We start from the raw sequence: 72,089 nt of genomic DNA on the forward strand, positions 1-72,089 counted from the left end.
AAGGTAGATCTACTTTGGATGCATTAGTAAAGGTGAGTAATGATGTTGAAAAACTCTGATCATAAAGTAAGTAATGGCTACTGTCTTTTTTGACATTGAAAAGACTTCTGACACTAAGCTAACTCTCTCTCCTCTGCTCTCATCCTTCTAGACCTATCGGCTGCCTGACACTAAGCTAACTCTCTCTCCTCTGCTCTCATCCTTCTAGACCTATCGGCTGCCTTCGACACTGTGAACCATCAGATCCTCCTCTCCACCCTCTCCGAGTTGGGCATCTCCGGCGCGGCCCACGCTTGGATTGCGTCCTACCTGACAGGTCGCTCCTACCAGGTGGCGTGGCGAGAATCTGTCTCCTCGCCACGCGCTCTCACCACTGGTGTCCCCCAGGGCTCTGTTCTAGGCCCTCTCCTATTCTCGCTATACACCAAGTCACTTGGCTCTGTCATAACCTCACATGGTCTCTCCTATCATTGCTATGCAGACGACACACAATTAATCTTCTCCTTTCCCCCTTCTGATGACCAGGTGGTCGAATCGCATCTCTGCATGTCTGGCAGACATATCAGTGTGGATGACGGATCACCACCTCAAGCTGAACCTCGGCAAGACGGAGCTGCTCTTCCTCCCGGGGAAGGACTGCCCGTTCCATGATCTCGCCATCACGGTTGACAACTCCATTGTGTCCTCCTCCCAGAGCGCTAAGAACCTTGGCGTGATCCTGGACAACACCCTGTCGTTCTCAACTAACATCAAGGCGGTGGCCCGTTCCTGTAGGTTCATGCTCTACAACATCCGCAGAGTACGCCCCTGCCTCACACAGGAAGCGGCGCAGGTCCTAATCCAGGCACTTGTCATCTCCCGTCTGGATTACTGCAACTCGCTGTTGGCTGGGCTCCCTGCCTGTGCCATCAAACCCCTACAACTCATCCAGAACGCCGCAGCCCGTCTGGTGTTCAACCTTCCCAAGTTCTCTCACGTCACCCCGCTCCTCCGCTCTCTCCACTGGCTTCCAGTTGAAGCTCGCATCCGCTACAAGACCATGGTGCTTGCCTACGGAGCTGTGAGGGGAACGGCACCGCAGTACCTCCAGGCTCTGATCAGGCCCTACACCCAAACAAGGGCACTGCGTTCATCCACCTCTGGCCTGCTCGCCTCCCTACCACTGAGGAAGTACAGTTCCCGCTCAGCCCAGTCAAAACTGTTCGCTGCTCTGGCCCCCCAATGGTTGAACAAACTCCCTCACGACGCCAGGACAGCGGAGTCAATCACCACCTTCCGGAGACACCTGAAACCCCACCTCTTCAAGGAATACCTAGGATAGGATAAGTAATCCTTCTCACCCCCCTCCCCCTTAATGATTTAGATGCACTATTGTAAAGTGGCTGTTCCACTGGATGTCAGAAGGTGAATTCACCAATTTGTAAGTCGCTCTGGATAAGAGCGTCTGCTAAATGACTTAAATGTAAATGTAAATGTGGAGAGAAGGCCTACTGATTAAGATGGAAAGACTTGGTATTGGTGGGAGATTATATAACTGGGTTTTGGCCTTATTTAATCACTCTTTTCGAGTTAAAATAGGATCCATTTTATCTGATGCCTATGGAGATGACAGTGGTATTCCTCAAGGCAGTGCTATCAGTCCTATTTTGTTCAACATTATGATATGATTAACGATGTGTATATGCTGATGATGGAGCTATTTGGAAGAGGGGAAGGAATGTCTCTCATGATCAAATCTATTCAACAAGCTATAGTGGATGTTGAAAGATGGTTGATTGACTGGGGTTTTAAATTGTTAATGGCAAATTCTTGTTGCATGTTCTTCTCAAAGAAGAAAGTTGGTGATAATATACAGTTGTTTCTATATGGACAGCCTATGGGGAGGGTTTCTAAGTACAAATATTTGGGTCTATGGTTCAGTGAGCGATACACATGGAAAGATCATGTCATAAATGTTGAAACAAAGTGTAAGAAGATTAATCTTATGTGCTCGGTCTCTAGTTATGAATGGGGTGCTGACAGACAATTGTTGATGGATATTTATAGAGCTCTGATAAGGACGACAATTGATTACGGGTGTATATTTTATGGAACAGTGGCTAAGACTTGGCTTCAGAACCTGGACAGAATCCAGTATATTGCTTTAAGGATATGTATTGGCGCATTTAAATCAACATCTAGAGTTAGGTGAGATTCCTTTGGATAAACGGCGTAAAAAAATGTCATTAGCTTATTGGCCTAGGTTGAAAGGCTAATGAGGTTGAGCATCCCACTGCTACTGTTCTAGATGACTGTTGTGAATATACTACTAGACAAGGCAGTGGATTTGGTTGGACAGTTGGAAAGCTTGCTGAAGAGAGTGGTTTGAAGGATTTGGAGGTTGGCCCAGATAGTGGGCGCACAGGAGCAGGCGTTTCAGGCATTCCTGAATTTGATGTTTGCGATAAAAGTTGCCCTCCAGTGGGTGGAGGACATATAATCTGTTAGAATTATAGTATGCTCAGATTCTCTGTCTGTATTAAATGTTTATAATATAGTAAATCTAATAGGAGTGACCTACTATTGGAGGTATTAATGTTATGGGTGTAGTAGTGAGATTCTGCATGGTCTCAGCACATTCGGGTGTGGAAGGGAATGAAATTGTAGACCAGTTAACCAAAAGAGCTTTGAAATGAGATATAATTGGTAGTAATGTTTCACTGGGTAGAGGTGAGGCTAAATGTAAGATCAGAGCCATTTTGATAGATGTGTGGCAGAAGAGATGGGACTCTGAGCCCAAGGGCTGTCATTTATATGCCCTCCAAATAAAGGCTGGTGGACCAAGATTCAAAAGTCAAATTATGGAGGAAGAGGTGGTTTTCGTTCGATTGCGCTTAGGACATTGTACATTGAACCTGTTATTACATCTGGTTGGCAAGTATGTGAATGGTTTGTGTCTGGATAATATGGTTGATGAAACGGTGGAGCATGTGTTGTTATATTGTTGTAAGTATGTTGAAGAGAGGTAAAGATTGAAGTGTAGGGTAAGTGAAGTGGGATGGGGTTGGGGGCATTTGGAAGGGATTTGGGGGATGGGGAGGGCCTATTAGAAGTTAGTTGGGCTCTTTTTGTTGAGTTGGGTAGGAGGATTTAGAAATGTTGTAAACTGTGATTGACCATACACTCCACCAGAGTAGGTGGCGGCATGCACCTTTAACGTCGCTCTTGCTGCAGGTGATTCTTTGATCCACCTCTACGCAGACGACACCATTTTGTATACATCTGGCACTTCTTTGGACACTGTGATAACAAACCTCCAAACGAGCTTCAATGCCGTACAACACTCCTTCCGTGGCCTCTAACTGCTCTTAAACGCTAGTAAAACTAAATGCATGCTCTTCAACCAATTGCTGCCCGCGCCCGCCCGCCCACCTAGCATCACTACTCTGGACGGTTCTGACTTAGAATATGTGGATAACTTTAAATACCTAGGTGTCTGGTTAGACTGTAAACTCTTCTTCCAGACTCACATTATGAATCTCCAATCCAAAATTAAATCTAGAATTGGCTTCCTATTTCGCAACAAAGCATCCTTCACTCATGCTGCCAAACATACCCTCGTAAAACTGACTATCCTGACGATCCTCGACTTTGGCGATGTCATTTACAATATAGCCTTCAACACTCTACTCAGCAAATTGGATGCAGTCTATCACAGTGCCATCCGTTTTGTCACCAAAGCCCCATATACTACCTACCATTGTGACCTGTATGCTCTCGTTGGCTGGTCCTCGCTACATATTTGTCGCCAAACCCACTGGCTCCAGGTCATCTATAAGTCTTTGCTAGGTAAAGCTCCGCCTTATCTCAGCTCACTGGTCACCATAGCAACACCCACCCGTAGCACGCTTCAGCTGTCTCAGCCTCCAGTATTTATGCTGCAGTAGTTTATGTGTCGGGGGGCTAAGGGTCAGTTTGTTATATCTGGAGTACTTCTCCTGTCCTATTCGGTGTCCTGTGTGAATCGAAGTTTGCGTTCTCTAATTCTCTCCTTCTCTCTTTCTTTCTCTCTCTCGGAGGACCTGAGCCCTAGGACCATGCCCCAGAACTACCTGACATGATGACTCCTTGCTGTCCCCAGTCCACCTGGCCGTGCTGCTGCTCCAGTTTCAACTGTTCTGCCTTATTATTATTCGACCATGCTGGTCATTTATGAACATTTAAACATCTTGGCCATGTTGTTATAATCTCCACCAGGCACAGCCAGAAGAGGACTGACCACCCCACATGTGCTCTCTCTAATTCTCTCTTTCTTTCTCTCTCTCGGAGGACCTGAGCCCTAGGACCATGCCCCAGGACTACCTGACATGATGACTCCTTGCTGTCCCCAGTCCACCTGGCCGAACTGCTGCTCCAGTTTCAACTGTTCTGCCTTATTATTATTGACCATGCTGGTCATTTATGAACATTTGAACATTTTTGCCATGTTCTGTTATAATCTCCACCAGGCACAGCCAGAAGAGGACTGGCCACCCCAAATAGCCTGGTTCCTCTCTAGGTTTCTTCCTAGGTTTTGGCCTTTCTAGTGAATTTTTCCTAGCCAACGTGCTTCTACACCTGCATTGCTTGCTGTTTGGGGTTTTAGGCTGGGTTTCTGTACAGCACTTTGAGGTATCAGCTGATGTACGAAGGGCTATATAAATATATTTGATTTGATATTTCACTGGTAGTTCCCAAAGCCAACACCTGCTTTGGCCGCCTTTCCTTCCAGTTCTCTGCTGCCAATGACTGGAACGAATTGCAAAAATCACTGAAGTTGGAGACTTATATCTCCCTCACTAACTTCAAGCATCGGCTGTCAGAGCAGCTTACCGATCGCTGCAGCTGGACACAGCCCATCTATAAATAGCCCATCCAACCAACTACCTACCTCATCCCCATATTTTTTATTTTTTTTCCTGCTCTTTGCACAACGATATTTCTACTTGCACATCTTCATCTGCACATCTATCACTCCAGTGTTAATTGCTAAATTGTAATGACTTTGTCACTATGGCCTATGGCCTTACCTCCTTACTGTATACAGATTTTCTATTGTGTTATTGACTGTACATTTGTTTATCCCATGTGTAACTCTATGTTGTTGTTTTTGTCACACTGCTTTGCTATATCTTGGCCAGGTCGCAGTTGTAAATGAGAACTTGTTTACAACTAGCCTACCTGGTTAAATAAAGGTGAAATAAATAAAAAATATATTTTTAAAGTGTACCAATGGCCTAATGGAATTTGACTTATGAATTAGGGCTAGGGTTACCACTGCTAATTTTTTTGTTATGCCATCTCACCATAATCAATCGTTATTCTTCTACTTTGCATTATTCAATGTAAATAATAATTAGAATAGCTTATTTCAGTAACTATGCACATATTTTGTGTAGTGTATGCTATGCCAGACCTGGCTACAAGTTCATTAAGTTCATTAAAACTCATCAGTTTGAGATAGCTAAACATTAAACAAATTGTATTACCATGAAATGCTTACTTAGGAGCCCTTAACCAACAATGCAGAGTTTTTTTTAAAGTAAGACCAATTTGCTAAATAAACTAAAGGCAAACTAGTAACACAGTAAAAATACATTCACGTAGATATTACCTCAATTAGCCAGACTACCCGTGCCCTCCGCACATTGGCTTCCCGGACTATTTGCATTCTGTCCACCCACCCGCCAACTCCCTCTTTTACGCTGCTGCTACTCTCTGTTTATCATCTATGCATAGTCATTTTAACTATATCTACATGTACACATTACCTCAATTAGTCCGACTAACCGGTGCCCCCGCACATTGACTCTGTACCGGTACCACCATGCTACTGTTATTTTCACTGTCATTTTACAGTTTTTATTTTATTCTGTATTTCTTTACTCATCTATTGTTTACCTAATACCTTATTTTTTTACTTAAAAATTGCACTGTTGGTTAGGGCTTGTAAATAACAAATAAACTTTGATTTGAAATAACAATAATGAGTCTATATAGAAGTGGTACCTGAACCAAGTCAATGTGCAGGAGTACAGGGTAGTCGAGGTAATTGTACATGTAGTTAGGGGTAAATTGACTGCATAGTTAATAAACAGAGAGCGTGTGTCTGTGTTTCCGTGGAGGCTGCTGAGGAGAGGAATGGTATCAAACACATCAAAGATGTGGTTTCTATGTGGTTGATACCATTCCATTGACTTCATTCCAGCCATTACTATGAGCCGTCCTACTCTCAGCAGCCTCCACTGGACAGTGTGTGTGCTTAGAGTCAAGTGACTGTACATCGAGTCAGTGCAAAAAAAATAAAATATGAATAGATAAGAATAAAATAAGGGTGTCAATGCAAATAGTCCGCTACCTTCCTTATCCAGAATGTGGAGAGAATTTAATTAACAGTGATCATGCAACAATATGCTTTCTTAAAATTAAATGGGAAATAATTAACATAATATTCTACTGAAGCAGGAAGCAATTCATAACAACACAGATGAACCGGAAGACGATGTTGTTTTGTTGACATCAGACGAACACGAAAAACAGAGGAGAATATAAATGATTAAACCATAAATGAATTGAATCAACCAAAGAACTACCCGTGTGCAAAGCTAAGGTATGACAGTGTCCGATAAACTGCAAATGAGCAATGTTGACAAATCCTGTCTAAAGCTAGCTAGATCGCCAAACATTTAGTCACAAGCTAGCTAATGAATCTAATTAACGCGAGTTACAGTTGCTGAGCTAGCCAGCAATGGATTTGATGTAGCTAACGAACGTTATTTAGCAAAATAGCTATATGTCATGGTTGAAATTCATACTTCTAATAAAATATGTTATCGAATACAAGCACCGACTTTTTTCTAATTGGTTGAGACATAACGGCTTGAAAGTTACTATGTAAGCTGAGATTCAATTGGCGCCGAATTGAACAACATAAATGAGGATAAAGTCGGCGATTTTAGTATTCCATACATTTTTATTAAAAATCCAAATTTCATGCCGCAGTTGTACAGGTAAGCGTTTACAAAATTGACGTTTTTACAAGTATCAACCGATGGCGACCCAATAATGTCGCTAGTAAATCGCGCGGTCAGTTATCAACAAGGTTATTCAGCTCCGCCTCGATAGACGGGAATTGAGTTGAGCGTTCCTCAGCTAGCATGTTTCACCCCTTCCATGGCGTGGCTAGCCACTAGCTACTTGACATACTCATTTGTACTTGATCGATTTTGTCGAGGTGTTTGTAGTTCGGTAACTTAGTTAACTACTGCCATCAAATGTAGCTAGCTAACGTTAATGATTCAGAAGTAGCTAAGCAGTTAGCTATCTAGCTAAATATTTAAGCTAGTTTCCGCAAACATTCTTAATTGAAAGAATCACATTAATGTTATGGAAGCGAAGCCTGTCATTACATGTGTTGCCATTTGGATTGTCCTAAATCCATTTAGTTTGGCCATGTAGCAGACAAACTGGTACGAATTTCACCTGCCAAGTCCCACTTGTTTAGATGTTGCTCAAATGGAAACGCTTGCTTTATTTAGCCAACTAGCTAGCCAAATACTTTGTTTACAGTCTTAATCATACTTTTTTTTATGACACGATTTACAGTGTTAACAATGAGTTTATGATAATAACTTGCGTCATTAGACTGTAATTGTCATTTCCTTAAACATGAAGTATATACTTTTTGATATTTCTATCAAAGCAATGTCAAGTATCCCAATGACAACAACTTGTCTTTGTCTCCAGCAGCTTCTTGTAGACCTAACCCCGGAGTTAAGGAGGTCTTGAGCACACTGCCTCTTCTGTGACCACCTCATCTATCCCGATGCCTACCCTTTGAGAGCTTCCCGGCACCTACCTCCTGAGGCCACCTGCTTTGCCCTGTTGTTGTCAAACAGAGGGGAAGGGAGAAGCAGCAGCCGACATGGCAGCCAAGGCAGGGGACAACCCTGACAGCCTCATGGCACTGACCACAGCCTTCTGCCTGAGGAACCTGAGGAGGACCATGTGCTACCTGGGAGAGAGGAACAAGCTCTGCCTGCGCTCTGACGTCTTCCTGCCCAGCGAGATCTGTGACAAGCTGGTCAACACGTACGTATAATTGGGATTTGTAATGGGTGCTAATCCTAATGTTCAATTAAGCACTGTCAGACTGGTTTTGCTTGTTGGTTTGTCTAATTTTTCACATTATGTTGCTATGGTCTTATGAGGTGTCAAGGATGCTTTCATGATCAATCACTTTATTAGCAGCAGCTCATGAGCATTGATTTATGATTTGCTTCAAATCTCAATGTAAATGAATTGTCAAATGCCAACCATAGTTTGATACTGTATGTCAATTTGATCTTATGTCTGGAATAATTATTTGTCTGCTGTTTTATGTATCCATCTTCACAGATACACGGAGCTGGTCCATATGGACAGTAACTTTGAGCCGCAGGACGGCTTCTTCCAGCTGTTCTCGGACCCGCACAGCACCAGGCTTACCCGGGTACAGCTGAGGGAGGACTTTGTGCGTGACAGGGACCTGGAGGCCATTGGGAAACAGGTGGGACATTGTGGAGGTAGATTAGTCTGGTCCCAGTTCTGTTTGTGTTGTATAGCCCCTGTGGACCATAGGAGTTGGCTAGACAGTACAAACAGATCTGAGAGCAGGCTATAGGTAGACTCCAGTGCCCTAAAATGTCATACTTCTTCTGTATTTCCGGTAAAGGCAAGCAGGGGCACTCATGGGATTTCGAGTGATGGTGAATATAAAAAATACATTGAAATGCCACAAGTGCCCCTGCTGCGTTTTCATGCATGAAACGGGTGAGGTGGCAGTGTTTCCTTCTGGAGGGCGTCAAGGCCCACAGACAATGTGGAGGGCATTGGATTGGTTTCTCCAAGTACCTCTAAACAAATAAGCCATGACAATACCTTCTTTCTAATCAGGACCAAAACAACAGCAAGACGCACTAATGCAAAAAAAAAGTATAATAATGTTCAATGGCAAAATTTTACTAATTGAAAAAAAGCACATACAATGAGTGAACAAAGCATTAGGAACACCTGCTCTTTCTATGACAGGTGAATCCAGGTGAAAGCTATGATCCCTTATTGATGTCGCCTGTTAAATCCACTTTCATCAGTGTAGATGAAGAGGAGGAGACAGGTTAAAGACATGGTTTGTGTATTCATCCATTCAGAGGGTGAATGGGCAAGACAAAAGATTTAAGTGCCTTTGAATGGGGTATGGTACAGTGGTTCCACACCTTGCGTGCTGCCGCAGAATTCTGTGGCACGTCATTAAATTGTCAGCCATTTTTTGTTACTGCAAGTTATTTCTAGTTTGACCACCAGAGGGCAGCTTTGAGAAGCATTTGAAAGTATTCCGTATTGGCATTACCAGAGAATTTAAAAACTTTTTTGTAAAACATAGTACATGTGATTGATTTTAAGAAATTTAGCTTAATTAATTTGATTAAACTACCCATCCCGGATCCGGGAGAATTGTCATCAACTGACACTAATTAGCATAACGCAACGGACAAAAAATATTACTAGAAAATATTAATATTCATGAAATCACAAGTGAAATATAGTGAAACACAACTTAGCCTTTTGTTAATCACCCTGTCGTCTCAGATTTTGAAATTATGCTGTACAGCCAAAGCAAGACATGCGTTTGTGTAAGTTTATCGATAGCCTAGTATAGCATTATGTCCAGCTAGCAGCAGGAAGCTTGGTCACGAAAATCATAAAAGCAACCAAATTAACCGTATATCTTTTATGATCTCCGGATGTTTTCACTGACGAGACTCCCAGTTAGACTGCAAATGTTCATTTTGTTCCATAAAGATTATTTTTATAGCCGAAATACCTCCGTTTGTTCTTCACGTTTGGTTGAGAAATCCACCGGAAACTGCAGTCGCAACAACGCCGAAGAAGATTCCAAATTAGATCTATAATATTGACAGAAACATGGCTTATTAGTAGGAGCGAGATAAACAATGGCCGCATTTGTCTATTACGCACAAATCGCTCTGAGAGCCACCAGCTGACCACTGACGCAATGTTGTCGCTCACGCTCATTTTTCAAAATAAAAGCCTGAAACTATGTCTTGTGACACTAGACACATTAGGGAAGCCATAGAAGAAGGAATCTGGTTGATATCCCTTTCACTGCTCAATAGGGACGCAGAGGTTTCTAAATAAGAGTCACTTCCTGATTGGATTTTTCTGCAGGCTTTTGCCTGCAATATCAGTTCTGTTATACTCACGGACAATATTTTTACAGTTTTGGAAACTTTAGAGTGTTTTCTATCTTAAGCTGTTAATTATATGCATATTCTATTATCTGGTCCTGAAAAATAGCCCGTTTACGTTATTTTTCCAAAAATGAAAATAGTGCCTCCTAGTTTCAAGAGGTTAATATTATGGTGTTTCTATTCAGAGAAAAAATGAAACCCTCAGGGTTTCCGTTAGGATGGAATGGAAAATATCCTGCTGTACAACATGACGGTCGGGAGTAGGCTACAGGATTGGAGGATTTTAAATTGTTTACCTTCAAGAGACAACTTTTTTCCAATATTTCTGTAAATCAGTTATATTTATTCCCATAGTAATTCGTTATGGATCCATAATTAAATCAACCTCTGCAATTTGAAAGAGTATTATTTTACGAAATGTGTTTATTTGTTTATTAGGCTACTGTGCAGTCTACAATACATACTGTAGTAAACATGGGAAAGTGCCTAATTCCTTACATAAGGGAGAGCAGGCTATGTCTGTACTACAGAATGCAGGGCACACGGGAGATCGGTGTTATTTCGTAGTTGTGATGCCTTCACTATTATTTTACAATGTAGAAAATAGTAAAAATAACAATACTGGAATGAGTAAGCGTGTCCAAACTTCTGACTGGTACTTGCTTAATTCATTTGATTAATATTACAGTGATTCTATTCTATGAAAAATGAAAAACCCTCTGGGTTTCCGTTAGGATGGAGCAGAAAATATGGCGCTGTACAACGCCCATAAATTCTGAGCATTGTCAGTTTGTAAATTCAGGTGCGCACACTGGACGTTCAGGACGTTCAGGCCGATGAGTAGTGTTGATTTGAGCATTCTGGCCTTACAATGGCAGTCAAGCTAACGTTGGTTAGCTACTTCCAGACACAAATTTACTTGCTCAAGCAGAGCTAGTCAGGCAGTTTTCGTGTTACCCCGAGCATTGGTGACTGTGCTGCTGGAAACAATTTAATTACGCATTTTTGCTGACTTTACTGACACTGGCCATATTCAACCAGTGTTGAGTAAGTTCATTATTCTGTGCTCTGGTACACTCAGACGAGAGTGCTCTGAAATCGGTGTAGATGGCCAGAGCGAATTTATGAAAGCACCCAAATGTCCATTGAGAACTCACAATGACTATACCATTTAGCTAAGCTAAGAATGATGGGAATAATCAAGTCAATAAACGTTGGGTAGTCAGATAGCCTATAGTTAATATCCTGGCAAGTTTGATGTATAACTACTAACATTAGGTAGATAGCCAACATACCATTACGTACTGCTGTAATGATGTGCTATGTGGTTCGTAAGGACAGAGTAGCTAACAAATTGTCAGCCAACATAATGTGTAAGGTAACTTATTTGAAAAGTCATTACTTTATTACATTGAGTAGCAAGCTATCCCTTGGTCATTAGGGCAAAACTGTTTTGTTTTTTCACAACTACCTCGGAAATTAGACTATTCTTTAGTAAAGGTTGCATAGTCTATTGTTCAGCTATTAGCCCCCCTCCCCAACTTGCAACAAATGTTTGTTGTTCCCATCTCGTTCCTTTCCCTCTTCCACGCGTCATCATTCTGCGCCTGAGTGGCTCACTTGTGGGCGTGCTGGCAGGATATGGCAGCATCGTCGGTCGTGAGTCAAGAATTCTGCATACAGTAGCAGGTTTGTATGAAGGTGTGGTTATTCACAGGCAAATTGTTATATGCTATGGGGGTACATTTGTGTCTTTTTGTCGAGAGCAATTGTTCTGAAAGCAACTTTTTTCCGACACAAAGGAAGTCATAGCGGACACCTACGAAGAAGGGGACTATGTGATGATGGAATCTCAGGTAAGCAGCACTGGGCGTTCTTCCATCCAACTTTTACATAGCTAGCAGTTAGCTCCTATGATTCAGTGTATGTTCATAACATTCTACTATATTACATACATGCACACCGTAGAATGATAAATCATGCAATTATTATTCTCAAGCTAATCAAAAGCATTTAACTACGAATGTTGAATTAATCTAACTTTCTTTCATGGCAACTCATAAGCAGGCCATGTCATATTTGTTTCATAGCTGATATATAATCATATTTCATGACAGTGTAACGGTTAGCTTTATTTACAGAAGGATGAAAGAACACAATATGTCTGTCACGAAGAGTTTTTGCAGCGTGTAGATGGTGCAGGTATCATTGCATATTTCCCATCACCTAATGAACAACCACAATACCAGTCTGGTGTTAAGCTTTCTGTGCTGTGTTGACGTATCCTGAAAATTACATCTGCTGCTTTATATCTCAATTATTCTTTTCATATCTACAAAAAATAAGCAATTTTCTTTACTTTCAGAGAGCGAGCTGATCAAGGGGTCGAAAATGTAGATATTTCCAGATGTTCACTGTCCGAGGAACAGGCCGGGGAAGCTTTACTGTGGCGAAAGAGTCCATAACCAGAGGTAATTGAAATGTTCTGTGTTATTTTTCTCCATCTCTGCCTGTCTTGTTGTACATGGAACCTGTCTCACATGCATTTATTAAAAAACCTTTAAGATGTCAGCTGCTAATTTTCAGATTTACACCACATAAACACAGACATCCTGTTGCTGCCAAGTCATGATTTCCCTGGGTGTTAGCCTTGCAATAACCAAGTGATGAGACACATAGCTCTCTATATTTAAATGTTTCAGGTACACTCCGATAGGTGTCTGCGTCACATACAGTATCTTCTATTGACATCATCTTCTATTGTTTGTCCTTGTGTCTGTTTTTCAGCATAAAGTACTCTGTAGTCACTTAGTGTGGACACCAGGTGAGACAACACACGCACAATAAGTCTCTCTAATTTACTTCATCCCTCTCCCCCTTCTCCCTAAATCCTCTAGGTTATATCAGCTGTATTGATAAACCCCTCCTGGATCTGAACTGGCTGACATAGAGGGCACAGCATTATCATAGGTGAGAGGTTATTAAGGAGATGCTTTACATTGAAATACAGACAGAGATGTAGTAGTCCCAGACTTAATGATCCAGGGTCAGTTTTGCATTTCACCTCCTGATGATTATGATGACCGACCGTGTTAGAATAAAAAAACGAGGCTTAATCATGCTCTTTCTATCCATCTGTCTCTCGCCTGCAGGTACGTTTTGATGTGAGAGAGGAAGCCAGTCCCATCATCGCCACCTCACCCACTCTTAAGATAACCTTCGGGCCAACTGGGGGCCCAAGGCTGGTTATGAACTGAGAGAATATTAGGGTAGCACTGTAATTCATTAATCATATGCTGTCTGGCGCAGTTCTTATCTATTTTCCTTTCTGTCTTCTACACCTCTCTCTTCCTCGTTTTATAATGCACACCATATGTGCATTGAAGTACATATTGAACTTGTATTTATAATATAATATTACAAATATCATAATTTTCATGCATCTATGTATTTATAACACCTGGATAATGAACTTCTTTCAATAAAGCATTTCACATTCTCCACTGGATGAAATTAAGTATTTAATTGAAATACTATCCTGTGTCCTCAGATCAATCTCGATGAAGGGAGTTAGATATGCATAGTTTTTTTCCCTGTATTTATGAATTACAAATCAATCATGTTTCTAGTCTATTACATAGTTACAATGTGTAATCATTGATGTCCCAGGAGCAGGAGTGGTAAACACTGTTGAAGTGTATAATTGTAATACATACATGCAGACACAGCATCATTCAAATAATGGAGTTTGAAATGACTGAAAAAGAATGTTTCAGATTTATACCTGAACCGCACCTTTATTTGCCAAGGAAGAGTTACATGATCAGTGAATATATTCAATGTACAGGCTACAATGTGGGGATCTAATGCGTGGTAATAACTACAGTACATGTATATAGGACTTGCATCCTTGGCACAATAAAGTTATTATATTCTACTCAATCCATAGGCTTCATTAATGCCATTCAGACTTGAAGTTGATACAACTATGATAGCTGAGGTTCATAGGTTCTGAACTAATATTCATAGCAAAAGTTTGAGGGTCCATACACAGATTGGCTACTTACTGTAGCAAGCTACAGATCCATAGGCACACAGATCGGCTACATACTGTAGTTAGCTACACATCCATAGACACACAGATCGGCTACATACTGTAGCTAGCTACACATCCATAGGCATACAGATCGGCTACATACTGTAGCTAGCTACACATCCATAGGCATACAGTTATTTTCATCCTCCACTACACAATAAGCAAGTAAACAGTTAGCTACATATGGTACTTCAGCTGCATTGCAAGGCAAGCTTACACAATTGTACATTCAATTTGCAGTAAATGCTTTCGCTAGCTAGATTCTTTACATCCACTGTTTCACATGACAACAGCCTGGTTTTCTGGTTTTCTCAGGAGTCCCTAAAACATTAAACAACACAAATTATACAATTCTCCTGTCATAACACTAGCTAGCTAGCTGGCTAATGTTAGCTAGTCGGCTAAATAGCGATTTCCGTAAATTAACTTTATGACAAAACAATATGCACAATCTTTTGTCTACATTAACTAACATATTCTTCTCAATTGTACATGTTTTGCTTGACTCATTATGACGTTATAATTACTTGCATTTGATATCAAATCAAATTTTATTCCACCTTAATATTTTCAGCCATCTTTGCTGAAGAAAGTCACCAGGGACGGATGGATCGTGTCAAATTTGTCATTGGAACCACTCGATATGATTGGTCATTTTTGGGTCCCAAAAACCTTAGGACCCAAATCCATAATGAGTGCTCGAACTCCCCCTTGTGGTGGTCTGAAGCAATGAAGCCGTGATGCTGGGTACCTCTCAGTCGCGCGGTGCAAGCTTACAACTTTTTAACTTTTTAAAGTGGTTTGAGTGTGTCAAGAAATGCAACGCTGTTCCAAAGGACATCCAGCCAGCTGCGAGAAGCATTGGAGTCAACATGGGCCAGCATCCCTGTGGAACACAGAGTCCAAGCTGTTCAGAGGACAAAAGGGTGCAATTATTAGGAAGGCGTTCCTAATGTTTTGTACATTGTGCATAGTGAGCAAAATAATAATGCTAATAATTCAACTGTCATGTTAATAAGCATAATTCATTAGCAAAAATGCATTATTTCATGAAATGTAGTGCAAACGACTCACTGTATAATAACACAAAGATTCAAACCAACTGTCCAGTGTTGACACAGTTTATATAGTAATAAACCTTGACATGAAGGCCTATACATTGTATATAATGGTTGGGGAAGACCTTGGTAAAGGACACCTATCACCTTGTGTAGGATATCCACTGCCACTGTGTCATCCACCCTCCCATTTGGAGGACAGGGACCAAGTGGTGTCCTGTTTTAACTAATCACCCTGTATTCAGAGTTTAGTTTGTCATGGTGTACAACATTGGCAGCTAAAAACTGTATTGCGGTGTACAGTCCATGCCCCAAAAAATAAACAAATAATTAAATAAACAAATCAAATGCTAAATGTTCTTGGGAGAGAGCATCACGATCATAGCCAGGGGTAAGCCTCGGGAGCCTCAATCAGGGTCAGTCTGGTCTTGGAGCAATATGACTGTGGTCCAGAGCCGTTAAACAGAGCAGTCTGGTCTCTGTAGCTAGAAAGCTACTCCTTGACCACCACTGATCACGCAGCACCCACCTGGTGATGCCCCATCAGCCGATGGGGCTGCCGGAAGGCTCACCGCACCTCAGTGGTATTCTAAAGCAGCCTGTAGTCTTCCCGAGCATTTGTCCACATCTCTGCTGTCCTCTTGCTTAGGGCTTCTCCGCTAAAAAAACATATGCTAGCCGGTTAGCTAGCTTGCCAAACCAACCATCCTTCTGATCTTACTTGACAGTTTTATAATGAAATACACTGTTAATAATACTAATTTAAAAATGTTGAACAGTCATCACGTCTTTGTCAAGTTTTCACTCTCAAGTTCTTAAGTTGCTCTCTCAAGTCTGGTTGTCTTTGGGTCTTTTTTCGCGATTGGATTCAGGCTGGTGGGGGACGGGCTTAGAGGCGGTGCGTGTCTAGAATGGTCACTTACACGGGAGTGATGGACGAACTAACAAATGCTTGCCCTTGACCTGTCCACTGGGTCATCAATAGTTACCACAGCCACAAATTCAGAAGGCCCGCCTACTCGACCAATCAGATGAGGGAGTGTCATGACACATTATCCGATCGGCTTGCAGGGGCAGACTAAAGACATGCATTTATTGTATCTATTACTCCATCAATGATTCGGTTATATATTAGATATAGTAAAACCAACTGTTATAAATACAATGTTTTAATCGGCCCTTAATCATAGTTTCTTGTCTTAACCCATAATAGGTTTACTCCAATATCTGCATAGTTTTTAAAATGTCAGCATGTAGACAAATACATTGACTTGGCTTGAGTTAATTTTTTTATTTTCAATATCCACAAGTAAAACGTACACAGTTTCACAGAAATGTTCACAGAAATGTACATTTTAGAAATTGGCAGATTTTTTTGGGGGGGGGGCTTGATGTAAGATACTTTTTGCCATGCAGTGTAAGTGGACACCTCCTTGTCAAATATCTCATTCCAAAATCATTGACCTTGATATGGAGTTGGTCCCCCCTTTGCTGCTATAACAGCCTCCACTCTTCTGGGAAGGCTTTCCACAAGATGATGGAACATTGTTGCTGGGACTTGCTTCCATTCAGCCACAAGAGTATTGGTGAGGTCGGGCACTGATGTTGGTCGATGAGGCCTGGCTCACAGTCGGTATTCCAATTCTTCCCAAAGGTGTTTGATGGGGTTGAGGTCAGGGCTCTGTGCAGGCCAGTCAAGTTCTTGTGTGTCACATTTACAAACCATCCACAGAGACAAACTGATATCTTTCCGACAGATAAGTTCTAAACCAGGCGAGAATTTGTCCATGTAGACCAATTAGGTTTTCCAATATCTCCAAAAGTATGTGGTGATTGATGGTTTCAAAAGCAGCACTAAGGTCTAGGAGCATGAGGACAGATGCAGAGCCTTGGTCTGACTCCATTCAAATTTGATTTACCACCTTCACAATGAGTATGTCCAGAGACATGTTGGACAAAACCCACTAAGTCGATGATGGCTCAGAAAGACTTTTGGAGTGGGTCTGTGGACTTTTCCATGTTAATATTAAAGTCATCAAAAATTTGAATATCGTTTGCCAAGACTACAAGGTCCGCTAGGAATTCAGGGAACTCAGTGAGGAACGCTGTATACGACCCAGGAGGCCTGTAAACAATAGCCATAAAAAGTGATTGAGTAGGCTGCATAGATTTCATGACTAGAAGCTCAAAAGATGAAAACAGTCATTTCTTTTTTTTTGTGTAAATTTTAATTTGCTGTCATAAATGTTAGCAATACCTCCACCTTTGTGGGATGCACAGGGGATATGGTCACTAGTGTAACCAGGAGGAGAGGCCTCATTTAACACAGTAAATTCATCAGGCTTGAGCCATGTTTCAGTCAGGCCAATCACATCAAGATTATGATCAGTGATTAGTTAAGTGACCATGACTGCCTTAGAAGTGAGGGATGTAACATTAAGTAGCCCTATTTTGAGATATCACAGTCTCTTTCAATAATGACAGGAATGAAGGAGGTCTTTATTCCAGTGGGATTTCTAAGGCGAACACCGCCATGTTTTGTTTTGCTCAACCAAGATCGAGGCACAGTCGCGGGTTCAACAGAGATAGCTGAGCTGACTACACTGACTGTGTTAGTGGCAGACTCCACTACGCTAATGCCCTGCTGCCTGCACCTTATCTCATTGTGGAGCTAGAGGAGTTAGAGTCCTGTCTATGTTCGTAGATAAGATGAGAGTACCCCTCCAGCTAGGATGGAATCCGTCACTCCTCAGCATGCAAGACTTGGTCCTGTTTGTAGGTGAGTCCCAGAAAGAGGACCAATTATATACAAATTCTATATTTTGGGAGGGGCAGAAAACAGTTTTCAACCAACGATTAAGTTGTGAAACTCTGCTGTAGAGCTCATCCCTCCCCCTAACTGGGAGAGGGCTAGAGACAATTACTTGATGCCGACACATCTTTCTAGCTGATTTACACGCTGAAGCTATGTTGCGCTTGGTGACCTCTGACTTTTTCATCCCAACATCGTTGGTGCTGACGTGGATAACAAAAACCCTCTACTCTCGGTAGTTTTAGCCTTAGCCTGCACCATCTTCAGATTACCCTTAACGTCAGTAGCCCTGCCCCCTGGTAAACAGTGTATGATCGCTGTATGAATATTTTTAAGCAGCTCAGACCGTAACGGGTGGAGGAGAGACCTGAGAAAGCTAGGCCTCTGACTCCGATTCGTTGCTTAATGGGGAGAACTGGTTGAAAGTTTCTGTCGGCTGAATGAGCGACACCAGTTGAGCTAAGCTTTCTTTCCAGAAGAGGCTGTGGGGACTGTGTGGGGGGATTTATATCTGTACTTACTGGTGGCACAGACACTGTTCATCCTTTCCTACACTTAAATTGCCCTTGCCTAACAATTGCAACATGTCTATCCTCACCATAGTTTTCCTGTATATTATGAGTACAGCGACTGCTATTATTTGATGGCAAAGTGTTAATATTACTACTTAGCTTTTTTGGGTGGTGGAGGTCCTGTCGAACCATGTCCAGATTTATTTATTTATTTATCGAACCTTTATTTAACTAGGAAAGTCAGTTATGAACAAATTCTTATTTACAATGACAGCCTACCCCGGCCAAACACGGACGACGCTGGGCCAGTTGTGTGCCACCCTATGGGACTCCCAATCATGGCCAGTTGTGATACAGCCTGGAATCGAACCAGGGTCTGTAGTGACGCCTCTAGCACTGAGATGCAGTGCCTTAGACCACTGCACCACTTGGGAGCCCAGATAAAGCGTCCGGGGTGAGAAAGTTGAATGAAAAAAGTTTAGCGATGAAAAAACGGAGATGTAGATTAATGTTTTAAAAGTAAAAAACGAAACATTTGGCAGATAGCCAAGTAACAACAGACAGAACGGAGACAAGTCTGGAACTAGTGATTTAAATCAAATCACCCCCCAAAAATGTATTGGTCACATACACATGGTTAGCAGATGTTATTGCGAGTGTAGCGAAATGCTTGTACTTCTAGTTCTGTTAGTGCAGCAATATCTAACATGTAATCTAACAATACCACAACAACTACCTAATACATACAAATCTAAGTAAAGGAATAAGAAAATATAAATATATGGATGAGCAATGACAGAGCAGCATAGGCAAGATGCAATAGATGGTATAAAATACGATATGTACATATGAGATGAGCAAATGCAAGATATGTAAACATTATTAAAGTGGCATTAAAGTGACTAGTGATCCATTTATTAAAGTGGCCATTGATTTCAAGTCGGTTTGTAGGCAGCAGCCTCTCTATGTTAGTGATGGCTGTTTAACAGTCTGATGGCCTTGAGATAGAAACTGTTTTTCAGTGCTCCCTCTGCTATTTCCTGAGGTCCACGATCATCTCCTTTGTTTTGTTGACGTTGAGTGAGAGGCTATTGTCCTGACACCACACTCCGAGGCCCCGAAAAATAACCTCTCGCTCAACGTCAACAAAACAAAGGAGATGTTCGTGGACTTCAGGAAACAACCCCCATCCACATTGACGGGACAGTAATGGAGAAGGTGGAAAGATTTAAGTTCCTCGGTGTATACATCACGGACAAACTGAAATGGTCCACCCACACAGACAGCGTTCAAAATGATAATCAGCTAGCTAGCTAGTTAGTTTGCTATGTTGGCGCGCTAGTCTCTTCCTCCCAATGAGTCTCTCGCGCCAGATGACTTACTTCTGCACGTGGTCTGCTTTATCAGGTACAGATGGCCCTAAAGCATAAAGATAATTGTAAGTAACTTGTCAATAAATAATCATAACAGTCATGAGAGCTTGGGACCTGATAAACGGATCAACTACATCCAACAAGAGTCCAAGGACAGAGGGATACACTAGCTAGAACCTTCTCATCGTGGATCTGGTAGAACAAAAAGTTGTCAATTAGCTCCTATCTAAAATCTTAGCACCATGTTTATCTAGCCAGCTAGCTAGCTAACACAACAGATTAAAGGGTTAGTTATTGTAATCTTTACTAACTTGTCACATAGCTTTCTGCTAAGCTAGCCTGCTTATTGCATGCATGTCCCGGGACGTCGACACGAGCCTTATTATTAGTGAAAAACTAAACTAATATTTTCAACAGGAGTTTGATTTAGGCCACTGTCAATTCATCCATTTCTCAATACTGCTCCTTTCTGTTGGAGAATGAGCTAGCTTGCCTCTGTTGATGAAGATCTTGTGCAGTGCTTGTGGCACAGGGGTTGAGTGGCGGCTGTCATAGCAGCTTCTTCGCTATGTAGAGGGACTATCGGCTAAGCCGATAGAGAAGGGCCGATAGACTAGAAAAGGCCAATATCGGGCCTGATATATTGGCTTGGCCAATTTATCGGTCGTTCTCTATTCCAAATGTCTCTAACGCCCAGAGTGAGGATTCTAATGCGTGTGATGATAGAATGAATTTACTGTATGCAGACATTTGCACATCTCCAGTCAGAACAGATCCTGCCCAAACGTTTTCCCCCTGGAGCCCGCATTGCCTTATTGTTGTTTTCCTTACTAATAATTCCTGTGTGCCAAAGTGTCAAAGTAAGTGCATTATTACCTTGTTATCCAATTTCTGTATATCGTGTTATGTCATTTCTACTGTAGCACACCGTATTTATGTGTGGAACATAATGCGTTCTATGTGTTCCTTTATAACTGCGGCCACACAAGGTACTGACTTAATAACCTCTATGGTGTTATACTCATTTGCGCTTATATAGCTACGGTTTTAAATTAGTTCTGTAAAACAATGTTAATGCTAATGGCATCAAATAAGTATTAGCTTGTGTTGTATCCTGAAGCTGCCCATGCTGGCCTTATCATGACCATAGCATTGGCCTGTATTTGGCCTACATAGCTCTGCCCTGCCCCCTTGTGGAGCTCTTCAATTATTATGATACTTATGATACTTATATGTTCAGGGAAGTCAGGAACACGCAGTCAGTCAGGAAAGCTAAGGCCAGCTTCTTCAGGCAGAAGTTTGCATCCTGTAGCTCCAACTCCAAAAAGTTCTGGGACACTGTGAAGTCCATGGAGAACAAGAGCACCTCCTCCCAGCTGCCCACTGCACTGAGGCTAGGTAACACAGTCACCACCGATAAATCCATGATTATTGAAAACTTCAACAAGCATTTCTCAACGGCTGGCCATGCCTTCCGCCTGGCTACTCCAACCTCAGCCAACAGCTCTGCCCCCACCGCAGCTTCTCGCCCAAGCCCTTCCAGGTTCTCCTTTACCCAAATCCAGATAGCAGATGTTCTGAAAGAGCTGCAAAACCTGGACCCGTATAAATCAGCTGGGCTTGACAATCTGGACCCTCTATTTCTGAAACTATCCGCCGCCATTGTCGCAACCCCTATTACCAGCCTGTTCAACCTCTCTTTCATATCGTCAGAGATCCCCAAGGATTGGAAAGCTGCCGCAGTCATCCCCCTCTTCAAAGGGGGAGACACCCTGGACCCAAACTGTTACAGACCTATATCCATCCTGCCCTGCCTATCTAAGGTCTTCGAAAGCCAAGTCAACAAACAGGTCACTGACCATCTCGAATCCCACCGTACCTTCTCCGCTGTGCAATCTGGTTTCCGAGCCGGTCACGGGTCCACCTCAGCCACACTCAAGGTACTAAACGATATCATAACCGCCATCGATAAAAGACAGCTGCATGATTTTGTTTTCTGCTATTTAATGAAAGACATGGTCTATTCCTATAAAATAAGCCCATTTCAATTCTTAATTTCTTGACCAACTCATCAACATACATTTTTTTAAGATACCTTTTTGTTAATCCAAATGTCTAGATATGAATAAGCGGGGACACGATCAATGAGGGCATAAATCATCACATACATTTTGATGTGATTTGGAGAATCAGATATATGTCACGTGTGCTCCCTCTCCGGCCTCTAGGCTGCTCGTTATGGCGCACACCTGTCACCATCGTTACACTCACCTGCACATCATCAGACTCACCTGGACTCCATCACCTCCCTGATTACCTTCCCTATATATGTCTCTCTCTTTGGTTCCTTGCCTATATATGTCTCTCCCTTTGGTTCCTTCCCTATATATGTCTCTCCCTTTGGTTCCTTCCCTATATATGTCTCTCCCTTTGGTTCCTTCCCTATATATGTCTCTCCCTTTGGTTCCTTCCCTATATCTGTCACTCCCTTTGGTTCCTTCCCTATATATGTCTCTCCCTTTGGTTCCTTCCCTATATCTGTCACTCCCTTTGGTTCTTTCCCTATATATGTCTCTCCCTTTGGTTCCTTCCCTATATATGTCACTCCCTTTGGTTCCTTCCCTATATCTGTCACTCCCTTTGGTTCCTTCCCTATAAATGTCACTCCCTTTGGTTCCTTCCCTATATATGTCTCTCCCTTTGGTTCCTTCCCTATATCTGTCACTCCCTTTGGTTCCTTCCCTATATATGTCTCTCCCTTTGGTTCCTTCCCTATATCTGTCACTCCCTTTGGTTCCTTCCCTATATATGTCTCTCCCTTTGGTTCCTTCCCTATATATGTCACTCCCTTTGGTTCCTTCCCTATATATGTCACTCCCTTTGGTTCCTTCCCCAGGCATTATTGTGTCTGTTTCAGTTTCATGTCTGTGTACTCTTAGTGTTTCTTGTTTTGTATTATATTCCATTTATTTTATTAAAATACTCTCTCCCTGAACATGGGTTTTACTTGCATTAAGTACCAATTTTAGTTCAACGAAGGCTTTCTGCAAAACAATGAAGGTAGATTAAATCTCCAAAAGAGCCTGGTCAACCATGGAGGCAATAGCATGCACAACAGTGTCATCTGCATACAGCTGTATGTCAAAAACAAAACCAATGGTGTGTTTATATCAAAAAAGTACAGGACCTAAAATTGATCCCTGTGGGACACCTTTTGTAATGTCAAAACCTGACTTAACACCACCACAAAAACACATTGTGTCCTGTCTGTCAAGTCATTTTCTGATCCATACTGATTGCAGACAATCTTTGAATCAATATAGTGGTCAACAATATCAAAAGCTTTCAATAAGTCAATAAACAGGGCCACACATTCCTCCGAGCCATACCCTTTACCACATAATTTAACACCCAAGGTTGTAACATAGATGGTGCCATGACCTGTCCTGAAACTAGACTGGTTTCATAACTCTTAGAATACATATCGTGGCAAGGAAGGATCTAAGCTGACAGTTGATTAATGATGTAAAAACATTGCTAGCCAAGATCATTTCGAGGTAGGGCGATAATTATTTAGGTCGGAGGGGTCACCACCTTTGTGGAGAGGGAGGACATGGTCTGTCTTTCAAACCCTGGGGAAAGCACCCGAGATCATCGTCAGATAAAAACATGTCAATGACTCAGGGAGCAGAAAGCTGCAGCGTGAAAGGATCAAATAAAAAGTCTGCAGAGATAAAATGTTGACTAAAAGCATCACATTTTTCTCAGTAATGATGCGAGAGTCTGACACAACTTGCTTAGTCAGGAAAGGCATTTCCACGCCTCAGTGCGTTAACTGTTTTCCCAAATTTAGACGGATCACTTTCCTAAATGACGAAGTACATCTATTTCTCAATTGCCTGAAACAATCAGCTATCGAGTCAGTTTTTCTAGTCTTGGCCCAGTGCTGTTTTTTTGCATCATAATGAGATCTGAAAGTTCTATAGAGAACCAATTAATTGTTCTATTTTTACATTCAAAGGTGTTTAAAGGGGGTGTGTTTGTCTGCCAGAGATCAAAATAGAATAGAACAATGTTTTTCTGTTTGGTATCTTGAATACATACAATAGGACAGTGATCACTGATGTCATTAGCAAAGACACCACTCAATAAGTACTTGTGGAGGCAAATAAGTACTTGTTTGTCAAAATTAGTGAGGGGTTTGATGGGTTTCTTACATTCATCTAAGTCAGGTTAAAGCCAAGACGAACAAATATTCTTCAAATGATCAGAGGCCGGGGTAAAACAATCCCGGTTAAAATCTCCTAAAATAATGAATTTAGATGACAGAAATGTTTTAAATATTCAGAAATATTATCAACAGCATCTGTTATTGCAGCAGGGGGTGGGAAATCCCCGCTACAAACACATGCGTATAACCTATAACCAAACACTTTTTGAGTAAAGAGACACTTATAGATCATGATGCCACATCATGCATCCAGACATCAAGAAGGTCCATCTTTGACATCAAGCTTTGCACGTTTACATTCAACAGCCCAAGCCCTCTACGTGATTTGAAAACCTAGCTAGTCTCCATATTTGTGAAATTCACAATAGAACTAACACTTGTTGAACTAGCACTTGTTGAGAGAACCACTAGCTGCTGGATTGGCAAAGGTATTCTGGATTGACAAAGGTATTCTGGATTGACAAAGGTATTCTGGATTGACAAAGGTATTCTGGATTGACAAAGGTATTCTGGATTGACAGTGGTATTCTGGATTGACAGTGGTATTCTGGTTTGGCAAAGGTATTCTGGATTGACAAAGGTATTCTGGATTGACAGACATTCAGGGGAGTTACAGAAACATAAATGAGGGAACTTTGCTGTACCTCTGCGGGACATAAGATGCTTTTCATGTCTGCTGTTGCTAATTGTAATAGGGAGGACTGGAGCACGAACAGACCCGGACCGTCAGTGTCTAAAACAGTTTGCAATGTTGCTGGAATTAATGCTGAAACCCCTTCGGTGAATCCTGTGTCTTTCTCCACTGTTGTCTTTATTTGGAAGTTCAGCTACAGGTGTTAACAGGCTAATGGAGTAGTGTTTCCACTGCTTAAATTGACAGTAGCACAACTATGAGGGGGTGAGCAGGGTCAAGGCTGGAAGGTCTCGGTTCACAAACCCCTTAAAGTCCGACAGCGTTAGTTCACCTGGTACTGTAAGGCTAGACTTGATTATTGATACCAAAGGGTTTTGTCTTGTACAGTACACCACCAGCAGAAGGGAAATTCATAACATGACGCAACTCAAAAAGCTCATATGCTCATTTTCAAATTGCCCCTATATAATTAAACCAATCAAATTGCGGCCTTATAATTCAACCATTCTGGGCCTTTCAGATCTTTGTGAGGGACCAGGTGGGGTTAGGCCATTTATAAGAGCCATATATAGGCTATACACTCACAACTGTTTTAAAAAGGCACACACACACACTGCCTGGGTTAAAAGCTGTGTGTGTCACTCGCTCACGCACACACTCACAGGTACTCATAAAAGGTCAATTGGCCCTTCAACAGTGTATGTGATGATGCAGTTATAATGTATTATAAGACTTGTCATGAGCATGCATGACCTCCCTTATCATCTTATTATTAACTCATATTAATGATCCTGAAATGCCACATTTACATAAGTATTCAGACCCTTTACTCACTACTTTGTTGAAGCACCATTGGCAGCGATTTACAGCCTAGAGTCTTTTTGGGTATGACGCTACAAGCTTGGCAAACCTGTATTTGGGGAGTTCTTCTCATTCTTCACTGCAGATCCTCTCAAGCTCTGTCAGGTTGGATGGGGAGCGACACTGCACAGCTGTTTTCTGGTCTCTCCAGAGATGTTCGATCGGGTTCAAGTCCGGGCTCTGGCTGGGCTTCTCAAGGATATTCAGAGACTTGTCCCGAAGCCACTCCTGCATTGTCTTGGCTGTGTGGTTATGGTCGTTGTCCTTTTGGAAGGTGAACCTTCGCCCCAGTCTGAGGTCCTGAGCCCTCTGGAGCAGATTTTCATCAAGGATCTCTCTCTGTACTTTTCTCCGTTCATCTTTGCCTCGATCCTGACTAGTCTTTCAGTCCTTGCCGCTGAAAAACATATCCACAGCATGATGCTGCCACCATCATGCTTTACCGTAGGGATGGTGCCAGATTTCCCCCAGATGTGGCGCTTGGCATTCAGGCCAAAAACTTAATCTTGGTTTCATCAGACCTTTTGTTTCTCGTTGTCTGAGAGTCTTTAGGTGCCTTTTGGCAAACTCCAAGTGGGCTGTCATGTACAGTACTGTCATGTACAGTACCTTTTACTGAGGAGTGGCTTCCGTCTGGCCACTCTACCATAAATCCCTGATTGGTGGAGTGCTGCAGAGATGGTTGTCCTTCCGGGAAGGTTTTCTCATCTCCACAGAGGAGCTCTGTTAGTGGGCTCTTGGTCACATCCCTGACCCAGGTCCTTCTCCCCTGATTGCTCAGTTTGGCCTCGTGACCAGGAAGAGTCTTGGTGGTTCCAAACCTCTTACATTTAAGAATGATGGAGGCCACTGTGTTCTTGGGCACTTTCAGTGCTGCAGACATTTTTGGTACCATTCCTCAGATCTGTGCCTCGACACAATCCTGTCTCAGAGCTCTACGCGCAATTCCTTTGACCTCATGGCTTGGTTTTTGCTGACATGCGCTGCCAACTGTGGGACCTTATATAGACATGTGTGTGCCTTTCCAAATCTTGTCCAATCAATTGAATTTACAACAGGTAGACTCCAATCAAATTGTAGAAACATGTGAAGGATGATCAATGGAAACAGGATGCACCCGAGCTAAATTTAGAGTCTCATAGCAAAGGGTCTGAATACTTATCTAAATAATGTATTTCTGTTTTTATTTTAATATATTTGCAAAAAATGTCTAAACCTGTTTTCGCTTGTCATTATGGGCTATTGTGTGTGGATTGATGACACATGTTTTTATTTAATCCATTTTAGAATGAAGCTGTAACGTAACAATGTGGAAAAAGTAAAGTGGTCTGAATGCTTTCCGAAGGCACTGTATAAATAATTCTACCTGCAGCCTTTAGGTAAAGTGTTACCAAAACAGGTCAATGTTGCCTTTCTACTTGACCAATTCAGGAAATATAGGCTAAGCAATGAGACAGTGACATTCAACGTTTGTTTTGAACTAACACAGCCACTCTTCACCCCAACCAGGACTTGATAGAGCTCCACCTCACCTACTGCAACAACCTATCAGCTCACAGCCTCAGGACTTTAACCAGTTTCCGCCAGACCCTGGTCTCTCTCAGCCTGTTCGGCTGCAGCCGCATCTTCTATCGCAAGGGTGGTGCCCCACTGGCATGCGATGAAGAAGAGGAGGAAGAGAGGCCGGCCTCCAGACAGGCCCCGGACACAGACTTCAGCTTCCAGGGCTTCAACCGGCTGCGGCTGCTCAACCTCGGGGGTCTGCCTGAGGAGGTGGACGCTGAGGCTCTGCTCAAGCCCCTGCCGGCCCTCACCTCCCTAGACCTGTCCGGGGTGCCGCTGCCCAAGGCTGCCTTCCTGGCCCACTGGAAGGAGAGGCTGGCCTCGCTAGTGCTCTACAATGTGGACCTCTCCGAGGAGCTAATCAACACGGTGGTGGACCTGGGACACCTCAGGTGAGCTGGGAAGGGTGAGGTAAAGGGTTTAATCTTGATTAAAATTGTTTCTTTTTCGGGCACCTTGGTTCTGGGATAACCATCAGAATTTGCTTGATTTAGAGAGTTCAAGTTGAGAGTTCAAGATATGCTGCAGGATACTGTGTGTGTCATTGTTTGTTTTAAGTCCTAGATCATGGCTAGGTAATGATTATAGATGTAGTTTTGGGCAATAATGAATCAACAAGAACTGTTCATCATGATGATGAATTTATTATCTTGAACTCTCAGCTTCGCACATTGAATGATCTAAATCAAGCAAACATCACTAGTTGTAGACTTGTACATTTTGTAAAAAAGTTTGTACCTTTCTTTCTATGTTCCCTAGGCACCTGGATATCTCCAGAGAGCGCAATTCCAAGTTCAAGATGACCCGTAAGATCCTGACGGCCATTGTGCAGGGCCTAGTCAACTTGGTGTCACTGGACATCTCAGGTCATATCATGCTGGACAACTGCACAGTCCCACACTTCGAGGAGGCCATGGGACGTCCAAGGTGAGCTGCTTCTATGACACTAGCTTATAAACTCAACAAAAAAAAGACATCCTCTCACTGTCAACTGCGTTTATTTTCAGCAAACTTAACATGTGTAAATATTTGTATGAACATAACAAGATTCAACAACTGAGACATAAACTGAACAATTTCCACAGACATGTCCCTGAACAAAGGGGGGGTCAAAGTCAAAAGTAACAGTCAGTATCTGGTGTGGCCACCTGCTGCATTAAGTACTGCAGTGCATCTCCTCCTCATGGACTGCACCAGATTTTCCAGTTCTTGTTGTGAGACGTTACCCCACTCTTCCACCAAGGAACCTGCAACCTCCCGGACATTTGTGGGGGGGAATGGCTCTAGCCCTCACCCTCCGATCCAACAGGTCCCAGATGTGCTCAATGGGATTGAGATCTGTGCTCTTCAATGGCCATGGCAGAACACTGACATTCCTGTCTTGCAGGAAATCACACACAGAACTAGCAGTAATGTTGTTGCTGGTGAAGACCTGCCTTATAACAGCTGCATGTTCATTATTTGTTTATGGTTCTTTGATAAGCATGTGAAACAGTGTTTAAACCCTTTACAATGAAGATCTGTGAAGTTCTTTGAAAGACATGGTTCTGAAAAAGGGACCTTTCTTTTTTTGCTGAGTTTAGATGACTCGCAAAGCATCTACATTTGAAGTCGGAAGTTGACATACACCTTAGCCAAATACATTTAAACTCTTTTTCACAATTCCTGACATTTAATCCGAGTAAAAATTCCCTCTCTTTGGTCAGTTAGGATCACCACTTTTTTTGCAGTTAGCTTTATTTTATCACCACTTTATTTAAAGAATGTGAAATGTCAGAATAATAGTAGAGAGAGTGATTTATTTCAGCTTTTATTTATTTCATCACATTCCCAGTGGGTTAGAAGTTTACATACACTCAATTAGTATTTGGTAGCATTGCCTTTAAATTGTTGAACTTGGGTCAAACTTTTTGGGAATCCTTCCACAAGCTTCCAACAATAAGTTGGGTGAATCTTGGCCCATTCCTCCTGACAGAGCTGGTGTAACTGAGTCAGGTTTGTAGGCCTCCTTGCTTGCACATGCTTTTTCAGTTCTGCCCACAAATGTTCTATAGGATTGAGGTCAGGGCTTTGTGATGGCCACTCCAATATCTTGACTTTGTTGTCCTTAAGCCATTTTGCCACAACTTTGGAAGTATGCTTGGGGCATTGTCCATTTGGAAGACCCATTTGAGACCAAGCTTTAACTCCCTGACTGATGTCTTGAGATGTTGCTTCAATATATCTACATAATTTTCCTGCCCTCATGATGCCATCTATTTTGTGAAGTGCACCAGTCCCTCCTGCAGCAAAGCACCCCCACAACATGATGCTGCCACCCCAGTGCTTCACGGTTGGGAGGGTGTTTTTCAGCTTGCAAGCCTTCCCCTTTCTCCTCCAAACATAACGAATGGTCATTATGGCCAAACAGTTCTATTTTTGTTTCATCAGACCAGAGGACATTTCTCCAAAAAGTACTATATTTGTCCCCATGTGCAGTTGCAAACCGTAGTCTGGCTTTTTTATGGCGGTTTTAGAGCAGTGGCTTCTTCCTTTCTGAGCGGCCTTTCAGGTTGTCGATATAGTACTCATTTTTACTGTGGATATAGATACTTTTGTACCTGTTTCCTCCAGCATCTTCACAAGGTCCTTTGCTGTTGTTCTGGGATTGATTTGCACGTTTTGCACCTAAGTACGTTCATCTCTAGGAGACAGAGCGCATCTCCTTCCTGAGTGGTATGATGGCTGCGTGGTCCCATGGTGTTTATACTTGTATAATGTTGGTTGTACAGATGAACGTGGTTCCTTCAGGCGTTTAGAAATTGCTCCCAAGGATGAACCAGACTTGTGGAGGCCTACAATTTTTTTTCTGAAGTCTCGCCTGATTTATTTTGATTTCCCCATGTCAAGCAAAGAGGCACTGAGTTTGAAGGTAGGCCTTGAAATACATCCACAGGTACACCTCCAATTGACTCAAGTAATGTCAATTAGCCTATCAGAAGCTTCTAAAGCCATGACATAATTTTCTGGAATTTTCCAAGCTGTTTAAAGGCACAGTCAACTTAGTGTATGTAAACTTCTGACCCACTGGAATTGTGATACAGTGAATAATAAGTTAAATAATCTGTCTGCAAACAATTGTTGAAAAAATTACGTGTGTCTTGCAAAGTAGATGCACTAACCGACTTGCCAAAACTATAGTTTGTTAACAAGAAATTTGTGGAGTGGTTGAAAAACAAGTTTTAATGATCCCAGCCTAAGTGTATGTAAACTTCCGACTGCGAGCATACGTGCGTGTATGTATGTATGAGTTTATGTATGAAGAGTTTATGTTTGCTCTATGTTCATGTAGATTTCAGCATCATCCTTCGTCTTGTAAGTAGTAGGACTGGTTGATGTATTCTCTGTACTTTTTCCATGTTATGTAAGTGTGACGGACTCATGTCTTCTTTTTCTTTTTTAGTGTCGAGCCCTGCAAGAGCAGCATCTACCCTTTCCAGGAGCTAAAGAGGCCTCTGCAGTTTCTGGGGCTCTACAACACCACCCTTTGTAATGTGACACACATCCCTGCTTACAAGGTAAAGTTTGACCAACACCGGTCCTGGAGAACTACTGGGTGCGTAGGCTTTTGCTCCAGCTCATCACTAACACCCCTAATTCAAATATTTTCTTATCAATGTCTTTGTTCAGGTCCACGATTAGCCAAATTAGCTGTGTTACTACAGAGCTGGAACAAATGCTAGAGCAGGGTTGAACCAAAAACCTGCACATCCAGTTAGTCTCTAAGAGGCTACACCAGGGTGGTATTCATTCAGCATCAAACAGAAGACAACTGACTGAAACAGGAAACAACTACCTGAGATTTTCCAGTAAGAAACATTTGTTTTCTCTTTCCATTGCAAAACGTTTTGCCATAGTGTGCGCTAATGAATACCACCCTGGTGTATATGTATGTTTGTATGATCAGAGGAGGCTGGTGAGGCTGGTGAGGGGAGAACGGCTCATAATAATGGCTGAAATGGAATGGTAAAACATGGAAACTGTATGTATGTATATATGTATGTATGTATGTACGTACACTCGCCTCCGTATGTATTTGAGCGTAAAGTCCACAGAATGAGTCATAATACCCATAAAACCTAGTGGTCAAAGAAATGGTTCCAATTTGTTTTCCCACCATTCATTTTATCCAATAGGGGATTGTAGAAACACTTCAAATATGGGCTGTGTTTCGTGTAGGTGTGACGTTTTGGTACTGTAAATCTCTCTTGGACAAGGTGACTTTTAGCAATATATTTACTTGTATTTACCCCCCAAAAATGAAATGCTGAGTAGCTGCTAATGTGGCTATCATAAAGAACTACAAATGCCATGATGATATGGACTAGACTGCTGAATCAAGACAAAGGTAATAATCTCTTGATTAACTATCTGTTAGCTAAATGTTGTAAATAATAAATTGGCTACATTTCTTAAAATGGACAATTCTGTGAAATGTCTTGTGCAAGTTTTATGTTATGCCAGGGTAAGACTTCACGAAACACAGCCCTTATTTTAAGTGTTTCTAAAAATAGGTATAGTATATAGGTCTATGGAGCAGGCAGCTACACTGTCAAACTAAAAAGTCTCAAAACACCATGACTGTGTAATGTATGGAATATTTGGCTATTTCAAATCAAATCGAGCACACAGCCATGCAATCTCTATAGACAAACATTGGCAGTAGAATGGCCCGTACTGAAGAGCTCAGTGATTTTCACCTGGACCGTCATAGGATGCCACCTTTCCAAGAAGTCAGTTCGTCAAATTTCTGCCCTACTAAAGCTGCCTTGGTCAACTGTAAGTGCTGCTATTGTGAAGTGGAACATCTAGGAGCAACAACAACTCATCCGCAAAGTGGTAGGCCACACAAGCACACAGAACGGAACCGGCGAGCGCTGAAACGCGTAACACATAAAAATGGGTTTCCATGGCCGAGCAACCGCACACAAGCCTAAGATCACCACGCGCAATGCAAATGCAGGTCCATACAGAAATTGTTTGTCGAGATCGGTGTGGAAGAACTTGACTGACCTGCACCGGTCCCTGACCTCAACCCCATCAAACACCTTTGGGATGAATTAGAACGCCCATTGCGAGCCAGGCCTAATCGCCCAACATCAGTGACTGACCTCACTAATGCTTGTGTGACTGAATGGAAGCAAGTCCCCGCAACAATGTTCCAACATCTAGTGGACAGCCTTCCCAGGAGTGTGGAGACTGTTATAGCAGCAAATGGAGGACCAACTCCATATCAACTTCATATTAACCCATGATTTTGGAATGAGATGTTTGACGAACAGATGTCAACATACATTTGGCCATGTGGTTTATTTAGCAGATGTTATTGCGGGTGTAGCAAAATCAACAGTAACTCTTGAACCATTCAAGCTAGAGACACCAAACCAACTGTTCAGGCTATCCTAACATCAAATTCTAGAACGTGTATCAACTATAACAATATACATTTTATAAACATTTGCATTAAATAACCCACCAACATTGTCTGGAACCGTTCAAGCTATGGCACCAAACAAAGCTTCTAGTGTTAACCATGTTCATATTGTTATGAACCTGAGTGAAGACCCAAAAGCGGTTTTAACAGAAAACAGAGTTCTTTAATGAAAATACAGGAATGGCATAAATCCTCTTCCAACGTTGTCAGCGGAACAAAAAGAACGTTAGTATAGTGCAGGATGCTCCTGCCAGGCAGACTCCGACAGGACAGGACAAGGTGGAAGCAAACGAGACGACAGCTTGCTTCTGGCATCAAAAAACACAAACAAGAATCAGACACTGAAAGTAGCAGGAACAGAGAGAGAAATAGAGACCTAATCAGAGGGGGAAGAGAGAACAGGTGGGGAAGAGTGAAAGAGCTAGTTAGGGCAGATGTAGAACAGCTGAGGAATGAGAGACAGAGAAGGTAACCTAAAAAGACCAGCAGAGAGAGAGAATGAAGAGAAAGGACAGGAACAGACATAACAAGACATGACAGTACCCCCCCCACTCACCGAGCGCCTCCTGGCGCACTCGAGGAGGAAACCTGGCGGCAACGGAGGAAATCATCGATCAGCGAACGGTCCAGCACGTCCCGAGAGGGAACCCAACTCCTCTCCTCAGGACCGTACCCCTCCCAATCCACTAGGTACTGATGACCACGGCCCCGAGGGCGCATGTCCAAAATCTTACGAACCCTGTAGATGGGTGCGCCCTCGACAAGGATGGGGGGGGGGGAGGGACGAGCGGGGGCGCGAAGAACGGGCTTGACACAGGAGACATGGAAGACCGGGTGAACGCGACGAAGATAGCGCGGGAGAAGAAGTCGCACTGCGACAGGATTAATGACCTGGGAAATACGGAACGGACCAATGAACCGCGGGGCCAACTTGCGAGAAGCTGTCTTAAGGGGAAGGTTCTGAGTGGAGAGCCATACTCTCTGACCGCAACAATATCTAGGACTCTTGGTCCTACGCTATTAGCGGCCCTCACAGTCTGCGCCCTATTACGGCAAAGTGCCGACCTGACCCCCTTCCAGGTGCGCTCGCAACGCTGGACAAAAGCCTGAGCGGAGGGGACGCAGGACTCGGCGAGCTGAGATGAGAACAGCGGAGGCTGGTACCCGAGGCTACACTGAAAAGGGGATAGACCGGTAGCAGACGAGGGAAGCGAGTTGTGGGCGTACTCTGCCCAGGGGAGCTGTTCTGACCAAGACGCAGGGTTACGAAAAGAAAGACTGCGTAAAATGCGACCAACAGTCTGATTGGCCCGTTCGGCTTGACCGTTAGACTGGGGATGAAAGCCGGACGAGAGACTGACGGAAGCCCCAATCAAACGGCAAAACTCCCTCCAAAATTGAGACGTGAACTGCGGACCTCTGTCGGAAACGACGTCAGACGGAAGGCCATGAATTCGGAAAACATTCTCGATAATGATCTGAGCCGTCTCCTTAGCAGAAGGGAGCTTATCGAGAGGAATGAAATGAGCCGCCTTAGAGAATCTATCGACAACCGTAAGAATAACTGTCTTCCCCGCTGATGAAGGCAGTCCGGTGATAAAATCTAAAGCGATGTGAGACCACGGTCGAGAGGGAATGGGAAGCGGTCTGAGACGGCCGGCAGGAGGAGAGTTCCCAGATTTAGTCTGCGCGCAGACCGAACAAGCGGCGACAAATCGACGCGCGTCACGTTCCCGAGTGGGCCACCAGAAACGCTGGCGAATGGAAGCGAGCGTACCCCGAACGCCGGGGTGGCCGGCTAACTTGGCAGAGTGGGCCCACTGAAGAACGGCCGGACGAGTAGGAACGGGAACGAACAGAAGGTTCCTAGGACAAGCTCGCGGCGACGGAGTGTGAGCGAGTGCTTGCTTTACCTGCCTCTCAATTCCCCAGACAGTCAACCCGACAACACGCCCCTCAGGGAGAATCCCATCGGGGTCGGTGGAGACCTCAGAAGAACTGAAGAGACGAGATAAAGCATCAGGTTTGGTGTTTTTTGAGCCCGGACGATAAGAAATAACAAACTCGAAACGAGCGAAAAACAGAGCCCAACGAGCCTGACGCGCATTAAGTCGTTTGGCTGAACGGATGTACTCAAGGTTCCTATGGTTAGTCCAAACGACAAAAGGAACGGTCGCCCCCTCCAACCACTGTCGCCATTCGCCTAGGGCTAAGCGGATGGCGAGCAGTTCGCGATTACCAACATCATAGTTACGTTCTGACGGCGATAAGCGATGAGAGAAAAACGCGCAAGGATGGACCTTGCCGTCAGAGAGAGAGCGCTGAGAAAGAATGGCTCCCACGCCCACCTCTGACGCGTCAACCTCAACAACAAACTGTCTAGAGATGTCAGGTGTAACAAGAATAGGTGCGGATGTAAAACGATTCTTAAGAAGATCAAAAGCTCCCTGGGCGGAAACGGACCACTTAAAGCACGTCTTAACAGAAGTAAGGGCTGTGAGAGGAGCTGCCACCTGACCGAAATTACGGATGAAACGACGGTAGAAATTAGCGAAGCCCAGAAAGCGCTGCAGCTCGACGCGTGACTTAGGAACGGGCCAATCAATGACAGCCTGGACCTTAGCGGGATCCATCTTAATGCCCTCAGCGGAAATAACGGAACCGAGAAAAGGGACAGAGGCGGCATGAAAAGTGCACTTCTCAGCCTTCACATAAAGACAGTTCTCCAAAAGGCGCTGGAGGACGCGTCGCACGTGCTGAACATGAATCGAGAGAGACGGTGAAAAAATCAGGATATCGTCCATGTAAACGAAAACAAAAATGTTCAGCATGTCTCTCAGGACGTCGTTAACTAGTGCCTGAAAGACAGCTGGAGCGTTAACGAGGCCGAAAGGAAGAACCCGGTATTCAAAGTGCCCTAACGGAGTGTTAAACGCCGTCTTCCACTCGTCCCCCTCCCTGATGCGCACGAGATGGTAGGCGTTACGAAGGTCCAATTTGGTGAAAAACCTGGCTCCCTGCAGGATCTCGAAGGCTGAAGACATAAGAGGAAGCGGATAACGATTCTTAACTGTTATGTCATTCAGCCCTCGATAATCCACGCATGGGCGCAGGGACCCGTCCTTCTTCTGAACAAAAAAAAACCCCGCTCCGGCGGGGGAGGAGGAGGAGACTATGGTACCGGCGTCGAGCGAAACCGACAAATAATCCTCGAGAGCCTTACGTTCGGGAGCCGACAGAGAGTATAATCTACCCCGGGGGAGTAGTTCCCGGAAGGAGATCAATACTACAGTCATACGACCGGTGTGGAGGGAGAGAAGTGGCCTTGGAACGACTGAACACCGTGCGCAGATCGTGATACTCCTCCGGCACCCCTGTCAAATCGCCAGGCTCCTCCTGTGAAGAAGAGACAGAGGAAACAGGAGGGATAGCAGACATTAAACAGGTTACATGACAAGAAACATTCCAGGATAGGATAGTATTACTAGACCAATTAATAGAAGGGTTATGGCGCACTAGCCAGGGATGACCCAAAACAACAGGTGTAAAAGGTGAACGAAAAATTAAAAAAGAAATGGTTTCGCTATGATTACCAGAGACAGTGAGGGTTAAAGGCAGCGTCTCACGCTGAATCTTGGGGAGATAACTACCATCTAAAGCGAACAAGGCCCTGGGCTCCCCTAACTGTCTGAGAGGAATGTCATGTTCCCGAGCCCAGGTCTCGTCCATAAAACAGCCCTCCGCCCCAGAGTCTATCAAGGCACTGCAGGAAGCAGATGAACCGGGCCAGCGGAGATGGACCGGAAAGGTAGTGCGTGATCCAGAAGGAGAGGCCTGAGTAGTTGCGCTCACCAGTAGCCCTCCTCTTACTGATGAGCTCTGGCTTTTACTGGACATGAGGTGACAAAATGACCAGCGAAGCCGCAGTAGAGACAGAGGCGATTGGTGATTCTCCGTTCCCTCTCCTTGGCCGAGATGCGAATACCCCCCAGCTGCATAGGCTCAGCATCCGAGCCGGCGGAGGAGGGTGGCAGTGATGCGGCAGGTGGCAGTGATGTGGAGAGGGGAGCAACGGAGAACGTGAGCTCCTTTCCACGAGCTCGGCGACGAAGATCAAACCGTCGCTCTATGCGAATAGCGAGAGCTATTAAGGAGTCCAGACTGGAAGGAACCTCCCGGGAGAGGATCTCATCCTTAACCTCGACGTGGAGACCCTCCAGAAAACGAGCGAGCAAAGCCGGCTCGTTCCAGTCACTAGAGGCAGCGAGAGTGCGAAACTCAATAGAATAATCCGTTATGGATCTATTCCCCTGACATAGGGAAGACAGGGCCCTGGAAGCCTCCTCGCCAAAAACAGAACGGTCAAAAACCCGTATCATCTCCTCCTTAAAGTCCTGATACTGGTTAATACACTCAGCCCTCGCCTCCCAGACTGCCGTGCCCCACTCACGCGCCCGTCCGGTAAGGAGAGAAATGACGTAGGCGATGCGGGCTGCGCTCCTGGAGTAAGTGTTGGGCTGGAGAGAGAACACCACATCACACTGAGTGAGGAATGAGCGGCACTCAGTGGGCTCCCCAGAGTAACACGGCGGGTTGTTGATCCTGGGCTCCGGAGACTCGGAAACCCTGGAAGTGGGCGGTGGATCGAGGTGGAGTTGGTGAACCCGTCTTGTGAGGTCGGAGACTTGGACGGCCAGGGTCTCAACGGCATGTTGAGCAGCAGACAATTCCTCCTCGTGTCTGCCTAGCATCGCTCCCTGGATCTCGACGGCGGAGTGAAAAGGGTCCGGAGCCGCTGGGTCCATTCTTGGTCTGATTCTTCTGTTATGAACCTGAGTGAAGACCCAAAAGCGGTTTTAACAGAAAACAGAGTTCTTTAATGAAAATACAGGAATGGCATAAATCCTCTTCCAACGTTGTCAGCGGAACAAAAAGAACGTTAGTATAGTGCAGGATGCTCCTGCCAGGCAGACTCCGACAGGACAGGACAAGGTGGAAGCAAACGAGACGACAGCTTGCTTCTGGCATCAAAAAACACAAACAAGAATCAGACACTGAAAGTAGCAGGAACAGAGAGAGAAATAGAGACCTAATCAGAGGGGGAAGAGAGAACAGGTGGGGAAGAGTGAAAGAGCTAGTTAGGGAAGATGTAGAACAGCTGAGGAATGAGAGACAGAGAAGGTAACCTAAAAAGACCAGCAGAGAGAGAGAATGAAGAGAAAGGACAGGAACAGACATAACAAGACATGACACATATTTTGGGTTCTGATGGGGTAGAACAGTTGAACAAGCTCATAAGGCATGCATAAGTTATATTCTTCAAGAATCAATGGGTATATATCATAAGCCCAAAAATATATATGTAGCAGTTGCTGATTGCCCCTTAAATACATAATCTGTCTATCATGTCTGGTTCAGGTCACAGGCTCTAAGAATGAAGACCAGGTCCTGAATGCCATTGAGGTCTACACAGAGTTCCGCCCGGAGCTGGCCCACCGAGCCATCAACCAGCTGTTTGATATCGCCAGGATACAGCACTGCAGCCAGCTACTGCGGGCACTGCAGGTTAGGGTCCTTTTTGGTTTAAATTAAAGAAGAGTGTCTCAGCGTTTCTCTTCAAAGAAATGCTTCTTTAATTCTTTAGATAGCGTGAGAGCCCGGACATTTGTTTACTTTATCACACCTCTGTGGTTTTCTGCTTTATAAATGAAAGTCACACACTCCTTTATCATTTTGAACTTCAAACAATAATGGATTGTGCGGCTTTATTGTTATCTTTCTCAGTGACCTGTATTCCTATTCAGCACCTCAAGGGTCTGCGTTCTTTAATCGTATACCCCCCTTGTGCTATAACCCTTCTGTCTTGTCGTGATCCACCAGCTGGTGATCGCTGCACTGAAGTGCCACAAGTATGACAAGAGCATCCAGGTGACGGGCAGCGCGGCCCTCTTCTACTTGACCAACACAGAGTACCGCAGTGACCAGAGTGTGCGGTTGCGCCGGCAGGTCATCCAGGTGGTGCTCAACGGCATGGAGCAGTACCAGGAGGTCACGGTAAGGTCACAGGGAAGGGTCCAGACCTGGGTTCAAATACATGCGTATACATGCGTATACACAGCTCAGAACAAGCACATTTATTGGAGTATTTGAATGGTTATTTGTAAAACCAAATAATCTGCCAAATTGTATTTCACAAAACCTTTGTTATAACAAGCAGAGTTTGAAGAAAAACAATTATTGTCAAAGAAACTACAGGCCATGAGTAACTTGGTCAAAAGAATGGCACTGATTGGCCTATAGGTGGCGCTGTTATAAACGGTCTCACTTAAACCCTCTTCCATCACCTGTTTGACCTAGAGACTTGACACTTTGTATGTAGGCGTCTCATCATGCTGAACAAATTAAATGTACCTCTGGTATATCTCTTAACTTATGAACCATAGGGCCAAAAGACACCAAATGTGGAATGTACAGTGCATTTGGAAAAAATTCAGACCCCTTCACTTTTTCCACATTTTGTTACGTTACAGCCTTATTCAAAAATGTATTTAAAAAAAAAAAAAAGGAACTCATCAATCGACACACAATACCCCATAATGACAAAGCAATTTTTGGTGGCAAAAATACAATTTAAAAAATTAAATATCACATTTACATAAGTATTCAGACCCTTTACTTAGTACTTTGTTTAAGCACCTTTGTCACCAATTACAGCGTCAAGTCTTCTTGGGTATGACGCTACAAGATTGGCACACCTGTATTTGGGGAGTTTTTCTATTCTCTGCAGATCCTCTCAAGCTCTTGTCAGGTTGGATGGGGTGTGTCGCTACACAGCTAATTCCAGGTCTCTCCAGAGATGTTCAATCAGGTTCAAGTCCGGGCTTTGGCCGTCTAAGGATATTGTGACTTGTCGCGAAGCCACTCCTTCGTTGTCTTGGCTGTGTGCTTTGGGTTGTTGTCCTGTTGGAAGGTGAACTTTTGCCCCAGTCTGAGAACCATCTCCAGAGCGCTCAGGACTTCATCAAGGATCTCTCTGTATTTTGCTCCGTTCATCTTTGCCTCAATCCTGACTAGTCTCACGGTCCCTGCCACTGAAAAACATCCCCACCATGCTTCACCGTAGGGATGGTGCCTGGTTTCCTCCAGACGTGACGCTTGGCTTGAGGCCAAAGAGTTCAATGTTGGTTTCATCAGAATCTTGTTTCTCATTGTCTGAGAGTCTTTAGGCGCCTTTTGGCAAACTCCAAGCGGGCTGTCATATGCCTTTTACTGAGGAGTGGCTTCCATCTGGCCACTCTACCATAAAGGCCTGATTTGGTGGAGTGCTGGAGAGATGGTTATCCTTCTGGAAGTTTCTCCCATCTCCACAGAGGAACTCTGGAGCTCTGTCAGAGTGACCATCGGTTTCTTGGTCACCCTCCAGACCAAGGCCCTTCTCTCCCGACTGCTCAGTTTGGCTGGGCGGCCAGCTCTAGGAAGAGTCTTGGTGGATCCAAAAATAATGGAAGCCACTGTGTTCTTGGGGACCTTCAATGCTGCAGACATTTTTTGGTACTCTTCCCCCTGATCTGTGTCTCGACACAATCCTGTCTCGGAGCTCTACAGACAATTCCTTCGACCTCATGGCTTTGTTTTTGACATTCACTGTCAACTGTGGAACCTTATATAGACAGGTGTGTGCCTTTCCAAACCATGTCCAATCAATTGAATTTATCACAGGTAGACTCCAAACAAGTAGTAGAAACATCTCAAGGAAGATCAATGGAAACAGGACACACCTGAGCTCAATGTTTCGTGTCTCATAGCTAAGTGGCTGAATACTTATGTAAATAAGGCATGTCTGTGTATGTTAAATAAATTAGCTAAAAATGTCTAAAAAACGTTTTTTGCTTTGTCATTATTTGGTATTGTTGATTAGGGGAAAAAACTATTTGAATCCATTTTAGAATAAGGCTGTTACGTAATAAAAATGTGTAAAAAGTCCTGAATAATTTCCGAAGGCCCTGTACACATTCTACAGACCCTACTGAGTATTCCCTACAAGTTTTTTATTTATGCACCCAGAATAGTTCTTGCTCTAAGCCAATACAGTGCCTTGCAAAAGTATTCGGCCCCCTTGAACTTTGCGACCTTTTGCCACATTTCAGGCTTCAAACATAAAGATATAAAACTGTATTTTTTTGTGAAGAATCAACAACAAGTGGGACACAATCATGAAGTGGAACGACATTTATTGGATATTTCAAATTTTTTTAACAACTCAAAAACTGAAAAATTGGGTGTGCAAAATTATTCAGCCCCTTTACTTTCAGTGCAGCAAACTCTCTCCAGAAGTTCAGTGAGGATCTCTGAATGATCCAATGTTGACCTAAATGACTAATGATGATAAATACAATCCACCTGTGTGTAATCAAGTCTCCGTATAAATGCACCTGCACTGTGATAGTCTCAGAGGTCCGTTAAAAGCGCAGAGAGCATCATGAAGAACAAGGAACACACCAGGCAGGTCCGAGATACTGTTGTGAAGAAGTTGAAAGCCGGATTTGGACTTGCTCTAAACCAATATGTATTCCATATACAATGATTTGCTTTGGGGCATTTATTTGGCATTGGAACGTGTTTTAAAACCCCAATTTAATTAAAATGTCACTTAAATATGAACAAATATGAATCATTAATTTTTTGACAATTATTTTTCAAATCATGAATGGTTGACACTTTTCTACTATTACTTGGGTAACTTTTATTTGGAAAATGTCCATAATTCCATGATCCGGAAGTTATTTTTTTGTGTTGCTGACGAGACATTGATCATGTGACGAGTTCGCAAATCAAATGACCCACTTGTGCTGCCACTGGACAGCGAAAAAACAAGTAAGTGAACTTTTATTTATTGCAATTTAAGTTAGTTTCTATTCGTTAGATTACATACTGCAGCTACCTCAATCGTTATTTCAATAATTTTGGTGACTTGTCAGCTAGCTAGCTGAAATTGAGTTAGCTAGTAGGATCAGCTAAATACAAATCTCCCTGCATACAGCCATGTCTCATAGTCACGTCATGAGATTTTAAATGAAAGAGGAATGGAATAATACGAATGGAATGCAGTTTCCCATATGCCCGTTTAGAGTTTCTGTCGTAGAAATGCCCTTATCTGGATGATGTGACAAAGGCATTTCCTAACAGACCTGTTAACTTTCTTTGTTGTTACTTTTAAGGTTGGAACCAACATGCAGCACCTCCAGCAGGAAGAGAGGCAAGAACCGTTCGTCCGCCAGCTCAGAGACAAGCTACACTATTCACAGCCCTGTCTAATGTTCAATGTAATTAATTGCATTGCTGGACTTTTTAAAACTTCATGTATTTTGGTTGTTTAAAAATTGTGCAAATTAAAGGAAATGTATGGTTAAACATGTATTTAATGTTTATTTGTTTTAGCTGTTAGTGATAATTCCCTAAATGTTAATGCATTTGTGTTTACATCATTAAGCCTTTATGTATGTGTTATGAACGACCAAAGGTGTCTGACCTTATAGTAAGTGCAGCGTCATATGATACAAGGCATTTAGGTATGTGTTATAAATGACCAAAGGGGTCTGACTTCAAATGAAGTACAGTGTCATGCCTTAGTCTTTGTGGATGTCCAATTTGTAAGTCGCTCTGGATAAGAGCGTCTGCCAAATGACTTAAATGTAATGTAAATGTGTTATGAATGACCTAAAGTGTCTCACTTCAAACTAAGTATGACATGACACTGCATAATGTCAATAAATAGATTATTAACGTTCTGCTGATTTATGAAGGTTTTCTCATGATCCACAGGTTACTGTAGGATGTGAGAGGTTTTTAAATGGGTTGATGGACCTGCAAAGCGTGTGTGTGTGCGCGCCAAAATCAAGATGATTTGGAGTAGTCCAACCTGAGATTACCGCACCAGGTATTCATTCCTCTTCTGTTCCTCTTCTGTTCCCATGTTGGCGACCAGGGCTTGACCTGGGGGCTTCAACCTGTTACAATGGTGCCAACATTTTGGGGCTGATCTTTCAGTAGGGGAGTGGGTGATTGTGTCGAAGACCGCACATATAAGCCTGGGATATCAGAGCGACCTTACTGAGTAAATGATTTGTCATCGTCACTACTTAACACACTACTCAAAAAGTCATAATTATGGCTAGACCATGCCAATTTCCACAATTGATCTTCTTAAAATGTGATTTTAACCCTAACTAATGAAGACCATGTTTGATGTGTTGGTCCACCAGACCTTCCACGCATTAGGGCGGAAGTGTCTGGGAAAGGGATTAGGTGTAATGTAACCCACTTTAAAGCATTTTCCATCCTTTAGCACAACATGTCACCCTTTATAAAGCACATGTTGATATCATATTCAACCTAGTGGGTTATGTCACATTTGACATTGGAGATTGTCACAGTTATGCCACATTTATGAAGCATGACATATGGTTATATATGCTTTTTAACACGTTTATGTAGTGCTTATGAAGGGATTGTAAAGGCTTTATGAAGCCTTTATAAGGTGAACGTCATTTAATTAAAGCAGGAACAAACATTCAACTACTTGTCTTTTCAAATAAAAGATGAATACTTACTTCGAATGTACGTGAAATTAAGATATTTTTCTGAACCCCGGTCTGGAGGGGTCAACTGACCCATCACGCCAACCAACATGTCACCCTAGTAGTCTCTTCCCTTCTCAAGTTAAAGCAAAGTTTATTCCCTTCACAAATGTTAAAGAAATGGATTGGTATAAACTAAAGCTGAAGGAGTTTCTACCATATCCCTCAACTCAGCCCCCCCTTTCCCCCCTCCTCACCAATCCCAGGTCCAGAGGAACTGCTGCCTGACGTTGTGTAACTTCAGCATCCCTGAGGAGCTGGAGTTCCAGTACGGCCGGGTCAACCTGCTGCTGCTGAAGATCCTGGAGCCGGCCCGGCAGGACGAGTCCATCCAGCGCATCGCCGTGCACCTCTGTAACGCCCTGGTCTGCCAGGTGGACAACCACCACAAGGAGGCTGTGGGCAAGATGGGCTTCGTCAAGGTAGGGAAGATGTATCCATATACTTATACACAGATTCATAGATTCTCTCTCTCAAACACAGCCCGCAGGAGGTCATTGATGCTTCGTGAAGTTGTCACGTATGATTTTCATGCTCACTTTTTTTTCTCAGACAATGTTGAATCTCATCCAGAAAAAGCTACAGGACAGAATGGTGAGTCTCATTTGGATTATTTCTTGTGAATCAAAAATCCATATTTTGTACATCCCTACCATTCTACAAGTCCGAAATGACCTCGCAGAACCTGTAAAACTGGATTGAACCACATCACATTTGGATTGTGATGAGTCTTTCTACAGTGTGACCAGGTAATGGAGTTCTCCTGGAGTGCCCTGTGGAACATCACTGACGAGACGCCAGACAACTGTCAGATGTTCCTTACCTGCAAGGGCATGAGCCTCTTCCTGGACTGCCTGAAGGTTAGCACACCTCAGGGATTTGTTTAAATCTACAACATAAACTCAATCTCTCATCTCTCTTTTTTTTCACCTGAAGGGTTCTGTTCTGTCAGGGAATGCTAGGTTTTGTCCCTCAAACAGTATTTTCCACTGAAGATTCTCGGTCTCATCATCCTGTGTGTTGCTTTTGTATGTCCTCTTTGTCCTCCCCTGGCTTTCAGAAGTTTCCAGACAAGCAGGAGCTCCACCGTAACATGCTGGGGCTGCTGGGTAATGTGGCAGAAGTGAGGGCTCTGCGACCACAACTCCTCACACCACAGTTCATCTCTGTCTTCAGGTAAGAGAAGGTCCTTTGTCTATATTAAATAGTTAAATGTAGTCTTGACTGATCCTGCTGCTATCTTGGACCAGGGGCCGTACGTATCAAGTATCTCAGAGTAGAGGTGCTGATTTAGGATCAGTTTTGCCTTTTGGATCACAGTGATTAAGATTACATGGATAGGGAGGACCTGATCCTAGATCAGCACTTCTACTATGAGTCGCTTGATGCATACGGACCCAGGTTCGTCTTGCAATAGAGATTGCAATACTATTGACACTAACCTGGATAAATAAAGTTGGATTCTGCTTTGCTACTGTGACTGTTCTCTGGTGACAGTAACCTGCTGGACAGCAAGGCGGATGGGATCGAGGTGTCCTATAATGCGTGCGGGGTGCTGTCCCACATCGTGTTCGATGGGCCAGAGGTGTGGGCCATGGAAGAGCCACAGAGGGACACGGTCATGGACAAGATGATGGAAGCTATCCAGAGCTGGGACGTCACCTCCCGCCGGAATATCAACTACAGGTAAACAGAGAGCTCAATCGAGATGGGTTTCCTAAGACACAGCGGTGGCCGCTGATTGGCTGAATACCCGAGGTGGTTGGAGTTGTCAACAAAGCAGCATGACAGAAATATGATGCCAAGTTTTCGAGCTACTGATCGTTTCTTTAAAAAGATATATAATGCAATCTTTGCATTTGAATAACAGCATAAATACACCTATTTCACCGTTGCATGTTAAAAACCGAATGACCACTGCTGCACCTGCTGCCACTGTTTCGAACAGATTAGATTATGCTATTTAGAAAGAGCAGACAGCTCATGAAAGAACAAATGCACCAGGATAGCTAGCTAACATAATGTCATAAAGCATAATGTGCTAGCCAGTTAACTTTCATTCTGAAATAACTTCTCATTTCCGAGTTAGTCAGATATTAGTTTTGAAAGACTTGAGTTTGACATGAGGAGCTAGGAGCTAGCTAGCTGCTTATAAAAAGTATATAGCTAACTGGTTAATTTGACCAATAAATCAACCAAACTAATTCAAAAATGTTCTGTAGCTGGCTAATTAATTTGGTAATGCTTTGTGATACACCTGGTTTATGCTGTTTTAGTCCAAACAACATGTCGCCCTGTCACCTACAGTAAAACCTTATAAACAACATCAGGGGGAAACACTCAAATTGGCCGTGCTTTTTGTTCTACCAGATCCACGATGAGAAGGTTCCAGCTAGTGTGTCCCTCTGTCCTTGGACTCTTGTTGGATGTAGTTGATCCGTTTATCAGGTCCCAAGCTCTCATGACTGTTATGATTATTTATTGACAAGTTACTTACAATTATCTTTATGCTTTAGGGCCATCTGTACCTGATAAAGCAGACCACGTGCAGAAGTAAGTCATCTGGCGCGAGAGACTCATTGGGAGGAAGAGACTAGCGCAGACCCAGAAGTTCTGACTGAACAGACGCACATTTGAGCACCCCCGGATGGTCCATTTACTTTGTGCTGTTATAATTATCCTATGATATCCTGCAATTTCATTGGGGCAGTTCCCCCTCATAGCAAATAGCTGGCAAAACAATGGCATGACCTATGTGCCCACAGTTGCGGAGCTGACTGTCACTGAGGGGCAGAGAGTAGTACAGTGCATTGGGAAAGTATTAAGACCCCTTCACTTTTTCCACCCGTTGCTTTGGGAATCGAAACTGAGCTCAGGTGTATTCTGTTTCCATTGATCTTCCTTGAGATGTTTCTACAACTTGGTTGGAGTCACCCTGTGGTAAATTCAATTGATTGGACATGATTTGGAAAGGCACCTGTCTATACAGTACATTCGGTAAGGGAAGACCCCCATGAAATGGACAAAAATGAGTGGTATCTTATTGGCATTGGGCGAACCATATACATACTCGCAAATATCACTCAAATGGACGGCAGTTCATCAAAACCATATTGCAAGCGGAACATGGCAAATGCCAATTGTCATACTCCAAAAATCCCATAGATGGCGAGCGTTTTCCACCATAGATTTTCATATGGGAAATGGTCACAAAGTCAGGTCCCAAGGGTGAAATTTTCAAAATCTCAATTTTTTTCCAACATTTTTAAACCTCATAAAAGTGCTTTTGGACCATTTTTTTTACATTTTAGATTTTTTTATGGATATACATTGGCAATGGACACTGTCAACTTGCAGAAGAGTATGTTCACATTGACAATATAGCATATGTGTAATGGACACTGTCCATTTGGTAATGTTAAATCCCTCATTAAATACATTGGAAATGTACAATTTTACCCTGTCCATTTGCAATGTCTTACAATGGGCATTTACCATCACGAATTGGACATGCTCTAATATACTGCAGAAATGCCCAATTGACTGGCTCGTTGAACTCGGGGTGGCCGAGCAGTGATAATGGTTCCTCTCCATCGCTCATTGGTGTTGATTTCAGCCTGTGGAAATTCCATCATTAAATCCATTTGAAATGTACATTGTCCATTTGCAATATAAAATACAATGCCAATATATTATACTGCCATCAAGTCAACCATCAGTCAATAAGATATCATACTGACACCAAACTCACGTTGTCCAACTCTTTTAGAAGCCAACTATCACATATTTCAGAGCCGGCCCACAATTCATAGCACCTTCTGTTAAAACCTGTTGTGACTCTAGGGGCAGTATTTTCATTTTTGGAAAAAAAACGTTCCTGTTTTAAATGGGATATTTTGTCAAGATGCTAGAATATGCATATAATTGACAGCTTTGGATAGAAAACACTCTAACGTTTCCAAAACTGTAAAGATATTGTCTGTGAGTATAACAGAACTGGTGTTGCAGGCGAAAGCCTGAGAAAAATCCAATCCGGAAGTGCCCCATATTTTGAAAGCGCTGCGTGAAAATGAGTCCCCATTGAGCTGTGCATGTGCTATGAACCAGCTTACGCTTTCTACGTATTCCCCAAGGTGTCTACAGCATTGTGACGTAGTTTTACGCATTTATGTTGAAGAATACCCATAGGGGGCTACATTACGCAAGTGGTCACATGATGCTCCCGGAGAAAATCTCGCACAAAGTACAGAGGTAGCCATTATTCCAATCGCTTCTACTGAGAAACCAATTGTCCCGGTGGATATATTATCGAATAGATATTTGAAAAACACCTTGAGGATTGATTCTAAACAACGTTTGCCATGTTTCTGTCGATATTATGGAGCTAATTTGGAATTATTTTTCGCTGTTGTCGTGACCGCAATTTCTGGTCGTTTTCTCAGCCAAACGTGAAGAACAAATGGAGCTAACCTTCAATAACATAGTTACATTCGAGCTGCGGGTCCAGTTCTGACATTATGTGTAGACCTAGCTGAGGCGACCCCGAATCCTGAGTCAATAGGTCATTCGGAGACCGAGCAGTGACCTTAATTAGTGCTGAAAATGTACTTTTTCCAGGCATTGCTACGGGGTCCCTGAAAGCACTATCAGACAGAAACTTTAGGGACTGTTTCTATGGGCCGAGGCGGTTTCAATGCACCCAATCTTGTGGTTCTGGGACTTTACTAAATGTTGTCATTTTTTCGCGACGTTCAAAACTAATTGAAGTTATTGCAAATGGACGAGGCTGTTTCTCGGCCTGAGAACCTTCTAGAGCCACAAAACTCACCCTGTTAGAAGGAAAACCCTGTTCACCCTGTTTTCACTGTTAATTCCACACGGTTAGGCTTGCACAGATGGAGAGGACCTTAGGAATGTTCCTGTTGTTGAATTGTGCTTCTAGCCTTAACAGTTCTGCCACTGTCGCCCAAGAGCACCTCAAATGTAGGTCAGGTTTAATTTTGGACCTCATGCTAAGACCTTTCTGGATGTCAATATCTTACCCCAAAAACATCAGAGACAGCTAGCTGCTCTTCACATATGCGGCTCTTTATATGCCCCCCAACCATAATGGAAATATATTAAATTCAGACTATACATGGATACATAGCACTACCTAGATGGAACTTGAAAGTATTCCAAAAAGGGAAACAAAAAAAACGCATAATCTAATATGTACCAGTTCATGAAGGTTGTCTAATCACACATATGACATTTTTTGAAAGATGTGACCTTTTTAACCCTTCGAAACAGCTCCTATGACACCAATTTAAGGCACTTCCGGTTGTCACAGGAAGCTGAAAGTAAACACATATCGTCATTGGGGCAGGCTTTTACAGAATCAGATGTTTCAATATTTAAGTTAATTAAGAACTGACTGATTTATAGAGGGTTGAATGCAGTGTTTCTCCACTAACTGCAGGTTGTGAAATCAAAACCACTTTTAGGGTCAATTAAACCACTTCCGGTTGCTCCAGGAAGCTTAGAATCAACATAGGTAGTTCTCATAGTGGCCTGGTTGATTGTCATCAAAGACAGTGTGATATGGCAATCAGGTTGTAGTTAGGAAAGCAGGCAATGTATTACAATGGGGAGAGATGTCATTGTAAACTGTTAGAAGAAAACACCCTGTTTTCACTGTTAAGGGTTAATTCCACACAGTCAATGTTAAACTTGCACAGATCGGGAGGACCTTAAGAACGTTCCTGTGTTTGAATTGTGTTTCTAGCCTCAACGGTTCTGCAGCTGTCACCGAAAACCACCTCAAATTTAGGTCAGGCTTAATTTTGGGCCTACTTATTTGAACGGTCGCTGCGGTCATACCAAGCGAGCTACGTTCAAGTGGGGCGTCTTGTTGAACTTGGCACGGCCTAGAGACTATGGTGATGCCGTTTGTTTCTCTTGATGATTTAAGCCTCTCCATTTTGGGATAACAGCCCTATTTGATGGTAAATTTCACATTTCCCCTTTAGGATATGACGGGAACCATTCAATCTTTTCGTGTTGATATCTGTAGAGGTACAGGTGACCCTGAACATGTGGCAAAAGGAATTTTGAAAATGACTTGCACTGAAGCAGAGTTAGAGCATAAATAACCTTTAAACCCATGCTATCTTTAGGGAGAAACTCGTGTTGTGTCTTTACTATGGATTTAATGATATGACTTGCTATTTTATCAAATTAATTCTCTGTAATTAATATTACCTGATTGAAATAATCATGTAAATGTAATTAACTAGGAAGTCGGGGCACCACGGAAGAATGTTTATAGAGCTGTTGTCTTCCGAATAAACTCTTAAAGACCTGGTAATCTTTTATATCAATAGCAGTCGATTATTAATTGTCACCTCATTGAGTCTCATCTGAACGTCGTAAAATTTGTAAAATCTTCACAAATCCTGTCTAACAAGTTGAATCAGCAATACAACATTTTGTTTAATTATTTATTTGCTAAATGCCTAAATAATCACACAGAATTACATATACACAGGATGGATCATACATTGATTACTAATGTCATAAAAGAAAACATCCCTAGTGGACGAAACCGATATGACGGCTGGTTACACAAAGAAAGAGGGTTGGGTTTGAATGAAAGAGCGGGAAGACTGAGTAACAAAAGGATTGGGTCTCTCACCTTATGAAGGTTCGATATGAAAGACTTTTTGCGAGGTCGCGGCGGTCAGACCGAGCGAGCTACGGTCAAATGGGGCACTTCGTTGAACTCGGCACGGCCTAGAGACTACGGTGATGCCATTTGCCAACACTGCTGTTGTTTTCAGCCTGTCCATTTGGTGATGTTTTATCACTGTTTAAGCTTATTGGAAATGGACAAAGGTCAGCCATCTAGTCAGCGTCCATCAGTCAATAAGATATCATTCTGACACCAAACTGATACATACTGACACCAAACCCACGTTTTCCAACTCGTTTAGAAGCCAACGATCAAAATTCACAGCGTCTTCTGTTAAAACCATTTTAAAAAATTCTACATGTAGTTACGTTCTAGCTGCGGGTCCAGATCTGACATTATGTGTAGACCTAGCTTATGCGACCCCGAGTTTTGGCTCGATAGGTCATTCGGAGTCCGAGCAGCGACCTTAATTAGTGCTGAAAATTAACTTTTTCCGGCCGTTGCTACGGAGTCCCTGACGGACAAACATTAGGGTCCGTCTCTATGGTCCGTGGCGGTTTCAATGTACCTACTCATGTGATTCTGGGACTTTTCTTATGTCGTTATTTTCACAATGTTCAAAATGAAGTGAAGTTATTGCAAATGGACAAGGATTTTTCTCGGCCTGAGAACCTTCTAGAGCCACATAACTCACCTCTCACTACCGACCACATTGACTACGTGTGTGTGTGTGTGAGCACAGAAAATCACAGAAATAATGTAGACCCCCGAAACCCACCTTAACGGATTGGCCTTAACACGCCGCAACTGGATCTATAACTTTTTGGGGGAAAAACACATTTGTTTAACCATCATCAAACGGACATTGTACGATTTCACGTAAATTACAATAGATAAATGTCTGGTTCTATTTTTCCTTACACCGTAGGATTATGTACTTGATGTGAAGTGGTCAAATTAGCGCTGTATTCCCATTTTTGATGTTTAATCCCAGAAAATGGGCATTAACTCAAACAGCATTGAGGCCTCGACGCCATCTCGTCAAGGCCTCAACGTTTCTGGGCTAAAAGTACATTTGGCCAAACCTGTGCTCACCGAGTTTCGTCTTCAAAGTCTTTTCCATTTATAAGAAACGGCCATGTCCATTTGGTGATATTTTGTCCATTTGCAATAAGCAGCCAGTTTCCATCTGGTGGAATTTTCCAGTACAGCTGAAAAATGTCCAAAAAGTAAAAAATGTATAAAATGGCAACCAAATGTCCAAGATACTTTATTTGATGACTTCCCGGAAGACCGGGCCCTTTTAGACAGCAAATGTTCATTTTGTCCCATAAAGACTTTTATAGCCGAAATACCTCCGTTTGTAATTCATTTTTGGTTGAGAAATCCACCGGAAACTGCGGTCACGACCATGCCGAAAAAAATTCCAAATTAGATCCATAATATCGACAGAAACATGGCAAATGTTTTTTATAATCAATCCTCAAGGTGTTTTTCAAATATCTGTTCGATAATATATCAACCGGGACAGTTGGCTTCCCAGTAGGAGCGAGAGCCACAATGGCCGCCTTTGTCTATTACGCACAAATCACTCTGAGAGCCACCAGCTGACCACTGACGCAATGTTGTCGTTCACGCTAATTTTTCAAAATAAAAGCCTGAACTATGTCTTGTGACACTAGACACAAGCCATAGAAAAAGGAATCTGGTTGATATCCCATTCACGCATAGGAACGCAGAGCCTTCTAAATAAGAGTCCCTTCCTGATTGGATTTTTCTCAGGCTTTCGCCTGCAATATCAGTTCTGTTATACTCACAGACAATATTTTTACAGTTTTGGAAACTGTAGAGTGTTTTCTATCCTAAAATGTCAATTATATGCATATTCTAGCATCTTGTCCTGACAAAATAGTCTGTTTACTTTGGAACTTTATTTCTCCAAAATTGAAAATAGTGCCCCCTAGTTTCACAAGTCATTTTTCCAACAGTTGTTTACAAACAGATTATTTCACTTATAATTCGCTGTATCACAATTCCAGTGTGTCAGATGTTTACATACACTAAGTTGACTGTGCCTTTAAACAGCTTGGAAAAATCCAGAAAACAGGTACAAAAGTATCTATATCCTCAGTAAAACGAGTCCTATATCGACATAACCTGAAAGGCCGCTCAGCAAGGAAGAAGCCACTGCTCCAAAACCGCCATAAAAAAGCCAGACTAAGGTTTGCAACTGCACATGGAGACAAAGATCGTACTTTTTGGAGAACTGTCCTCTGGTCTGATGAAACAAAAATCAAACTTTTTGGCCATATGACCATCATTATGTTTGGAGGAAAAAGGGGGAGGCTTGCAAGCAGAAGAACACCATCCCAACCGTGAAGCATGGGGGTGGCAGCTTCATGTTGTGGGGGTGCTTTGCTGCAGGAGGGACTTGTGCACTTCACAAAATAGATGGTAGGAAAATGATGTGGATATATTGAAGCAACATCTCAAGACATCAGTTATAGCTTGGTCGCAAATGGGTCTTCCAAATGGACAATGACCCCAAGCATACTTCCAAAGTTATGACAAAATGGCATAACCACAATAAAGGCAAGGTATTGGAGTGGCCATCACAAAGCCCTGACCTCAATCCTATAGCAAATTTGTGGGCAGAACTGAAAAAGTGTGTGTGAGCAAGGAGGCCTACAAACATGACATTACACCAGCTTTGTCAGGAGGAATGGGCCAAAATTCACCCAACTTATTGTGGGAAGCTTGTGGAAGGCTACCCGAAACGTTTGACCCAAGTTAAACAATTTCAAGGCAATGCTACCAAATACTAATTGAGTGTATGTAAACTTCTGACCCACTGGGAATGTGATGAAAGAAATGAAAGCAATGAAAGCTGAAATAAATAATTCTCTCTACTATTATTCTGATATTTCACATTCCTAAAATAAAGTAGTGATCCTAACTGACCTGAGACAGGGAATTTGTACTAGGATTACATGTCAGGAATTGTGAAAAACTGGGTTTAAATGTATTTGGCTAAGGTTTATGTAAACTTTCAACTTCAACTGTACATATGAAATGAGAAAAGCAGTATGTAAACATTGATCAGTGATACCATGTCTATGTATATAGGGCAGCAGCCTCGACGGTGCAGGGTTGATTAACCGGGTGGTAGCCGGGTAGTGATGGCTATTTAACAGTCTGATAGAAGCTGTTTTTCAGTCTCTGTCCCAGCTTTGATGAACCTGTATTGACATCTCCTTCTAGATGGTAGCGGGGTGAACAGGCAGTGGCTTGGGTGGTTGATGTCCTTGATGATCTTTTTGGCCTTCCTGTGACATCGGGTGCTGTAGGTGTCCTGGAGGGCAGGCAGTGTGCTCCTGGTGATGCGTTGGGCAGACCACGCTAGCCTCTGAAGAGCCCTGCGGTTGCGGGCAGTGCAGTTGCCGTACCAGGCGGTGATACAGCTCTCAATTGTGCATCTGTAAAAGTTTGTGAGGCTCTTAGGGGTCAAGACACATTTCTTTAGCCTTGGGTATGAAGCTTCAAGCTTGTCACACCTTTATTTGGGGAGTTTCTCCCATTATTCTCTGAAGATCCTCTCAAGCTCTGTTAGGTTGGGTAGGGAGCGTCGGTGCACATCTATTTTCAGGTCATTCTTTTCGATCGGTTTCAGGTCTGGGCTATGGCTGGGCCACTCAAGGACATTTAGAGACATGTCCCGAAGCCTGTTGGAAGTTGAAACTTAGACCCGTCTGAGGTCCTGGAGCAGCTTTCCATTAAGGATCTCGCTCTACTTTTCTCTGTTCATCTTTCCCTCGATCCTGACAAGTCTGCCAGTCCTTGCTGCTGAAAAACATCCCTGCAGCATGATGATGCTGCCACCACCATGCTTCACCGTAGGGATGGTGCCAGGTTTCCTCCAGACATGTCGCTTGGCATTCAGGCCAAAGATTTCTATCTTGGTTTCATCATACCACAGAATCTTTAATAATTTTGAAAAAGGATAATGTGCACATTTACCAAATTTAAAACATAATCCATCAATTATACAATCTATACAGTGCCTTCTGAAAGTATTCACGCCCATTTACTTTTTCCACATTTTGTTGTGTTACAATCTGATTTTAAATGGATTAAATATAGACTTGTTGTCACTGGCCTACATGCAATACCACATAATGTCAGTGGAATTATGAAAAGCTGAAATACTGCACCAAACATCTTAGTTAGATATAACATTGTGTGACTAAGATCTCCCCGGCAAAACGTAAAAACGTATGATAGATTTATTGAGTTTGGACGAAGTGTATACTGGCTACGGCATTTCGAAATGGACAAACGGTACTATTGCCGCTTTTTCTATTTTAAGGAAGTATGTGAGCACACTCTTTCGACTAGGCACCAGATGAACTGAAGCATGCTGATGCCTTTAGACTTACCCAGAAAGACTTACAGCTGTAATCGCTGCCAAAGGTGCTTCTACAAAGTGTTGACTCAGGAGTGTGAATACTTATGTAAATATATATTATATTTAATCGATTTTTCCATTATAGAAAATTATATTTAATCCATTTTGATTTTAGGATGTAACACGAAAATGAGGAATAAGTCAAGAGGTATGAACACTTTCTGAAGGCACTATGTATTTTTAATATAGTTACTTTCTTTATCACAATCTCAATACAATGCCTGTATAGGCAAGCCGCCGCTGTTAAGGTTACAAATATCACCCTGATTCCAACTACAAGATGTGCGAGTGGATTTCACTTTTCTGAATTATTTTTCTGAATTAACATTTACCTGGCTTTCTCCCTCCCTTTTTTCTGTTCAGATCCTTTGAACCCATCTTGCGCCTGCTGCCCCAGAGCATCGCCCCAGTCAGTCAGCACTGGGCCACGTGGGCACTCTTCAACCTGGTGTCGGTCTACCGTGAGTATTGATACAAAGACTGATCCCACTAAGCAAGTTGCTGGGTAAACTTGCTTATTGGTGTCAGTGGTGGGATCCATCTTTGCCTCACTGAATCAATTTGAGAGACCTCTGGCCTGGGGTCAGGTCTTTCTTTATATTGTTAGATTATTAATAAAATAAGTGTGGACTGACTTTTGGAGTATTGATTTTAAGAGAATACAGCCCAGTTCTCACACTTTGTCACTCATCAGGGAAATATGTCTGCTTTCGAGAAATGTTTTTCTCACTCATTTTCTTCCTCTCTTCCCTCAGCGAGTAAGTACTGCCCTCTGCTGATAAAAGAAGGAGGCATTGTTCTCCTGGAGAAGGTGCTGGAGCTCCAGACATCACATGAAGAGACCAAGGACATGGCGCGGTATGGACTCACCTATTAACCCATCATACTTTTAGAACCAATGCGATATTTATGGAGGGGTTGTTGATCAATTTGGGGTCTATTACATTGCATTTGCTTTCATTCCAAGCAATGACATTTACATTTACATTTAAGTCATTTAGCAGACGCTCTTATCCAGAGCGACTTACAAATTGGTGAATTCACCTTCTGACATCCAGTGGAGCAGCCACTTTACAATAGTGCATCTAAATCATTAAGGGGGGGGGTGGTGAGAAGGATTACTTATCCTATCCTAGGTATTCCTTGAAGAGGTGGGGTTTCAGGTGTCTCCGGAAGGTGGTGATTGACTCCGCTGTCCTGGCGTCGTGAGGGAGTTTGTTCCACCATTGGGGGGCCAGAGCAGCGAACAGTTTTGACTGGGCTGAGCGGGAACAAATTCTATTTGTTGTTCATAAATTGAGGACTGCCATAATCCCCCCTAATGTATGTATTGACTTGAAATTGAATGGAATGGAGCCCAACCCTGGTGAATGAAATGAAAATGCTGAAGCCTCCCTCTCTCTCTTTCAGGAAGGTGATGGAGCAGTGTGAGAACTTCAAAGAAGACCCCATGGAAACGACGAGGTAGACAACGGCCAACGGAGGACAACGGCCAACAGAGGACAACGGCCAACGAAGGACAACGGCCAACGGAGGACAACGGCCAACGGAGGACAACGGCCAACGGAGGACAACGGCCAACAGAGGACAAACGGCCAACGGAGGACAACGGCCAACAGAGGACGACGTCAGGGGAGCAGTACCGCTAGAAGAACAAAAAGGCAGAACTTCATAGGAACCCTTCACTATCTTCTCACCACAAGTGTCAACTGTCTGCATCAAGTTACTGGACAGAACCTTGTTATGTGACACTATTAGGTAGTTGAGATGTGGTGCACCGACTTGGTGTGTGTGTGTGTGCGCGCTCCCGCGTGTGTGTGTTATTTGTGTTGCACATGATAAGCATAATTTGTATAATGTATTTTTGTTCATTTATTGACGGTGTTAGTGCTTGTCCTCGTTTGGGTGTGAGTGTGCTAGACTGTGTTTGCATGTGTAATGAGTGTGTGTAAAAAGAGTGTGTGTGTGTGTGTGGAAGGATGTATGTGTGTTATAATAAGGGTCTCGTGAGAGGCCCTCCGTTGTATAAGCTTCATTTCCAACACAGCGCCGTCAACGTCCATCATGCTCCTTCTCAGAATCCTCCGTCCACAGCAATTTCTGATGCAGAAATCTCAAATGGATGACGCCATGAGGTGTGGACGGTCGATTAATTTTTATCCCAGACAGCACTGATCTGTGGACAGTTGTTATTGAGCAGTGAAGATGCCATGTCTGTGGATGCATCTCTATCCCACACTGATCGAGAGCGTAACCGTGGAAGTGTGTAGCCGTGACAATGACCCCAGTAGAAGTCTTCCTGGATCCTGTGGCATGGGGAAGGACTTTTTGTTTTTTGTTGTACTTATTTGGAGTTGCCATCTGTCCTATCATTGTTTGTCAGTTTTTTAAAATATATATATATGATTATAAACATTCCTATGATTTCATCTGTAAATCTAGGCTTTGTTCCCCATTCCTTACATGTATGCAAGTTCAAACCCCCGAGCTGACAAGGTACAAATCTGTCGTTCTGCCCCTGAACAGGCAGTTAACCCACTGTTCCTAGGCCGTCATTGAAAATAGAATTTGTTCTTAACTGACTTGCCTAGTTAAATAAAGGTTAAAAAATATATTTATAATATATATATATATATATATAAGCCACGAAGAAGCTGAATGATGAGAAACAAATCAGAAAGGACTATACTGTTAGGTTTTTTGGAATCTCAACAAAAATATGTTCTTAAATGTTAAGGAAAATCTGAAGGTGGATGATTTTAACTTTGTGTCTTTCATCTATATGGATACAATGCCCTCAACCATAAAGTCCTAGCGTCATATATTTAGATTTGACACATTTAGGAAAGCCTGTATCTCATTTCTGAACATTTAGTTGCCATGTAAGAAATCTTTAGCCTAACATTTGCACATGATTTGGTAAGGTAGTCGAGTGATACAGTGGTATACTTGGTCAACAAAAGCTAAAATCAAATGTGAAGATTAGTTCATAAAATGCTGACCTCAGATTTTTACGCAAAATTAATTCAAGAATTCATGCTGTATTGTAACAATCAGTGGGGTCGGAAATTATTGACACCCTTGATAAAGATGAGCATAAATGACTGTAAAATAAATAATAAAAATACTGAGCTATATTTTATTTAAAAAAAAAAGGGAAATTATATTTTATACCAACACAATTACTCAGAGAAATAGATGTTGTTTAACAAGTCCTACTTTTTTTTCTCAAAGGTAGGGGTCAAGATTGCCACCCCTGTTTTCAATACCTTGCGAGGATAACGGCACAGAGACTTTTTTCTAAAATGTTTTATGAGTTGGAGAACACAATGGGAGGGATCATATCCCCATCCGAAATACAGAATCCTTCCAGATCCTTGATATCCTTCATCTGCGCTGATCAGGACTGCTCTCTTCAATGCAAACCAATGGGTTTCAAGTCCAGAGACTGCGATAGCTAGTCCAAAATGTTGATTTTGAGGCCAATTAACAATTTCTTTGTGGATTTTGATGTCTTGCTGGAAGTTCCACTTCAATGCAAACCAATGGGTTTCAAGTCCAGAGACGGCGATAGCTAGTCCAAAATGTTGATTTTGAGGCCAATTAACAATTTCTTTGTGGATTTTGATGTCTTGCTGGAAGTTCCACTTGTTTCAGTTGTTCCCACTGTACATCTTAAAATGGATGATATCCATGGGTCTTTGTTCAGAACTAATTACTAATTTCCCCCAACAGACCCTGATGTCAGTAGAGATAAATAGCCTATCATTAGAAGGAATATGTTCCACACTACACTTACTGTTCATAGATTGATCATTAGTTGTATTATAATTTTGATATTTCACATGAAGTCCCAACACATTCAAACATGGATTTTTCCTTCGCTTCTTGAACAGAAATCCCCTCTGGTCCATTAGATATAGAATTCATTGATCTTTGCTTTTCCAAGTACATTGTCTCAATTATTTTTCATGTGATTTGTATGTTTGTATAGTGCATTAGGAAAGTATTCATACCCCTTGAATTTTTCCACATTTTGTTACCTTACAGCCTTATTCTATAATTGTTTAAATTATTTTTTCCCCTCGTCAATTGACACACACTACCCCATAATGACAAAGCAAACACAGGTTTTTAGAAATTGTTGCAAATGTATTTAACATAAAAAAATAATACCTTATTTACATAAGTACATAAGTATTCAGCCCCTTTGTTATGAGACTCAAAATTGAGCTCAGGTGCATCCTGTTTCCATCGATCATCCTTGAGATGCTTCTTTAACTTGATTGGAGTCCACCTGTGGTAAATTTAATTGATTGGATGCGATTTGTAAAGGGACACACCTGTTTATACAAGGTAACAGAACTATTGAATCCATTTTAGAATAAGGCTGTAAAGATTTTTTGGGGGGGAAAAGTCTTGGGGTCTGAATACTTTCCGAATGCACTTTATGCCTCATTCAACCATATTTATATTGTTATTTTACAATTATGGTGGGAGGTTATTTCCAAATGGGAGGCTGAATTGGGAAAGGCCTGTAGAAATGGAAAACATTTTATTGTTGTTAGAACCTCACTTCATAAGAATTCTGCTGCTGTTGGATTCTCTAATATTCAATAAATGGGTAGAGTTACATAGAACCAAAGGGAGGTTGGGTCTTGGTTGATTTGTGTAGGTCTTTCAGGCTACAGCATAGGCTCTTTAGCACTTAATGAACATATCGCATACTGTACAGTAAGTTAATAACAAGGAGATGATTCAGTTGTAAATGTGAGGCATCTGAGTAAAATGTAGGTAACCCTTACTTTGACATCACTCTTCTAAGTCTTCATAAGAGCTATGTATTCAGAAAAATAGTGAAATTAGGGCTATATTATGTTCAGTGCCTTCAGAAAGTATTCACACCCCTTGACTTTTCCCACATTTTGTTGTTTCAATGTGGGATTAAAATGGATTTAATTGAAATGTTTTTTTGCCAACGATCTACACAAAATACACCACTCAGTGTTTCAGGGCTTGTTCCTCAACAATCTACACACAATTCCCCATAATGACAAAGCAAAAACAGGTTTTTAGAAATGTTTGCTAATTTATTAACATTTACATTTTTGTCATTTACCAGACACTCTTATCCAGAGCGATTTACAGTAGTGACTGCATACATTTTTGTCCTTTGTCATGCTAATATTAGCTAGGTATTAATGTTTTGTTCCCTCGTCTGATTAAATGACATATATTTAGCCTGGTCGTCAACCATGCATATCTTTGCACTGATGATGACAGAGGAGTTGTTCAGTTGCTGATAAACAGGCAAGAGAAGGAAGAGGGGGAATGGTTTTATTAAACTAAATTGAAAAAAATCATATTTTCTAAAAAATATTTTAAAATAGCATGTTGCTTAAAGTTTGTAAAGCTTACCACACTTTCTTGCCCCTCCATATGGATGGACATCCTTTGGTACTCCAGCAAGCATTTGATCTCCGTGTGCATGATAGGGTTGACTTCCACAACCTTATATGGGAAACCATAGTAATCGAGGAATGCTCACCTTTTGCTGCAGTTTGAACAGGTCTTGTACTGATGCATACAGTAAACTTCAAGTCGTTGGCAAACGCCAGATCAGAGCCCAAGTTTGAGGGGATGCCCTATTGGGGAGCTGTGCGTAAATATGAGAGTTCCCACAGTGGTTGTCCCCATGTATCTTTATTTCTAAACCGTTGCATTAAAACACCAGACATCGTTTAAAGACTGTAGCAGCAAGTTGTTTTGTGCTCGCCCAGGGAAATGCTGATGACGGTTACATAGAGAGACACATACTGTAGCCATAAAAGAATGGATGTCCCACAATGAATGATGTGACATCAGTGGCGGTCGGTGCCCTTTAAGATGAGGGAGGACGATTCATTTTTAATGCACATGGCCTTCTTTCTATTACAGCATATTGGATGGCTGTCATTCATGTTCCATTCACCCAGATCAATATAGCATCAATAGGTTTAGGCTACGACATGATACTAAAATGTTCCTTATACACATCACAAGGTTGATACAACCTAACCTACGAATTAAAGTTACGACGTACACTACCGTTCAAAAGTTTGGTGTCACTTAAATATGTCCTTGTTTTGAAAGAAGGGAAAAAATGTCTATTAAAATAACGTCAAATTGATCAGAAATACAGTGTAGATTATTAATGTTGTAAAAGGGTTTTCTAATAATCAATTAGCCTTTTAAAATAATAAACTTGGATTACCTAACACAACGTGCCATTGGAACACAGGAGTGATGGTTGCTGATAATGGGCCTCTGTACACCTACTGTATGTAGATATATCTTTAAAAATCAGCTGTTTCCAGCTTCAATAGTCATTTACAACATTAACAATGTCTTCACTGTGTTTCTCATCAATTTTAGTTTTAGGTAAAAAATAGGTATGTTAAAAATAACATAGATAGAGAACAGCAGTAAAACATAACAATAGCAAGGCTATATACAGGGAGTACCGGTACAGAGTCAATGTGCAGGGGCACTGGTTAGTTGAGGTAATTGATGTAATATGTACATGTAGGTAGAGTTAAAATGACTATTATGCGTAGATAATAACCAGAGAGTAGCAGCAGCGTAAAAGAGGGGGTGGGGGGAGTGTCAATGAAAATAGTCTGGGTATCCATTTGATTAGCTGTTCAGCAGACTTATAGCTTGGGGGTAGAATCTGGAGTCTTTGACAATTTTTAGGGCCTTCCTCTGGCACTGCCTGGTATAGAGCTCCTGGATGGCAGGAAGCTTATCCCCAGTGCGGTACGCACTACCCTCTGTAGTGCTTTGCGGTCGATGGCCGAGCAGTTGCCATACCAGGCAGTGATGCAGCCAGTCAGAATGTTCTCGGTCGGACTCGTGACAGTTAGCTAGTCATTGTGAGTGAGGGTCTGTTTGTTTGTATGAGAATGACCATAGCCTATGTCTGTGTGTGTGTGTATATAAAATTGTATTATGTAGAAAGATTGGAGGAAGCATGCTGGCTGTGCTGAGATGTATGGGTTTGCATTCTACACAATACCATTTTATATATATATAAAATGGTATTGTGTAGAATGCAAACTTATACATCTCAACACAGCCAGCATGCTCCCTACAATCAGTCTACATTAGAGGGAGCATCAAGGAGCTTGCTGGCTACAGCACCACTGCACCAAGCCCTGTCCCTTCTGCTCCTGCCACAAGTGTTCATCTGCCCAAATATATTTGTGCAGGCATGGATGTGCCTAAGGGCCAAAAGGGCACAGCATGGAGGCGTTGCTGTGTTGTTTGCAAGATGAAGTCTCCCATCACATGCACCACATGCTCAGTGACCCTCTGCTTTACATCAGAAAGAGACTGCTATGGCATCTGGCATCAGTAGCAGAATATTGTCTAGAGTTGGTTGGCAAAGTTGGTGGGGTTATATGGCAAAGTGGGTGGGGGCTAGGGTGAGTATGTTATTTCTAGAGTACTTTTCCTGTCTTATCCGGTGTCTTGTGTGAAATTAAGTCTGCTCTCTCTTTCTCCTGGTCCTTGGACCATGCTTCCGGACTGCCTGCCATGATGACTCCTTGCTGTCCCCAGTCCACCCGGTGTTGCTGCTGTTCCAGTTTCAACTGTTCTGCCTGCGGCTATGGAACCCTAAACTGTTCCTTTTTACTCTTGAGGTGCTGTCCTGTTGCACCCTCTACAACCACTGTGATCTCCACCCGGCACAGCCAGAAGAGGACTGGCCACCCCTCATAGCCTAGTTCCTCTCTAGGTTTCTTCCTTTTGCCTTTCTAGGGAGTTTTTCCTAGCCACCGTGCTTCTACACCTGCATTACTTGCTGTTTGGGGTTTTAGGCTGGGGCTATATAAATAGAGAATACCATTTTGGTATTTTGTATATAGTTATTTGTTTCAAAATGCATACCTTCACCAATTTGGCCACTTGGGTACATTTGGGCTACTTGTGTGGGACTCCTGGGTGACTTCATGATAAATGTCATGTAGCACACTCATTCTGAAACTGTTGAAGTACTGTTGCCCTCTTATATTTTTCACTGAAATTGTCCCCATCATCCTATCAGAATGTTTGTTTTATCTTGTTCATTTTAAAGATGATGATATAAAAATAAAAAATGTATGTTTTTTTCCATTGTTTTATCTAAACCAGATCTATCGTGTTATATTCTCCTACATTCATTTCACATTTACACAAACTTCAGAGTGTATTCTTTCAGAATATGCATATCCTTGATTCTGTGCCTGAGCTACAGGCTGTTAGATTTGGGTCTTCAGGCGGAAATTACACAAAGTAGGGGGGAGCTCTAAGAGGTTGATATTAGATTTCATACACCAGCTGCTGTTTACAAAAATACACAGACCGCCACCCCTTGCTGGAGGCAGCTGTTCTATCTTGCTGTTGAAGCGTAAACTACGGCAGCTGTATTTTATCCATGTCGTTGTTCAGCCACGACTCGGTGAAACATAAGATATTACAGTTTTTAATGTCCCGTTGGTAGGATATTCGAGATGGTAACTTGTCTATTTGTTGTTATCCAATCATTGCACGTTGGCTAATAGGACTAATGGTAGAGGCAGATTACTCGCTGTCCGATCCTTACAAGGCGACTTACATCCCCGGTATTGTGCCACATGATTAAGATGGTACATGATAGCTATTTGACAAGTCCAAAAGCCTCTTCCACCTTTTTTTTGTATGATGTATAATAAACTGAAATGTTGTATAGACCTTTATCTTTTGTTCTGTAAAAGTGCATGAACGTGTGAGAAACGGATGAGCAAAAAACGTGGGATTTTGTCATATATGCGAAAACTTGCCTTTTTGAATTTTGTCTAACGTTAGTAGCTAGTAGCGTAGTCAAGGAGGCATCATGCAATATTGGCACTCGACACTTGAGACAGACCAGGCGGAACAGAAGTAAACCTTGAATTTGGAGGTTTGAAATATCCTTCTGGTGGCCAAGTTTACATATTTTAAGAAATGCCATTCATTGGTGGTTTTTGATAGGTTGATTGCAGAATTTGTTACAGGAAATAATCACTGTCACCTGCTCAGGTTAACAGGGCATAATGTGCCAGGTTATGTAATGAAAACAGCTAACGTGTAGCATTTCATCATGTGCAACGACGTCAACATTTTTAATTGGCACATTTTAAGACTGAGAAAAAAAGAAGTATGGGCCCTTAGTGTCATCCTCAGTGGTGTAAAGTACTTAAGTAAAAAAAAAAAAAAGTACTTAAGTAGTTTTTCGGGGTATCTGTATTTTACTTGCCTATTTATATTTTTACATTTGCATTCCTTAAGAAAATAATGTGCTTTTTATTCCATACATTATTCCATACACCCAAAAGTACCTGTTACATTTTGAATGCTTAGCAAGACAGGAAAATTGTCAAATTCACACACTTATCAAGAAAACATCCCTGGTCATCCCTACTGCCTCTGATCAGATCTGGCGGACTCACCAAACACAAATGCTTTGTTTGTAAATTATATCGGAAGGTTGGAGTGTGCACCTGGCTATCTGTAAATAAAAAAGCAAGAAAATGGTGTCTTCTGGGTAAACCAGCGAGTGGGTTATCTGCCTCTACCATTAGTCCTATTAGCCAACAAAATCCTATAAAATACCAGGAGTATCTTAAGAAACAAAAAGTAAGATAACACAAAGTGAAACTAAAGTGATGAACTGAAATCCATCTCACAACTTTCCCAGTGAGAAAAAAGGAAAAAAGGAGGCCATAGAAAATAAACCAAAGAAACAGAAGGTCAGCTGTCCAGAAATGTTTGGTTATGGAGTCGTACCTGTAAAGGAACACACCACCACACTCACCTGAAGTCTTACACATACAGAATGATCACCTAACTGCCCCTCACATGACTCTACATCTATGTTAATGTTTTGGCCCAAGTACAAACCGTGATAATTCAACAGAGGCAGGCAAACCCCAACCTTCCACCTGTACAGCACCACAGCCATCTCCTAGCGCAATAGAGCCCATTGTAGACATACATGAGGGACTGATTGGAAAGTGTTGTGTTGTGGAATATGATGAAGACCCTTACCCTGGTATTATACAAGATGTTGATGCAGAGAGCTGCGCTCTAGTCAAGACAAGTTGTGTGAGAGCCAACTGATTATTTTGGCCAATGAGAGAATGTGCTTGGGTTTGTCCCTGAGCCTCATCCAGCGACAAAATGGCATATGATGCTTGATGGCGCAGTCTGGGTGGAAATTTGCTCTCTCGTTAAGCAATAGAGTGCATTAAGGGCAAAACCTAATCTTGAGTGAGCACACACCTGTCTCATTTATTTTATTATTATGTAACCTTTATTTAATTATTGATTTATTATTTTTATTATTATCTATTTAACTTTATTTAACTAGGCAAGTCAATTAAGACCAAATTCTTATTTACAATGACAGCCTACCAAAAATATAGGACAAAACGCACACCATGACAAGAGAGACAACACTACATAAAGAGAGACATAAGACAACAACATAGCAGCACACATGACAACAACATGGTGGCAACATAACATGGCAGCAGCACAACATGGTAGAAGCACAAAACATGGTACAAACATTATTGGGCACAGACAACAGCACAAAGGGAAAGAAGGTAGAAACAACAATAAATCACGCAAAGCAGTAAGAGTGTCCATGATTGAGTCTTTGAATGAAGGGATTGAGATAAAACTGTCCAGTTTGAGTGTTTGCTGCAGCTCGTTCCAGTCGCTCATGAGTCTGACTCAATAGACTGCAGCCAGTGAACAATAATGTGTTTAATGTCAACCAGTATTTCCAACTCTATACATGTATTTCTGTCTAATGCATTGAAGCCCCAAATTGTTCGAAAAGACGCTTAAGTTATTGAGGCATGTATCTTTGTTTTTTAAAGGTTTTGAATGGTGTCATGTCCTGGCCTTAGAGAGACGTTTTATGTCTCTATTTGGTTAGGTCAGGGTGTGATGTGGGGTGGGCAATCTATGTTTTGTTTTCTATGTTTCTTTATTTCTATGTTTTGGCTGGGTATGGTTCTCAATCAGGGACAGCTGTCTATCAGTTGTCTCTGATTGGGAATCATACTTAGGTATCATACTTTCCCCCTCCTTTCAGTGTGGTTAGTTAACTTTGTTAGTTAAGCGGCACGGTCGTTTTGTATTGGTTATTGTTGGCGACATTCTAATAAAGAGGAATATGTGACATTTAAACTATTGAATGGTATTTTTCATCAGTTTTATGAAATGTAATTTCACCACACTCTATCGTTGCCACAACGCTAAGTCATTACCATCACGGTACATAGTTTTGATATTGATGATTTTTTCCATATGTGAACCCTTGATATGCTTGTTATTACGATAATTCCTAAAATAATATATCACCAAGGCATATATGGACATTTAGACAGGACAAATACATATAATTAAGAAAACTACAAAATAGTTTTCAAGAAACATGATTTAAAAAATCAGGTATTTGTGGAAACCGATATTTTTTTATTTTTTGTTTAAATAGCATTTTCAATAACATTCAATATCCAAAAGTGCCCGTATTTGCGAAATCAACCAAACATATCCTGATGTTGTGCGGGGAAGAGGCAGCAGGGAAGTCAGGCTGTTGCTCCCCTCGTTGTCAAGCAGATGTAGCCAACAAGCAGCCACACTATTTTAGGGCAACCCAAACTAAAAAGGCAAACCGAACAATTGTATTTTAGTTTAATTCATCTAACGTTATTCATAGTAGGTCACAATAAATCACACATCACCTTGAGATGCATTTGTTGTAAGAAATGTTCTATAGAAATAAAGTTCGATTTGATCAATGTTACATAGATCATGAGCTAACTGTCTGCATGTAGCCTACTTAAATTATACGAAAGTGCATGCAACATTACAATTATGCAATTATTTCAATTGATGAAAATCTTGTTTCGTGTTACGTGTGCATTTTTAACCACTCAGACACACATGATCCTTTTCTATGCGCTGTGGAAAGTGGGCGTGCGCGCGAGTTCCAGTGAGAAGGCTCGGGGATCCTCCTCGCGCTCCAGGGGTGTGGTATATAGTTCCCGAAGACAAGTAGAACGCTTCCAAAAATTCTAGGAGTCATTCGGGGTTTGACCGTGAAGACGATCTTTGCTTTATCTTAAAGATGGCGTTGGAAATGTATTTAGACCTTTTCTCACAGCCATGTCGCTCGGTGTATATCTTTGCCAAGAAGAACAACATTTCTTTTGATTTTATGAAGGTTTCGCTTTTGGAAGGTAGGTTATTGTTTTTATTTTGGAGACAGCTTTTAGAGTAGCCAACTTCATTCTATAATTTTCACCGTTAATAGAAGGTTAACTAAAGTTCAGTAAAAAGTCATTTACAGAAGTAGCCTGAAAAGGTATTTTGGAAGTTTAAGTCTGGTAGGCATCTATTCTTGCTTGCACGCAAGTAGTCTAGTCTGTTGTAGGCCTAGTCTACCCTAACCCTGTCCTGAGTTTCTCAACTCCACGATACAGCTTCTACTCCCAAGCCATAAGACTGCTGAACAATTCATCAAATGGCTACCTGGACTATTTACATTGACCCCCCTCCTATCCCCTTTTGTTTTTGCACTGCTGCAACTTGCTGTTTTATTATCTATGCATAGTCACTTTACTCCTACCTATACAGTACCAGTCAAAAGTTTGGACACACTTACTCATTCAAGGGGTTTTCTTTATTTGTATTATTTTCTACATTGTAGAATAATAGTGAAGACATCAACTCTGAAATGACACATGGAATCATGTAGTAACCAAAAAAGGGTGAAACAAATCTAAATATATTTGAGATTCTTCAAAGTAGCCCCCCTTTGCATTGACAGCTTTGCACATTATTGGCATTCTCTCAACCAGCTTCACCTGGAATGCTTTTCCAACAGTCTTGAAGGAGTTCCCACATAGGCTTGAGCACTTGTTGGCTGCTTTTCCTTCACTCTGCGGTCAAACTCGTCCCAAACCATCTCAATTGGGTTGATGTCAGGGGTGATTGTGGAGGTCAGGTCATCTGATGCAGCACGCCATCACTCTCCTTCTTGGTCAAATGGCCCTTACACAACCTGGAGGTATTTTAGGTCATTGTCCTATTGAAAAACAAATAATAACCCCACTAAGCACAACAGATGGGATGGCGTATCGCGGCAGAATGCGGTTGTAGCCATGCTGGTTAAGGGTGCCTTGAATTCGAAATGAATCACTGACAGTGTCACCAGCAAAGCACCATCACACCTGCTCCTCCATGCTTCACCATGGGAATCACACATGCAGAGATCATCCGTTCATCTACTCTGCGTCTCACAAAGATAGTGGTTAAATCTCAAATTTTCAGATTTCCAACTGTCTAATGTCCATTGTTCGTGTTTCTTGGCCCAAGTGTAACGGATGTGTAACGGCTAGCTTAGTTAGTGGTGCGCGCTAAATAGTGTTCCAAACGGTGACGTCACTTGCTCTGAGACCTTGAAGTAGTAGTTCCCCTTGCTCTGCAAGGGCCGTGGTTTTTGTGGCGCGATGGGTAACGATGCTTTGTGGGTGACTGTGTGCAGAGGGTCCCTGGTTCGCGCCCGGGTATGGGCGAGGGGGACGGTCTAAAGTTATACTGTTCCACAAGCAAGTCTCTTCTTGTTATTGGTGTCCTTTAGTGTTTTCTTTGTAGCAATTTGACCATGAATGCCTTATTCACGCAGTTTGCGACTGCACTTGAAGAAACTATGTAATGATGGACCGTTTCTCTGCTTATTTGAGCTGTTCTTTCCATAATATGGTATTTTACCAAATAGGGCTATCTTCTGTATACCACTCCTACCTTGTCACTACACAACTGATTGGCTCAATTGCATTAAGAAGGAAAGAAATTCCACAAATTAACTTTTAACAAGGTACACCTGTTAATTGAAATGCATTCATGAAATAAGCTGGTTGAGAGGATGCCAACACTGTGCGAAGCTGGTACCCTCTATATATATAGCCTCGTTATTGTTGTTTTATTGTGTTACTCTTTACATTTTTTACTTTAGTTTATTTAGTCAATATTTTCTTAACTTTGTTGTTGGTTAAGGGCTTGTAAATCATTTCACGGTAAGGTCTACCTACGCCTGTTGTATTTTGCGCATGTGAGAAACAATTTGATTTGTTTAAGTGGGAGACAGGTTAAAGAATGATTTTTAAGCCTAGAGACAACTGAGACGTGGCTTGTGTATGTGTACCATTAAGCGGGTGAATGGGCAAGACAAAATATTGAAGTGCCTTTGAACAGGGCATGGTAGTAGGTGGCAGGTGCACCAGTTTCTGTCAAGAACTGCAACGCTGCTAGGTTTTTCATGCTCAACAGTTTCCCGTATGTATTAAGAATGGTCCAACCTCCAAAGGACATCCAGCCAACTGGACACAACTGTTGGAGTCAACATGGGCCAGCATCCCTGTGGAATGCTTTCGACACCTTGTAGAGTCCATGCCCCTACAAACTGAGGCTGTTCTGAGGGCAAAAGGGGGTGACACTTAATATTAGGAAGGTGTTCCTAATGGTTTGTACAGTACACTCGGTGTAGGTGGCTTATTACAGGAGTAAGTCTGTCATTTACTACATTTCAGGAGAGCAGTATGGAGAAGAGTTTGGGAAGATCAACATGATCAGGAAAGCTCCTGCAATCCGAGATGGAGACTTCTGCTTGGCTGAAAGGTTGGAATGACAACATTGAGTTGAGATCAACCATCTTATCTGATGATGTAATAAGACAAATCCTTTGTGATCCCTGGAGTAGCTAAACATATCCTCATTCTGATTTTAGTAATGATTCTAATACAGTGGCGAGGTAAAGCGTTTCAATGACTAAACGGGACAATCATCTCTGCAGCATTGCCATCATGAAGTATCTGGCAGAGAAGTACCAGACCTCAGACCACTGGTATCCAGCCGATCTGCAAAAGCGTGCCCGTGTCAATGAATACCTGTCCTGGCAGCACATGGGCATACGTATGCATGGCTCAAAGATGTTTTGGCTCAGGGTAAGTGATGCTACTACATGATTGGATTTAGAATTGTTTTCAAATTGTTCTTTGGACTTTGTTCAGTCCAACCCAGATAGCAATGTTTACTCAGTAGCATATTAACTTTTTTCCTGTGGTCAAATAAAGTCACACACCAAGAAGATTTAGGTAATAATAATGGTATTATAAACCGCTAAATGTTTTCAGTTTTCCATGTTCGATGTGTGTGCATGGGCAGTAGTTTGTGAAGAAATAGACTACAGCGTACACATTGCATGCAAAGCATGTGACTGTGGCCCTTTGAGTTTCACCGACAAGAAAAATAATCCTTCTACAAGTATTGTTATAAGAATTTGATGCAGAGCTGTTTTGTACCTGTGTCCAAATACCTGTTATGTTAGATTTTGAGAGATGAGGTTGATCTCATGCCTTCTCGTTTTTCATGGCATAATATAAAGTTTCAGGAATTCAACACGTTTGTGTTTTACATTATAAAAAGGCTGCCTGTGTTGTAGCTCTTGATTCCAAAGATCATGGGTGTGGAGGTCCCCAAGGACAAGATGGATGGAGCCCTGGAGGACCTGGAAGGCTCTCTGAAACTCATTGAAGAGAAGTTCATTGGGGACAAGCCCTTTATCGCAGGAGACCAGATCTCCTTGGCCGACCTGGTGGCCATTGTTGAGATCATGCAGGTGAATGCTTTGCAGATCTAGTCTCTTCCTGCTTCACTGTAGTAGATTAGACCAAGTACGTTTTACATTTACCAGACACTCTAATCTAGAGCAATTTACAGGTGAAATTAGGGTTTAGTGCCTTGCTCAGGGGAACATTGACAGATTTTTCACCTAGTTGTCTCGGGGATTCAAACCAGTGACCTTTCTGTTCCTGGAAAAACGCTCTTAAACCCCTTAGCTACCTGCAGTGAAATGTCAAAATCAATTACTAAACCTGTGTCTTAGGTCTTTGGTTTGGAGCTCCTTGTTGCCACAAGTGTTAACTAGAACAATTATTGATATATGAAACAAGTATGAATCATCACAAACCTAAAAACAATCCAATTTTGTTGTAATATATTGTGGGCCTTCTGAGTGTATTTCTGCGTTTTGGTATCCCACAGCCTGTCGGTTCCGGTTTGGATGTGTTTGAAGGGAGACTTAAGCTAAGTGCCTGGCGAGACAGGGTTCAGGCGGAGATCGGGAAGGAGCTGTTCGATGAGGCTCACCAGGGGATTCTTGCGTCCCAGGAAATGGTCAAGAATATGGACAGCAGCAAGCTGCAGATCTTCAAACCCAAGATCTTGAGATTATTCCAATGACAGTGCAGAGGAATTCAAATTAAGCTGGTCTTCAGAGAAATAATCAGTCTGTTATTTAGCCACTATGCAGCATGTAACATAACAGTGTAACATAATAACAAAAGCATCTACATTTCCTCTATGCAAAACATTTCCTGTTAGTGCCAATTACATGCATGATTTTTTTATTCTAATGTTCTAAAAAGCTGTATTTACCTTTCACTGTTTTTGACTGAATAACGTATTGAATTCAGACAACCAGGTTTAACATTTGCAAACCAATATATTATCTGTTTCAAAGTTGACTGGGTGGGTGTCCATTTTTTTGCTGTCTACATTCTTATGAATCTGTCTGCAACTTTCTCATACTGGCTCTTTCACAACAATCGACCATAGTCTAATAATAAGAGAAGTCTGGCACGCAATAGTGCCTTGTTAGCTATTGCGTAAAACGATCATGCACCCCAATGGGGAGCTGAAATATGAGATACCTTTTCCCCTCACTCTCTGTGTGGAATTCCTGCAAGTTACGGTGTGGGCCGATCTGTAAAATGTTGGCAAGGATACTTATCTCATGGGGGAAGGAATCAACAGCTGGTATTTACCTTCTCCTGACCTCATGAAGTCGTACCCATAGCCCTATAGCATATGCATTTGTGTTAGGGGAAGAGTTAATATTTGTGTCTTGTGTCTTCTAAACAATGTTCTGTGTTGATACTCCACTACCTTTAAGACCAGAAGGCCAGTGTGGTTGGTCCTTTATAATTAAACAGTGTGATTGTTTCCTTGATATGCTGTGAAATGTGCTCATGATTGTGTAGTTTTCCAGAGTGGGGATTGCCCAATCTGTGCCAAAATGGTCAATATGTCTTGGTCCAGGTATAGCACATGAGTTTTGTCACTGACACTATACTTCTGACCCAGGACATGAACCCAATGCTATTCCCTGTCTTTCAATAAATTCCCCATGCAAAAGCCAGCCTTAAACTGGGGGGAGTTGAGGTGGAGGGTTGAGGTGGAGTAACTTGACCTTGCAAATTGCACTTATGGGAGGTCATCACTCTACCACATGTACCATAACGTTCAGATATCTTG

General features: G+C 42.3%; 2 protein-coding genes and 1 long non-coding RNA gene across 6 annotated transcripts; 2 read left to right on the top strand and 1 right to left on the bottom strand.

Annotated features, from left to right (window-relative positions):
- The first annotated feature begins 6,510 nt into the window (after window positions 1-6,510).
- On the top strand, window positions 6,511-57,085 carry LOC135544734 (protein zer-1 homolog). Of its 3 annotated transcripts, none has more exons than XM_064972597.1 (16): window positions 6,511-6,628; window positions 7,765-8,109; window positions 8,416-8,566; window positions 27,355-27,800; window positions 28,168-28,335; window positions 30,851-30,965; window positions 38,300-38,446; window positions 38,762-38,935; window positions 43,725-43,940; window positions 44,071-44,112; window positions 44,259-44,378; window positions 44,579-44,694; window positions 45,016-45,204; window positions 55,020-55,117; window positions 55,412-55,514; window positions 56,067-57,085. In XM_064972597.1, the coding sequence occupies exons 2-16, from the start codon at window positions 7,943-7,945 to the stop codon at window positions 56,122-56,124; spliced, it is 2,310 nt and encodes a 769-aa protein (XP_064828669.1). In that variant the 5' UTR covers window positions 6,511-6,628; window positions 7,765-7,942; the 3' UTR covers window positions 56,125-57,085. The 3 variants fall into 3 exon arrangements, with proteins under 3 accessions (XP_064828669.1, XP_064828670.1, XP_064828671.1); XM_064972598.1 differs by having other exon boundaries at window positions 7,768-8,109; XM_064972599.1 differs by lacking the exons at window positions 55,412-55,514; window positions 56,067-57,085 and adding an exon at window positions 46,035-46,071 and having other exon boundaries at window positions 55,020-55,059.
- On the bottom strand, window positions 14,046-16,294 carry LOC135544735 (uncharacterized). Of its 2 annotated transcripts, none has more exons than XR_010456370.1 (2): window positions 15,952-16,294; window positions 14,046-15,271 (listed from the first exon to the last, which is right to left on the bottom strand). It is a non-coding gene; the product is annotated as an uncharacterized LOC135544735 (long non-coding RNA). The 2 variants fall into 2 exon arrangements; XR_010456369.1 differs by having other exon boundaries at window positions 15,439-16,294.
- A 9,644-nt stretch (window positions 57,086-66,729) lies between the features above and the next one.
- On the top strand, window positions 66,730-71,299 carry LOC135544736 (glutathione S-transferase theta-3-like). The gene is made up of 5 exons (XM_064972600.1): window positions 66,730-66,952; window positions 69,305-69,392; window positions 69,568-69,718; window positions 70,216-70,392; window positions 70,818-71,299. Exons 1-5 carry the CDS (start codon window positions 66,841-66,843, stop codon window positions 71,013-71,015), a joined length of 726 nt encoding a protein of 241 aa, XP_064828672.1. The 5' UTR covers window positions 66,730-66,840; the 3' UTR covers window positions 71,016-71,299.
- Window positions 71,300-72,089: the final 790 nt, after the last annotated feature.

The sequence above is a fragment of the Oncorhynchus masou genome, chromosome 8 (genome assembly GCF_036934945.1).
Source record: "Oncorhynchus masou masou isolate Uvic2021 chromosome 8, UVic_Omas_1.1, whole genome shotgun sequence".
Classification (NCBI taxonomy): domain Eukaryota; kingdom Metazoa; phylum Chordata; class Actinopteri; order Salmoniformes; family Salmonidae; genus Oncorhynchus; species Oncorhynchus masou.

Bases quoted from the DNA above. Each gene is read 5' to 3' on its own strand.
- LOC135544736 (XM_064972600.1), top strand. From the start codon at position 66,841: ATGGCGTTGGAAATGTATTTAGACCTTTTCTCACAGCCATGTCGCTCG. The intron at 66,953-69,304 runs GTAGGTTATTGT...ACTACATTTCAG, and splicing joins GAAGGTTTCGCTTTTGGAAG to GAGAGCAGTATGGAGAAGAG. The intron at 70,393-70,817 runs GTGAATGCTTTG...GGTATCCCACAG, and splicing joins CCATTGTTGAGATCATGCAG to CCTGTCGGTTCCGGTTTGGA.
- LOC135544734 (XM_064972597.1), top strand. From the start codon at position 7,943: ATGGCAGCCAAGGCAGGGGACAACCCTGACAGCCTCATGGCACTGACC. The intron at 8,567-27,354 runs GTGGGACATTGT...CACCCCAACCAG, and splicing joins TGGAGGCCATTGGGAAACAG to GACTTGATAGAGCTCCACCT. The intron at 28,336-30,850 runs GTGAGCTGCTTC...TTTCTTTTTTAG, and splicing joins GAGGCCATGGGACGTCCAAG to TGTCGAGCCCTGCAAGAGCA.